The sequence below is a fragment of the Salarias fasciatus genome, chromosome 13, assembly GCF_902148845.1.
Source record: "Salarias fasciatus chromosome 13, fSalaFa1.1, whole genome shotgun sequence".
In the NCBI taxonomy this organism is placed as follows: Eukaryota; Metazoa; Chordata; class Actinopteri; order Blenniiformes; family Blenniidae; genus Salarias; species Salarias fasciatus.
The window spans coordinates 26,529,702-26,600,289 of record NC_043757.1 but is presented as its reverse complement, the minus strand read 5'-3'; the positions used below and the strand labels follow the sequence as shown (position 1 = coordinate 26,600,289).

Genomic DNA, 70,588 nt, shown 5'->3' with positions numbered 1-70,588 from the left:
CTTAGGCTGGAACAGAGCAGAGGATGGGTCATCCGGGGGAGCGGCCGGGCCGAGGGGGCGGAGGGGGCCTCGCCGGGCCGCACGCACCTGCAGGGCCCGTTGGAAAAGACCCCGGCCAGCCAGCACAGGATGTCCAGGATGAGGCTCTGGGCGTGCTCGGTGGCCGGGCCGCCCTCGGTGCGCCGGCACAGCGCGTCCAGCAGCTTCTCGTGGAAGTCCAGGAACTGCAGCATGGCGCAGCGCTGCACCCTGAAACGTTGGCGGGGGGGAGAGGCGGTCAGCGTGACGCCCAGATGGGGAGGAACCGTTAGAGCGGGAGGGGCTCCGACCTTTCTTTGGGGATGGACGTCTTCTTGAACCTCCTGATTGTGACGGAAACCTCCTGCAGCAGGTCGCAGCCTCGCAGGTTTTCTACTTTCTTTGACGGCGCTGAGCCTTCCGTCTTCACCGCAGACACCTTGTCCTGCAAACAAACACACAGCAGGTAAGCCCGAGGCCAGACTTCCTGCCGGGAACGGGCTGCAGGAGGCAGGGCGGCACCTTGGAGGCCTGCGCCCGCTGCAGCAGGGTGGACAGGGAGTGCGCCTTGCTGCCCTGAGGCTTGGCGCTGGCCATCCGCACCACGGGCCGCGGGCTGTCCTCCATGCTCTTGTCGCTCACCGCTTTGATGTGAACCAGGAAGGAGCGGTACTTCCCTCCCGCCATGCCTGCAGCGGAGAAACACACACGGCGTGCTTCACGATCAATGTGGATCTCAAGAGACATCCAAACAAAAACAAAAAAACAGTTTAAAAACCGGCGATTTTGTCAGTTCCAGAGTAAATAATGTGCTTCCATAATGATGAGACTTTCTTATATCAATATGTCATTACATTAGTTTCACAGAAACAGGTCTTTATAAAATATAAAACATGTCCTACCTTTGACCAGCTTGGGGCTGGTGAGGCTGATCATGCCGGCGTGGCCAGAGAGGTCCAGCCCACTGGCCAGCCACACCGGGCCGCACAGGATGTCCTCCTTGTGGTCCTCCAGGAACGGACACAGCACGGAGCCTGCAGCGAACAAGAGGAGCCGCCGCTGGATCAGGAAGTCGTGACGGCGGGAGGAAAGCAACACCTGACCGGCACAGCGCGGGCGACGCCAGAGATCAGCGACGGTTCAGAAATAAAACACATCTCGGTCAGTTTGAGCTCAGCTGAGCAAACAGCAGGTTTCAGTCTATCGGAGTTCATCTGGAAAATGCTTAAAGTGGAACTTCCTTCGCTGCCTTCAGCATGTTTCAGCATGCTGCAGCCATGAGCGAGCAATCCTTTCACTTCTGCTGCCGTCACAGTTTCAGAGTCATCTGACGCCTTCTACCTAGATCTGCGCCGCCAACAGCAAACCCATTGCTACTGCGACACGTAAAACACAAACATGACAAAGCACTGTCTGAATCCCATTTCCATGTGCTGTACATTCATTCTCAGCAAACACAAGACCACTGGATCGTCAATATGACTGGTTAACTGGGAGCCATCAAAAAGAAGCAGTTTTAGAAAGAATAGATGTGAAAGGACAGTCCTGAGTGTCTCACTGGCACAAAGTTGACAAACTGATCTGCTTCTGAGAGTTTTTGCAGTCATCCAGACTTCCACAGGTGATTCTATAACATTATGCAGCCTTGACCAGCAGTCGTCTTCATTGTGACGTGTGGTTCAGGTTTACCTGACGTCTCCTCGATGTCCATGAACTGGATGTCCTCGGAGAAGTCGTGCAGCAGCGGCTGGCCGTTCCTCTCCCCGTTGGCATGGAGGACGCTGGAGAGAGGGAAGGAGATCTGTCTGTCCACCGCCGTCTCTGCAGCACAGGGAGGAAACAGCGGAACGATCAGACGGAGGGAAGAACAGCGGTGGAGTGAGAAGAGGGAATGCTGAGCGAGTGGGATCCGTCTGGAGGTGCGTGGCGTCTCACCGCTGACTTTGCCCAGCCCGGGCGCCTTGTTCTTCAGCAGAGTGACCTGGATCTGCGGAATGTTGACGATGTTGGCGTTCAGGACGAACTTGAAGTCCACGTGGCCCACCATGCAGGCTTTGGGCAGCACCAGCTCGAACACGTGCTCGTCCCAGCTGGAGCTACAAACACACACACACACACACACACCACTGATCACACACTGGCGGGCGAAGCCGTCCAACACAGAGAGTTTGATGCTGCTTGAAATAAATCCAAATGACACAACAGTATGGGGGAAACAGGAAGTGGAACGAGCTGCAGTCAGTTCACCCGTCTCGTTTCTATCTGATCTTTCTTTTCAGCTGTACCCAATATGAGTGTTCAAGATTCAAACAAGGAAGACAAAGGATTCATCCTGAGGGAGGAGCTGCAGCATCACTCCTGCCATAATGACCTCCAGGTCGTCTTCACTGTGACGTACAGACGTAGACGCTGTGAGGACGGCGTGTGGCGCCTACCTGTCGCTCTGCAGCTTCCAGGTGCGGGTGTGCTGGGCGGCGTCGCCGTGGTGCTGCTGGTGGAGGTGCTGCGGGTGGCGGCGCTGCTGCTGCTCCTGCTGCACCTCCGCCCAGCACGGCGGCACCGTGGCGGAGAAGCGGGGCGTGAGCGTCTCGAAGCGCGTCAGCTCCACCAGGGACATCAGGCCCTCGGTGGTCAGCGGCTGGTCCACCAGGAGGTCCACTCCTGGACACAACGGGTTCACACGGGCGTCAGCCACCACCCAAGCCCCCTCACTGTGTACGCTACGATCCAGAGAGTGTGTCCGCCGCGGGCCGCACCTGTGATGCCAGGGCTGGAGGGGTTGGAGGAGGGCTTGGCCCCCTCGAGCAGCAGTTCAGCCCCTTTAGAAAGGGGGCCATCAATAAACATGTCTCCGTCGTCTATATCGTCACACACGCCTCCAATTTGAAGGAAATGAAGTTCTCCGCCTTCAAGAGAGAGAGCGTCGACAGCGTGGGTGTTGGCATCTGTTCACATTAACAGCTAAAGTTTCCAAAATCCAACACAAAAGCTGCTAATCTTGTTATCAAGAACCTCAATTCACTGCATTCAGTTCTGTTTCAAACACCTTTAGAATGTTTCAAACAAAACGTCAGCTGCTCATTATAAATGTTCACACTGATATCCTGCTGCAGAAGCAGCCTTCAAATTATGGGCCACATGGAGCCTTTCAATCTATTTCTACTGATTTTAGAACGGAGACATCACAACATAATAACTTTGCAATAATTTCTGTGTGCTTGAACATGATGAAAAACAACAGAAAAAAAGGAAATATTATTTAGGTGGTCATTTATCCACTCGGTAAGGGCATTTTGGTCCACATGCCACATATCGAGAAGCTCTTGTAGCCTCTATGTGATGACATTGCTTTAACTATTCCCTGCTATGTTGGTGTCAAATCAGTGAAGCGGGACGGAGACGCAGGCAGCTGACCCTCTTCTGGACTGCGGCGTCAGACCTGGATCCCCGTCGTGACTCCGGCTGAAAAGTCTCGCCACACTTACCTTTGGTGCAGGCGCACAGGCGGTCCGTCCCAGAGCAATACGTGACTGAGACAAAGGGGTCCGTCTCCTCCGCCGACCCCTCCTTTTTGGGCGGCTCCACCTTGGCCAGGACCTCCAGTGTGGACAGGTCCAGGATCATAATGTACCCGGCCCGGGTGGTGACCACCAGGTGGCCCAGGCCCGCCACCTCCACCCGCTTGCAGTCCTTGTGTGCAGAGGCGGAGGTGGAGGGGGAGGGGCTGGTGGCGCCGGCGTTGCCGGCGCCGGCCGTGGCTGCTCCGCACGCAGTCCCGGCCACGGAGCCGGCGGGTCCGTCCGGGCCCGCCCCGAACCCGGACGAGCCATTCTTTGGGGCCGGAGGCAGCGTCTCCTCAGCAGCCTCCTCGCTGTCGTCCTCCCTGCCGTCCAGCACGTCCGGCGGGAGCAGGATCAGCGAGGTGACGGCGTCGCACGGGTCCCAGATCTGCTGCACCTTCACCGGCTCCTCGTCCAAGGTGACGATGCGGGTGGAGTAGTTGAGCTTGTACAGCGCCAGGTAGCCTCCGCCGCCGCCACTGCTGGAGGCCCTCTGCTGCTGCTGCTGCTGCTGCTGGTCTCCCGGGGGCAGGATGAGGGGCGTCTGCGGCGGCGAGCCCCCCTGATGGTGCCCCTCCACCCCGTTGGCCACCGGGTGCAGCGTGTCCCCTTTGCGCTGGCTGCACAGGGCGGAGTGCAGCCGGTTCAGGTTGTTGAGGGCCTCCACCTGGTTGGTGGCGCTCAGCGACTCGGAGCCGCACGGCTGCAGGCCCACCAGGAGGTGCACCCCGTCCCAGCAGGGGGTGATGGAGTCCACGTACAGGTTCTCCTCCTCCAGCTGCTTGGGGAGCCTCAGGCACTGCACCAGCGCTCCGGGCCGCGGCGGCGTGGACACGGTGGCCGCCGCCAGCGTGCTCCACTTGTCCACGTGGCCGTCCAGGCCCGCCAGGTTGGTCGCCGCGTCGGCAAACTGCTGGATGTAGGTGATGGGGGGGTCCTGGAGCAGGAGCTGCTCGTGCGTGTCGAACTCCATCTCGATGATCTGCGGGAAGGTGAAGCCCTCCTCGTGAAGCCCTTTGCTCATCAGGTTGTTCATCTGCGTGAACACCTGTCCCGAGGACTTGTCGTCCACCTCCCTGATGCTGTACAGCAGCAGCACGGGAATAGTCCTGCGCACGGCGGGCAGGGGGGGCGGGCTCGACGGCTGGGAGCCCGCCGTGTTGGGGAAGCCTTGCTCCTGCGCCGTGGCCTGGGGACCGCAGGTCTCGATCTCCATGGGGCCCTGCTCCTGCAGGGGCCCGGAGTGGAAAGGCTCAGGTCCCTGAGTCCTAAGTGGACCCTCAGTGGTCCTGCGAGCCGCGGCCGGGGCCGCGGGCGGGGGTCCGGCCAGCGGCGTGCCGGAGGCCGAGCGGTAGCTGAGCAGGCCTCCGGCCAGCAGGCAGGGGAAGGGAATGTTGTGGTGGTCGGGGACCTTGTCTTTTGGTTTGGCCTGGCCGTGGGCCTTGGTTTGGTTCAGGGAGGGGTTGGCCCCCAGCTCCTCCAGGTCCTTCACCGTGTCCTCCAGCACGCTGGCCACCACCTCCCACTGCAGCTTCTCGGGCTGCTGCAGCACGCTGAGCGCCGTCACGCCCAGGCTCACGTCCATGCTCTCCCACTGCGACGGCTGGCCTGAAACACAGGCCGGAAAAACGCTCAAACACACCGCCTCGCAAACGCTCGCACAAAGTGGACAAGAGGTGGGCGGCGGGCCCCGACTCCTTACCTGTCACCGACTCCGATCGGGAATGCTCCTCGCTGTCTGAATCCTCCAGCTGGTCGTCACTGGAAGAGGAGGACGGCGTTACAGACGGAATCAAGCGGCTCTGTGGCTCGTTCACACTCGAACGGATGTGACGGCACCGAGTGTGTGCGCTCCTACCTGTCTCCCTCTAACTTGGGCAGGTCGGAGCAGGAGGACGACTCCTCTAACCACGCCAGCGTTGGTCTCCGGGACTCGGTCAGAGCCTGCTGGCCCTGCTCGCCGCTGCACAGGATCAGCTGCCTCAGGATGGCCGGGTCGTACGGGTTGATGTCAAACTTCAAGTGCACCTGTCACATACATGAAATAGCCCATGAAACACACTTCTCTCCTGGTTTTTTTTTTTTTTTTTAACCTCCAGCCTATTCAACTTGTGCCAAATAATTCTGAAACAATCATGAAAGTCATAAAGTTACTGAATAGTTCAGTGAAATTCTTTAGATTTGGAGCACATGGTGGATTTCACAAACAGAGAAAGAGAACTGAGCGTCAAGCATGTACGTTTGGACAGCTAAACATTAACATTCTGAAACATGATTCCTTCCCGGAAGCGAACGTCTGCGCCGCCTGAGCACCTTCATCATCTTGGAGACGTCCCAGATGCAGATCTTGCCCCTCTTGGTGGCGGCGGCCAGGAACTGCGGGCAGCTGCCGAAGCCGTAGCAGGCGATCTTGTCCGAGCTGTCGGGGCTGTTGGGGAACTGGGCGGGGCTGGTGGCCAGCGTCACCGACAGCGGCACGTTCTGCGTGTGCTCGCCTTTCACGAACGGACAGTTGGGCGAGTGCCTCTCGTGCTCCGACCTGCGGGGGGAGACGGAGACGGGTGCGGTTAGACGCCGGGCGGGAGGGCCGGAGCGGGACGGGCTGGCCGTCGGTCCGCCGGCTCACCAGGGCTCGTCGGTGGGTTCCCAGCAGACCAGGCACACGCTGCAGGTGAAACACATGGCTCGGTCGTCGCCTGTGGAGGCCGGCTGTGGACAGACGGTCACACCAGTGTGAAAACACACACACACAGTAGCTCGATCTGGCGTGAAGGCGGGCCGGCTCCTCTCACCTGGTGGTAGAACCCTGCTTGGGCCATGGGGTCCGGCTGGGCCCACCTGTACCCGGCGTGCGGCCACGACGTGAACGTCTCCCTCCTGTTGGCCTCGCTGTACATCAGGGACCTGCAGGGACGGAAACCGGTCAGCAGGCTGGCGTGCGGCGCCGACGGACTGACCGGGCCCGCTGCACGCTCACAGAGGCCTTACCTATCGACAGAGCGCCCGGGGCCCACCCCCAGCTCGGGCCTGGCGCTGGACAAGAGGTAGGAGAGCCTGTCCATGATGGATGAGGCCACAGACAAGGCAGCTACGTTCTGGTTGATCTTCTTCAGCTCGTTGACGATGGCGCCGGCCACCAGCTTGAGGACGTGGTGGGGAAGATGCAGCGTGACCGTCGCCCACTGGAGGAAGGAGCGACATGAGTTGGTGATGAGGGGGCGCCGCTCCATACAGCTGCCACTTCCTTCATCTGACTGAAACGTCATGATTTGTTCACTCTTTCAGTGAGTTCGCATGTCCATTTAAAGACATCTTGTCCAACCGGTGGTGTGTGTGTGTGTGTGTGTGTGTGTGTGTGTGTGTTGCAGTGAGGAAGAAGCATCCTCAGATCAACAGGCTGAATGCATGTGTTACACTCCTAACCAATCAGAACAAAGCCAGCAGGACAAGAAGCCACCATCAGCCAAACGGCTGCTTCCATTCCCGGCCTCTTCCTCCAGGTCTCCTTCATGAGACGTCTGACGGATAACACCACCGCTACCATACGCTGAGGTCATTAAATTCTTCTGATCCTGCACATTAACTTTGATTAGGCTGATAATTGCATCTTCATAATAACATTTCCTTGTGCTGTGTGGACAGATGCCAGGGATGTCAGGGAAAGAAATCCAGGTTCAGAAAAGCAGAACTTCAAATCCTCAGATCTTTTGTTCTTAGAGATTAAAATCACAACAGAGTTCAGAGTGGCATTTTGAAAAAAGAAGCTGATTTGTGCAAATAAAAAGTAATGACTCTGAAAAGTGATTGTGTGTTTTTCCAGTTCACTGAACTGTGTCACTGAGTCAGTCTAACGACCGACTGAGTCATTCAGCTCAGCTGAAGTTACATGAGCGAGTGGGAGGAAGATGCTCTGTAATCTGGATGTCAGAGGAGGAAGATGCTCTGTAATCTGGAGCTCTCTCTCTTTTTTTAAAATTTGACCAAACGAGTCTCCACGTCACAGCAGAGTCCTGTGCCGGTCTGGGACTCGCGGTCCTGAGGTGGACTAAAAAGCAGAGGCGGGGCCAGGCAGAGACTGTTAATGAGACGAATTACTCACGAGAGCACGGCCTCGAACACCGGGTGCAAAACCAAAATGCCCCAGCCCCACGGCGAACCACGACCACCTGCCGACTCGGCAAGATTTCGGCATATACTGCCTCACTCTATGTTATCAGTGCCGTCCCATGTACGTTTGTTTTCAAGCACTACTTTGTACCGTTAGGAAATTCTGCAGAAAATACAATTCTGCATTGAATTTACACATTATTAATACTGTGTCACACACACACACAGTCCTGTAGCTGCTGTCAGCACAGCCGCTCCTCATTAATCACAGTCCAGCTGAAACGCTGCAGGTGTGAAACCATACAGCAGAACCTTAAGCGCTTTACAACTCTTCTACAGCAACCAGGACATTTGATTGTTCTGAGTCAGCTTCCAAAATTAGCCACTGATTATACAACCCCATCAACAAATTATCATACAATACTTCAAATTTTCTTGTTTTTATTCCATCTTTAAAAAGCCATTTTCAACTGGCCATTGAATAAACAGGTAGTAAAGGTGCTTCTGCTCATCCTACAGGGCTCCTTCAGAGCGTAAAACAGACACTTAACCAGACTGTCAGTCCGGTCAGACTTCTGCGCTCTCGCAGGACGCCGCAGGTCTTCAGCAGTGGGAGGTAACCTCCACGCTCACCTTGGCCACTTTGTGATTGGCTGCCGTCTCGTGTGAGGTATTCTTCAGGCCCTCTTTGAGCTGGGTGATAAAGAGTTCGTAGCCCTCCGTGTTGGACACGTCGATCTTTTCCTGACAGGCGGTCAGCATCTGCTGGGCCTGAACACACACACACACACACACACAAAACCACGTTAGCATAAGAAGCAGAGGTTCGACAAACTCCAGCAATCCTGCGCACATCTTTTATCACTCCTGCTGCTCAATATTAAAGTGTGAAAAAATCTATTTGTTTAGCTCCAACATCACTCCAAACATACAACAATCAAATAAGCTGAACATGTTGAAACTCCTGGATAAATGACCGGCTGCCGTCTGCCTGTGAGCAGAGATAACCGGGGTTCAGGGATTGTCTGCTGCTGCAGCTCAACAAACCCACAATCTGCTGGCTCAGCAGCTTCTGACTCCATCCCCAGCAGCACAGCACACCCCCACCACCCTCTGTTTTCACTTTAAGTGAGAGACGAGGTGGCAATTACAGTGTCTTCTCATTTCCTGAGAGTAGATCTTGTCAGCAGCATTTCAATTTAAAGTTTTACTTCTAGTCTTTATGCAACGAGTCGGATCAGGATAAAGGAACCTGAGAAGACAGATATTAGAATACTAAACACTCTGAAGCACATCTGTGGACCTCTGGGTGTGCAGGTCAGCCGGATATCTTAAGACAACAGAACTCGATCGCACTCCTGACTCGGTTCAATGGTTGCTGGTTATCATCAGCTGCAGCTGCTCGTCAGTCTGTCCTCTCAGTTTATCGAGAACCTGGAGCAGGATTAATGTGTGTATTTACAGGTGAGCTGTCACACAGAAACACTCCATTAGTTAGAAGACAGTTCAAGTTCTGAGTTCCTGCTGTCACTTTCATTACTGCTTGACTGGCCACAGGCAGTTTACAGCACGACAGAGCTAGGGGGAAAAAAAAAAAAAATCCACTAATAACACAGGTATGAATAAGCCCTTATAACAACCATGATCACTGACAGTAAAAATCATTTTAACAACCATGATTAAGAGTGTTACAAAGTTTGTTTTCTCAATGAAGTAGTGTGCTGACTTTTACATCCACTGTACCCATTTATGATAAAATAACTGCATAAAACCTGAAAAAAAGAAGAAAAGTATGTATAATCTCATTAATGGCCACAGATATCACTTTTCAAAATGACTTTTTTTGTCATTGCTGCTTCCAGTGTAGTACATTTTTAGATTATCAGCGAAGCTTGATCACATTGAATACGACTGAAATGACACAATTCTTGGGTGCTACAGAGCTCTAAATGCAATAACTGGATCCTGGACTTTAAACTCTGCCTGGTGGAAGGTCAAACTCACAGAGCATTAAGATCGTTTTCTGTAATTGATCGAGTTTGATCAGTGATCAACTCAAGTCATTTGTGTGTACACGCCTGTGGAAGTTGTTAGAAGAAAACCTGGACTCTGTGTGGACCACGGTCTGTCCTGAACTGCACTCCCAGTCCAAGGCGATGAAGGACTTTCATTCTGTCTGCAGTCAAACATGCAGTGTGTTTTATGTAAGCGGTCCAAATTGGAGTGGGTGTGTCTGAGCGTGGAACAAAAACAAAAGCTGATGCAACCCGTGCGCCGGGTGTCAGGTGTCCTCTGCGTCTTCACCCACCTCCGTGACCGGCAGCTCCAGCTGGACCAGGTCCTCGGGCTTGGCCACCGGGGGCTGGAGGGCCGTGTCCAGGAGCAGGATGCCGTTCAGGTCCTTCCTGCATCCTACTGCATAGTCGTCCACGAAAAGCACCTTGTCCACGGCGGGGAAGTACTGACACCTGACGCGGCCGCCGGGCTTGGCTGCAACGTGAACAGAGGACAGAGTGAAGGAGGGCTGGAGGTGGAAACTGTGTTCACAGACAGCGGCGGGTTACTCCTTCACTTCTGCCATGTCGAGACAATCAAAGACAACTCTTTGTTCTGACATACAAGTCGGACCGGTCACATCGCCTGCCCCGCTCCAAAGAACTACAGTGTATTTTTATTAATTAGAACATCCTCTGGAAAACTATGGAAAAAAAAAAAAAATGTAAATTGTACCACAACTGTACCTCCAAACAGTAGCAGCCTTTCTCTTCTTGGCCCTCATCTCCACTGTGTTTGATGACAATCTGACACTTGGTTTTTGTCACTCTTCTGACTTTGTGTTTTCTGGCCTTTGATTGACAGAAGTTGAGTCCTGCAGTAAATACATAAACTGCATGCGGTTGTTGAAAAGCAGAACAACAACCAGAGAACCTACAGCCTACAGTCTGACCTGTGCTTGTACGGAGACGCTGATGTGAAACAATGTGGCTTCAAACCTGTGGTGTGAGAGCGGTTCGCAGACAGCCCATTCCACACAATGTGGCAATATGAGTACGCGCTGCACTCGAGGCCTATTCCCAAGACTATCCCAACGTTTCTCTGCGTGTAAACGCTGCTGAAATAGAGCTCTGTTAGCACGTACACGACCAAGCTAATGCTAGCAGCAACAAGGTGGCTGGCTGGATCCCTGACCCGGGCTCTCTGTGTTGTCGTGTGCCCTCCTCAGGCTCTGAAACACTTCAGTCCACAGTCCGTGTGTTTTCTAGGTCACCCTGTGGGCTGGACTGGACCATATATTTGACCTCCATGCTCTAAATAGTTGGAGATCGCACAAATGTAAAACTCGAGCAAGGTCTCTCGGATAACCGAGCAGACCCACAAATGAACTTTATTCTTCCACAATAAAACTAAAACTTCAAAACCTGAAATCAGTCCCCTACAGTCTTTCAGAGGATTAGCGTTCTGTGACGTAATATTACTTATTGCACCTTTAAAGTGTTGCTTCATGTGGGTGGAGCAGGTCAATGGAGCCGAATCATACTGTTCCAAGAATGCCAATCTATAGTCAATAATAAGCTAACTTAGCATCCCTAGCACTACAGAATATTTTTTATTATGAGATATTAGTAATTCTATCTGCCGTGTTTTCAACATGGAAGTCTAAATGACTTGACTTTACGTTACCCTTCATAACAGCATGGCCATGAAGAGCATAGACATAATACATAAACCCATCACTGACAGCGGAGGGATGTCCCAACCAAGTCTAAATTAAATATATCTATGGTGCCTACGTGCTGCCATCTTGTGGAAGCTGTCAGTGAAGTAGCGGTGCATGAAAGTCTATGGTGGTAAGAGGTCGTTGTAAAGTACGCTGTGCATGCATATGTTGGGTATATATTTTAAATTATCACTACTGTCAAGATGAAGTAAAGGGAACAGCTATATTAACTGCATACCACGCCATTGTGACACTTGTTCCTGAGACAAGTGCACCAAGTATATAAGATGGTCTGCTACAGTGTAAACATACCCACATGTTCTGGAGATATCAACACTCACACACCACTGTTCCAAACATCCTCGATAAAGATGTCAGCTTTCGGTTGGCAGCTGACATCAATACCAAATTGTCCAATTGCGAACAAAGTCCAGCCTATCCGTCGGGGCCCAGCCCAGAAGAACATGGAATAAAAGTTCTGTCTCATGAACGATCAGGATCCTTTCAGGGTGAAATACTGCCTGTTTTTCTCTGTAAATAATCTTAAATCAGTTGCTTTGGCATTTTTCATACCAAGTATAGAAAAAAGAACCGGGTGGAGTCGGGCGGACGGAAGTCCTAGGCTCCAACATGTATTTGGCACGCCATGATTAGCCCACCGATCTGCGTAGATCGGTAGAGCTCAGACTGAATATTCATACAGATTACTGACATATGAATGAAGAGAAACACCAACTTAAGTGAGGCTTTTATGAGATAATCACACACCAACAATGCTAAAAGCTCATCAAAGTCCTTTTTTCATGATGGGGTCCCTTTAAAGTGTTGACTCCATGCGGTTGGAGCTCCAGTTGCGTTATGCTTTTGCTGGCACAACCTCCATGATGCCTGCTTTGAATATTTTGCATCGGAGATAAGCGAGTCTTTGGATGATTCGGTAAAGGTTAACTGCCTTTTCATTTTGAACAGGTGGATGTAGTGGTTTAGAAACCCAACTTTTCATTTGAGGTACTTAGTTTTACTCAGTATTCTTGTCTTTTTCACTAGCAAACTCATTCTGTGCCCCAGAAGGGTGCTAAAGATCTGATCAGTGTCGCTGACCTTGATCAGAGAGGACGGGATTGATGGATTTACTTTTGGCACCAGTTTCCCCACCGTCCGACTTTCAGTGATGATAAAACGTTTTCGGCTGCGAGTTGACACAGCTTATTTACTTTGCAGTAAAAGCTTGAAAGCAACCTGAGCATTTCTAAGTCCATATTAATGTGCTTGATGGGGTAGTGAGGTCGATTTAAGTCAGAGAATGACGACCTCCAAAAACTTTCATGTTATATTTACCTCATGTCATTTCTGGGTTATTTTATTGTCCTCACTACTTTCATTTGTACATCCAACTGGTTTTTATATAACTGATTTCATTTCAGTTTCACTTTCCTTTGCATTATTAAGATTTCATGTTTTTTTAACATTACCTTTGTTATTCTAATATTTTCTTCAATCTCTCATAATACACATTTTAAAATGCCTTTTTCTGCACTTTTGTCTGCTTTGTTATTTTTGTTTCGTGTGATTTCATATTAATCTCTCAATTACATCAACCTGCATGAACCAGACAGTAACGCAGGACATGATAAACTGTGGAGACAGAATTTCTTTTTGGCCACAGCTTCACCTGTTCAACTCGAGCAAAGCTCTTCTGAGACACTGAAACATCAAACACTTATCACAGTATGAAAGCGACAACCGCCTCTGGCTAAACACTGGCAACATTACAGAGTTTGATGAATTATGTTGAATTTATAACCCTGGAAAACAAGCGCTGCTGCACATCGAGATAACTTAGGGATTCAGACTTATTTTAGTTCAGGGCATCATAAAGCCTAAAGATAACATAAAAATGCACAAATACTGGCAGATCTGAATTCTCGAATAGCTCTAAAAGAAGAAAATTTTCTAACCTCTTAGAAAACAAAAACATATAAAACTCTTCTTCTCTCCAGACTCATTAGGAAAACACTGTCATTGCTTTCACACCGATGTGGATCTCTCAGTTACCTCTTTTTCCACTTAAGTAGTCTCATCCTGCGGACCACAGACATCCCCCTGGTGGACTGCTGTTAGCCCACAGTCCACATGTTAGACACCCCTGACCTACAACAAGCTCTAAACTCACACGATGATCTTCCCTGATGGGCCTAAACTCAGCACAGTGTGTACAGGTTTCAAAAATGTGTGAAGTGATAATGTTTACAGTCAAAGCTCAGTGCTTATCACACTGCTGTCAAAGTGACTCTCCTTCCTTCAACATTCATCACAACAGATGCTTTTCACAATACTGGTGCTAGTTAAACCCGAGCGCTCATTTATACCACTTGTTCTGAGCTGCAAAAGTTTCAGTGATCACATCCATCAGCATCAGGTCTTAGGTACGGATGTAAACAAACAGAGAGTTATGACAACCGTCAACAAGGAAGGAAACCCTCATTACAGTCACGTGTGTGTGTGCGCGCAGAGAGACCATAAACATGCACAACAGGGGATCTCCAGGATGACCAGGATCAAACTGACGAGCCATGTTTCACACTTACAACCAAATAAAGTAAATAAATGATTGACCTTCAAAATGGGAACAAGCCCATTCAGGAAACTGCATACTGGATGGGTTTAACTTACATCACTTGTACTTTAAACATTTTCACATCTTTTTTTTAAGCCATTTCAGTTACTTTAGTCATTCTGACACTTTCAGATCTGTCATCTCTTTTACTGGGGACTGAGATCCGACACATCTTTTAGATGTTGATAGAAATAGTTTATCAAGCTCAGAGGAAAATTTTTCAAAAACTTTTGAATCACTCTTTAAAGACACCACTCCTTGAACAGCAAGAAAGATGGTGAGTAAATCATAAAAAAACTCTGATCAAAATGTTTATTTACAAATCATAAAAGCTTGAGGGGGGCCACTACAGACGAGCTGAGCGTCCATGCATTTCAGTAGATCCCTGCTTCAAAGCCACATCTGGCTGCAGATCCCCATTTCAGAGCCACATCTGCAGATTCCCGTTTTGGGGCCTGATGTGGCGCAGATCCCCGTTTTGGGGGCAGGTGCGGTCGCCGATTGCTGCTTCAGAGCCACATCTGGCTGCAGATCCCCACTTCAGGGCCACATCTGGCTGCAGATCCCCACTTCAGGGCCCCACTTCAGGGCCACATCTGGCTGCAGATCCCCACTTCAGGGCCACATCAGGCTGCAGATCCCCACTTCAGGGCCAGGTGTGGCCGCAGATCCCTGCTTCAGGACCACATCTGCCCACAGATACCTGTTTTGGGGCAAGGTGTGGCCACAGATCCCAGTTTTGGGGCCACATCTGGCTGCAGACCCCTGCTTCAGAGTCACATGCGGCTGCCAGTGGGTACAGATAACCGATTTACAGCCATGTCTGACTACAGATCCCTGTTTTAAAATCACGTGTGACTACAGATCCCCGTTTTAAGCCACATTATTTCGCCCCAATGGCTAAAAGTTAAGTAACTAAGGAGGTGTTAGCGTGACATGATCCTACTTCAGAGTCTCACTCAAACATTGTGCCACACTGCGGCACTGAGCTTGCCGGTGTGAAGTGATGCTTAATGTTTGCTCGCAGTGTCCAAGGACTAAATCCCAACTGCAGGAGCATAATGAGGGGGCCGGAACAGGTTGCCCGGCTAATTAGCACCGGGGATGCTAACCCTGCTCGCTAGCTCCTGGCTAGCGCGTTAGATGTGTCATGTAGCTGCGGAGGTAAACAGCCACACACCGGTATCCAGGAAGGGGCTGTGGACACGGCTGAAAACAACGTCCGAGGACGGCAACTGTCCGTTTGACAAAGCCAGGACAGGCGTTGCGGGTCCTGCTTGGGCAGAGTAGGCCCGGAGGTAGCAAGAGCTAGCGTTAGCGGGCTGAGGCTACAGCGTCTGTTGACAACCAGTGACCGGCTTGTCAACGCTCAACGTGCGGCTGTGCGGAGCCGACAGAGCGGCCCGGTGCTTACCGTGCAGCGCCGAGGCCTGCAGGATGGCCCCCGAAGTGCCGTCAATCACTTTGATACTGCCGCGGCTGGTGACCGCCAGGATAGCGTTGAGGGCCGGGTGGTAGGACAGGCTCCGCAGGCCCTCGTCGTCGCAGCGCAGGCATCCGTCTCTCAGTACAATCCAGTCCGAGGAGGTGGACGAGCCGGAGCCCGGCGAGGCCGCGGCCGCCATCTTTCCCGATTCCTCCCTTCCCTTCCCTTCTGGGTTTTTTTTCTACCGCGGATCCGATGATACACTGTTAAATCTCTGAGACTGACTCAGAACTACGGCTCCGGTGCCACTGCTGGCTCCTTCTTCTCCTCCGGCCGTCACCGCAGCAGCGGCTCTTCACCATCGGCTCTGAGGAAGTCCAGGCTGGGCTCGCTGTCAGCCGCTCCGCGTCAAGTCTCGCGAGAACTCCGAGCACAACGAGAACACGGCCTGGACAAAATAATGGAAACACCGACGGTTCATATGAACCACTCTGGTAGTGTTTGTCAAATGTAATAATATTATTAAACGTTGTTGTTTTATCTTTTGGTGGGCTAATTCCAAACAATGAGGCATTTTTTTTCACCAGAATTTCTAAAACAGATAGTCGGTATCGTTTAGAGTGGGGGAGATAATTTTTGATCTCTGCCTGAAATCATTGAAGGATTTGTTCACTCTTTCAAATGAGAGAAAGAAGCACAAATAGTCATTTCAGAAGAAGAATGGCTAAATACCTGTTAAGTTCAAACAAGCACTTCCAGTTCTGGGCACTGGAGGAAATTCTCCTGGCAGAATAGAACTCAAACCCAACTCAAACTTAAATCTGGGGATAGACTAAATGCAGCCAACTACAGGCCCATAATATTCTTCTGGTGGTTTCTAAGGTTGCTGAAAAATGAGTTGCAAAAATGATAAATGAACATCTAAATAAAGGCCTTTGCCCCTTACATCCTTTGCAATTTGGGTTCTGCACCAATCATTCTACAGAGTTTGCAACTAGTTTAAAAGCAAACTAGATAACGCTTGTGTAGGTATTCTTATACCTGAAAAAGGCATTTGACACTGTTAATCTTGAAATTTTATTGCCAAAATTAACACATTTTAATTTCTCAAGAGGTGCTGTTCAATGGTTCAAATCTTATTTATTGTTAAGAAAACAGTTTGTTATGACTAATGGTGTCAGATCTCCTGCTCTGGATGCCTGCACTTGGTCCACTGTTATTCTCCTTGTATATAAATGATCTGCCAAATACATGTGCTGAAGTGGACTTTCAAAGGTATGCAGAGGATGCAGTTGTCTTCACACATGCAAAAAGTCCTAAAGAGGCTTCTTCCATCTTGACCTCAGCTATGGAACAGATAAATCAATGGATTTTTAAATCTTACCTGTTGCTCAATAGTAAAAAAAAAAAAAACAAAAAAAAAAAACAAAAAAGGTCTGTATGTTCTCCAAACAGTCTGGTGTATTTTTAAGAGGTGAAGAATTATAATTTTTTTTCCTGATTTTAAGTACTTAGGTGTGACTATTGACTCAACACTCAGTTTTAAAAAACATGTCAAGAACCTATCAAATACAGTCAAGTTTAATCTGAGAAATTTTAGGCAGATTCATCAATATATAACGTTTGGAGCCGCATAAATTTTCTTACATTCAATGGTTTTGTCACACATCGAATATCGCATCACATGTTGGTCGCTTACGAGTGTGGGTACTTCAAAATCTATAGAATCTCCTTATAAAAATTTGTTAAAAGTTTTTGACAAAAAGCCGAGATTCCACCATATTTGTGATGTTTTACAAAAGCATAACTTCTTGAGTCTAAAGAATTTCAAGCATTTCAAATCTTTATGTTTTGTGTACAAAGTGTTTCATGGATTGGTACCCCCTACACTGTTGGACTATTTAAAAAAAAAAAAAATAGCGCAAGGACACGTTCCACCTCTCGGGGCGACTGTGAGGTCAGGTGCCTTTTAGAAGAACTGCTTTTGGACCAAAATGCTCCATCTGTGAAGGCCAGTAAGATCTGAAATGGTCTCCCCCTCACTGTCAGGGAATGCTCCACTTTTCCTCTGTTCAGAGCTCAGCCCAAAGTGTGGCTTAAAGCAAACCAGTCTTGCAATCACTAACTTTATTTTTAACATGTTTTTTTTCTGTACTAATTGTGTTCACTGTATTTTTCTTCTTGTATCTGCCTCGGGACTGCAAATGCAAATTAGCCTTGTGGCTAGAATCTGGCGTATTTACGCCTGTTATTGTCTGGCAATGCAGATATTCATTAATGTGCACTGTCCCTATCAAATAAATAAATAAATAAATAGATCGATAAAATTGTGGGACATTAGATGACTCATTAAAATCTAAAGTGAAACACAAGAAAACCAGCTGTCATGGTTCAGACCTCTGTTGTTAATACTGAAGAATGATGAGCCGGTATCTCTACAGAACGATGCCAAGTAACTTCAGATATTATCTGACTATGCTTCGAAACGTGACAGGTGCAGCTCAGTAAATTACAATATTGTGGCAACGAGGAGTGACTTGAGGTGCAAAGAACGACAGACGACTTCTCTCATCTACCAGGGCTTTTATTTTGAAAAGCACACAAGTCAGAACACACGTCAACGGCTGGCAGGCCCAGTGTCATGGCGACACCAACCCCTCCCATTCACGGCCCAACAACATGAAACAACACAATGAACGAGTTAAATCTGTTTTTGCTGCTTTGTTTGGCTTTTAATTCTTTAGCATTTTGTTGCTTCTTTATGAAAAGTGCTTTGCAAATGAATTCAAATACGTTGAGTTTTTCAAATGTCTATTTTTATTTATTTAGAGTGTGGGACAGAATTTTTTGTTCTACTTCGTGTGATGCTTAGCCCACCTACGGGCTTCGCTATTGGTACTTTCTCTGGCGCCAGCATATCACCCTCGGTGGGTGGTGGGCTCACCACCCACCGAGGGAACCGTAGGGGCCGGGTGCAGTGTGGATTGGGTGGCAGCCGATGGCAGGGTGCCCGGCGACCCGATCCCCGGACACAGAGACTGGCTCTAGGGACATGGAATGTCACCTCGTTGGTGGGGAAGGAGCCCGAGCTTGTGAGGGAGGTTGAGAGGTACCGGCTAGATATAGTCGGGCTCACCTCCACACATAGCCTGGGCTCTGGAACCCAACCTCTCGAGAAGGCCTGGACTCTCCACTTCTCTGGCGTTGCCCGCGGTGAGAGGCGGCGGGCTGGTGTGGGTTTGGTTATAGCCCCACAGCTCAGCCGCCATGTGTTGGAGTTCACCCCAGTGAACGAGAGGGTCGCATCCCTTCGCCTTCGGGTCGGGGATAGGTGCCTCACTGTTGTCTCGGCTTACGGGCCGAACAGCAGTGTAGAGTATCCGGGCTTCTTGGAGTCTATGGGAGGGGTGCTGGACAGTGCTCCGACTGGGGACTCCATTGTTCTACTGGGGGACTTCAACACTCACGTGGGCAGCGACAGTGAGACCTGGAAGGGGGTGATTGGATCGCACGGCCTCCCCGATCTGAACCCGAGTGGTGTTCTGTTATTGGACTTCTGTGCTAGTCACAGTTTGTCCATAACGAACACCATGTTCGAGCACAGGGGTGTCCATAAGTGCACTTGGCACCAGGACACCCTAGGTCGGAGGTCGATGATCGACTTTGTTGTCGTGTCATCTGACCTCCGGCCGCGTGTCATGGACACTCGGGTGAAGAGAGGGGCAGAGTTGTCGACCGATCACCACCTGGTGGTGAGTTGGATTCGCTGGCGGAGGAGGAAACCGGACAGACTTGGCAGACCCAAACGTGTTGTGAGGGTCTGCTGGGAACGTCTGGTGGAACCCTCTGTCAGCATGACTTTCAACTCCCACCTCCGGGAGAGCTTCTCTCATGTCCCGAGCGAGGCTGGGGACATTGAGTCCGAGGGGACCATGTTCTCCACCTCCATTGTCGAAGCAGCTGCCCGGAGCTGTGGTCGTAAGGTCTCCGGTGCCTGTCGTGGCGGCAACCCCCGAACCCGGTGGTGGACACCGGAAGTGAGGGCTGCCGTCAAGCTGAAGAAGGAGTCCTATCAAGCCTTGTTGGCTCATGGGACTCTCGAAGCAGCTGACAGGTACCGGCAGGCCAAGCGAACTGCAGCCCGAGCGGTTGTGGAGGCAAAAAATCGGGTCTGGGAGGAGTTCGGGGAGGCCATGGAGGAGGACTATCGGTCAGCCTTGAAGAAATTCTGGCAAACCGTCCGGCGCCTCAGGAGGGGAAAGCAGGTCTCCGCCAACACTGTTTACAGTGGAGGTGGGGAGCTGCTGACCTCAACTGGGGATATTGTTGGACGGTGGAAGGAATACTTTGAGGACCTCCTCAATCCCGTCGCCACGTCTTCCATAGAGGAAGCAGAGGCTGAGGTCCCAGAGGTGGACTCGTCCATCACCCAAGCTGAAGTCACTGAGGTGGTCGGTAAGCTCCTCGGTGGCAAGGCACCGGGGGTGGACGAGATTCGGCCTGAGTACCTTAAGTCTCTGGATATGCAGGGACTGTCATGGTTGACACGTCTCTGCAACATCGCGTGGCGGTCGGGGACAGTGCCTCTGGATTGGCAGACTGGGGTGGTGGTCCCCCTGTTTAAAAAGGGGGATCGGAGGGTGTGCTCCAACTATAGGGGGATTACACTCCTCAGCCTCCCCGGGAAAGTCTATGCCAGGGTACTGGAGAGGAGGATCCGACCGATAGTCGAACCTCGGATCCAGGAGGAACAATGCGGTTTTTGTCCCGGTCGTGGAACAGTGGACCAGCTCTATACCCTCCATAGGGTGCTCAAGGGTTCGTGGGAGTTTGCCCAACCAGTCCACATGTGTTTTGTGGATTTGGAGAAGGCATTCGACCGCGTCCCTCGTGGTGTCTTGTGGGGGGTGCTCCGGGAATATGGAGTCCGGGACCCCTTGTTAAGGGCCGTCCGGTCTCTGTATGACCGGAGTAGGAGTCTGGTCCGCATTGCCGGCAGTAAGTCAGACCTGTTCCCGGTGCATGTTGGACTCCGGCAGGGCTGCCCTTTGTCACCGGTTCTGTTTATAATTTTCATAGACAGAATTTCTAGGTGCAGCCAGGGGCCGGAGGGGGTCCGGTTCGGGAACCACAGGATTTCATCTCTGCTTTCTGCAGATGATGTTGTCCTGTTGGCTCCATCGAACCCGGACCTACAGCATGCACTGGGGCGGTTCACAGCCGAGCGTGAAGCGGCAGGGATGAGGATAAGCACCTCCAAATCCGAGGCCATGGTCCTCGACCGGAGGAAGGTGTCTTGCCCCCTCCAGGTTGGTGGAGAGACCCTAGCCCAAGTGGAGGAGTTCAAGTATCTTGGGGTCTTGTTCACGAGTGGGGGACGGATGGAGCGTGAGATTGACAGGCGGATCGGTGCAGCGGCTGTAGTGATGCGGTCGTTGTATCGGTCCGTTGTGGTGAAGAGGGAGCTGAGTGGAAAGGCAGTGCTGTGCTGTGCCATCATTCCAGGCCAATGTGCAGTGTGACTGGTGTACGCCACTCACCGCCAAGGGCTCGGTGAAAGGCTGCCGTGAGTATTGCTGTGTGGACGGTTGGCCCCCTCTCTCCGGAGTCCCAGTGATAGAGGACTCCATGAGGCTCTGCCTGTTAACCACCTCCACTCCTTGGCCCGGTGGAAAGCCTGTGCTGCCGTCTGAAAGAGACAGGCGCATGGATGCCTTTCTGGACTGCGGTTAGGCTAATGGCAATCAGGTGTTCACCTTTGCTAACAATATGACCTTTCTCCTAAGCTCCATTGATAACCTCTGCCACAAGCGGTCAGAGCTATCACCGGAGGACACCGAGGAGATCAAGAACACGGCCAAGGTCGTGATGCGGATGTGCTGTGCCACCGCCATCGACGGAGGTCGTGCCATGGTCAACGCCCAGCTCGGTATGAGACATCTGTGGCTTGGTCACTCCTCCCTCGAGGAACGGGACCAGAAGGGTATCTTGGGGCTCCCCCTTTCTACCTCTTCCCCCTTCGGTCCAGACATTCAGGTGATCATGGAGCGCCTGGAGGCGGTGGCCCGAGGCTCACAGCAGCTCGCCCCCCACCTCCACGACAGAGCGCCGGAGTGCCGCCCCGAGGCGGACCCACTCGTCGCTTCTTGGGCCGCCCCATCCACGGCCCTCTCGTCAGAGGGCGAGCGGGCCACCTTCTTCGACCATGATCGTAGTACAGCTGCTGACACTTCATTTACAGACATGGTGCGTGATGCTGGGTCCGTTCTCACCCTGGCTGTCCAGAACGCTGTGCGGTTATGCACTACAGTTCTCATGACGTCCACCTCCTTTCAACAGGACCCTCCAGACGTGGCTCTCATGCCCCTCAGGGGCGGCCGTGCTCGAGGAGAAGGTGTCCTCAGTCCTATGCCGGGGCGCGATAACGGAGTTGAGTGCGGAGGAGGCGCACTCAACTCCGTTATCACACCCCCCATAGATATGCCGTGGGAGATCAGTGTTTTCAATACAATCGGCTCCCCATCGTCTACTCTCTCACTCCGCGCACCTTCACCAAGTGTGTTGAGGCGGCACTGGAGCCTCTCCGTCGTCGAGGTCTGAGGATCCTGACCTACATCGAGAACTGGCTGATACTATTGGTCTCTCACCGGGAAACCGTGGAGCACACAGCCCTGGTCCTGCACTACATCGAGCTTCTAGGTTTCGTGGTGAACAGGGACAAGAGCGTGCTCCTTCCAGCTCAGTAGATGGCTTATCTGGGCTTGGAGCTGGATGCTCTCACCATGACGACTCACCTTTCCGAGGAGAGGCGAGCCTCTCTTCTATCACTCCTGAGGTCCCTGATCGCGTTACCAGCGGTTCAGGTCCACCTGGTCAGGACCATCCTGAGGATGATGGCTACGGCCCACCCCGTGGTTCAGTTGGGCCTTCTGCATGTGGCCAGGCTCCAGCGATGGTTCAGTTGCCTCCGCCTTTCGGATAGCGAAGCCCAAAGGTGGGCAAGCACACACTCGTAGAATTGTAGTTACGTTTAGTAACCATAATATCTCTGTCTGCGATCTTTGAAGGATTTGTTCACTCTTTATATCAGGGGTCTCAAACTCGTGCCAGAAAGGGCCGCGTGGCTGCAGGTTTTCATTCCAACTAAGCAGGAGCACACCAGACTCCACTCATGTCATCAGGTCTTCAGTGTAGCTTGATGACATGAGTGGAGTCTGATGTGCTCCTGCTTGGTTGGAATGAAAACCTGCAGCCACGCGGCCCTTTCTGGCACGAGTTTGACACTCCTGCTTTATATTAAGTCAGCTTCAGAAGGATCCACCAGGTGGATGGAGCGACAGAGTGTGAAAATGTTCAGGCAGACCATTTCCATATTTTCTGGGATTTTCCGATTATACAATGCTAATGGAGGGATGTTGAGGTAGGAAATTACCGCAGTTCACTTTTTTTCTAGAATCGTACCGCGCTGTGTGGGCCCCCTTGGTGAGGGGCGTGGCAGTGTGACAGCGCACATGCGGGATTGGCGCATCAGTTTTCGGATCTTTCTCAGTGATTTGCTGGCGCCAGGGAGAGTAGCAATAGCGAAGCCCAAAGGTGGGCACGCACACACTCGTAGAATTGTAGTTACGTTTACTAACCATAATATCTCTGTCTGCGATCTTTGAAGGATTTGTTCACTCTTTATATCAGGGGTCTCAAACTCGTGCCAGAAAGGGCCGCGTGGCTGCAGGTTTTCATTCCAACTAAGCAGGAGCACACCAGACTCCACTCATGTCATCAGGTCTTCAGTGTAGCTTGATGACGAGTGGAGTCTGATGTGCTCCTGCTTGGTTGGAATGAAAACCTGCAGCCACGCGGCCCTTTCTGGCACGAGTTTGACACTCCTGCTTTATATTAAGTCAGCTTCAGAAGGATCCACCAGGTGGATGGAGCGACAGAGTGTGAAAATGTTCAGGCAGACCATTTCCATATTTTCTGGGATTTTCCGATTATACAATGCTAATGGAGGGATGTTGAGGTAGGAAATTACCGCAGTTCACTTTTTTTTTCTTGAATCGTACCGCGCTGTGTGGGCGGACGTGCACAGGCAAAGGCTACTAGATGTTCTGTGCCACCTGCCGTTCCTTCCTCAGTTTCTTCAGGATATTGTTCAGTGAATGCTGATCTTTTTTTGGAACTAACTTCTGCCACAGAGCCGGAAACTCTCTCTGCACAGCGAGATCCTTAAGCAAGGCATTTCCAGAGTGCCTGACGTCTGGGTCCTTATCCACCGCCATCTTACTGACAGCAATAACACAACTGTCAGAGAATTTCTTTCCTAGTTTTAGGACGCGATCCACTCCCACCCTGTGCATCAGCTGGACAAGGTGCGCCGCTGTGGATACTCTCACCAGCCTGACAGAGTGATTCAGGCCAATGTTTATCAGAGGACTGAGAGCTCTCGAAGGGCTGCAGGTCTCCACCAGTATGTCCAGGGCCCGGTTTATCTTTTGTTGGATGAAGCTCGTACGGGACTGTGCCAGTTTGGTGAGAAGGGCTTCTCCCGTGGCGTCCACCATGGGGTCCATGACCTTTCCCAGATGTTCATGAAGGTCTGCGATGGTGTCAATCGCTGGATGAGCCACTGCAGGGCGGTGGTCTTTCACCTCATCTATGACAGCCACGCAGACCGCTCGCAGCTTGCTCTGTAGTACCTCCGGATGCTGCTGCGCCAAAGTTCGGATGAGTCTCAAGCAATCTGCTTTGTCCTCACAGTTTCCTGATCTCAGCTGCTCCAAGCAGAGAGACAGACTGTTGCACAAAGGTTGAAGTGTCTCTTTCAACTCTTCCACTTTAGCCTTTGAAGAACCGTGTCTAATGGGCCCGCCATATGTTGTTGATGTGGCTGGTTTGGGTCCTGGAGGAGTTACCGGGACCTTAGGTTGCGGTGCTTTCGGAGTGCTTTTTTTTGCACGTTTTATTGATGGTCTTGCTGCAGGTTTTGTTGGACCGTGCAGAGGATCTTCCAGTGGTGAAATCATATGCTTCACCTTTTGCACCACTTGTTCCAGCTGTGCAGCGACTGATGGGAGCCGGTAACCTTCGACCATTTTAGATGGTCCGCCTGTCCTTGCTGGTACAGGAAGCCTCCGGGGTCCCTGTTTAGGAGGAGGACTGGGTGAGTTCCCACACGGTGTCCTGCTCTCCCTTGGAGATGCTGCTGGCTGCTGGCTGGGGACAGTGTTTTGTTGCAGTATTGTTTGAATTCTATCTTTTGACTTTCCAGCAAATTTAACAAATGCAGAACGCCTCTCAGATTTAGCTTTCTGCGTGCCTTGGATTCTCAGTTTCGGACTAGAATTGTTATTCTGACGATCCTGCAGTTTGTCACTGTCAGACGAAGAACGAAAACAGGATAGGAATCGACTCATGACTTCCAGCTGTCACTCAGATGAAGAACCAAATGTAGAGTGAGAGGAGAAGCTCTGCACCTCAGACAAGAGCACACACTGATGACATCACAGCTCCACTTCAGAGGAAGTGTCCGTTACCAAAGCAACTGAGGAGTAGCGTTGCCATGGAAACGGAGTCGGCAGCTGACAAGCACTGAATCAAGAACTTATTGTTGTTTGAATGGATAATTTCCGTTGTTTTGGGTTTTTGGGAGCTCAGCTGACATCAAGTCCAGAACCAGGAGACTGTTTCAGTGACAAATATGTCACTTTGTGTATGATGAATCCACAACAGGAGAGTTTTTATTTCTGAGTTACATTACTGAAATAAATGAAGCTTGTGACATTTGGAGAATATAAAAGACAGATCAAGTGGAAAATAGAAATACAGCTAACTAATCTAACACTACCAATGAAACACCCAAAACTCTTCAATGTATATATATATATATATATATATATATATATATATATATATATATATATATATATATATATATATATTGATACAGTGAACATACACAATATAAAATATACAGTCCAGGTAGTGCTCCACAAACACTGTGATGTGGAATGTGCATGTACCACCATCTTACTGACTAAAGACGGTATTATGAAAAAACTATGAAACTAGCTTTTAACAGGAAAAAGCCTGGAGAACCAGATCCAGACTCAGAAGAAGAGGCTTTCTGCAGAACCAGTTCCATTCTTTAGCTTGAGAACAGCTGTGTCAAACAAAGCTGTGATGACCTACAATGTTAATTCAAATTATCTGCAGCGTGTTTACTGAGTATATCACAGTTTCATTCAGAATAAACGAGAAAGGTCAACAGTCTGTGATGGAGCTATGGCAGCTGGCTGTCTTATTGATGACATTCATGATAAAATACCACAAATGAAGGCATTTCACTGTCTGACCAGGGTGCACTGTAGAAAATGGTGAGGAGTCACAATTTGAAATCATTTTTCACAATTCATTTTAGACTCATTTAAAAAAAATGTCAGTGCCTTTTTGTGTCGACAGCAGGTGGAAAGACACGGAGAAGTTCAGTGCTGTGGTTTGACCAAACTCACTCTGGAATAAACACTCACGGACTAGATGCTTATGGATGTTTCCTGTTCTGGTTTTTAAGGCTGTATTCTCTGGAATAACCTAGGTTAATGTATTAAATACAGGCAGTCAGCTGTCCTTCTGCGAGTTTCCTTCAACATCTGCTTTTTACCTGCAGGAGCTGCCAGGTGATCACTGCCTCAAGTCCAACAGTCATTCATTAGGATTCAGTCTATAAAAACTGTTTGGAAGTGTTTTAAAGTGACTTTCAGGAGAAAACAATGGACAAAATTGGAGTTGAGTGCTTATTTTTGCAGTAACTTGACTTGAGTTTGATGAGTTCAAACTGGAACTAAAACAAACACATGCTTATTATTCACCAGTACAAGAGCAGATAGTCAGAACCTGAGTGGATTTATGTGATTTTGTCTTCTCAGCTGAGGAAGACAGACTTACTCAAAGATATTACAAGGACATGTCATGTCATTAAAGATAAAGCAGACAGGCTTTATTTTCATGTCTAGATACAGAAATGCATGTAAAGTGTTCAAATTCAATTAGTATACAGAATATACACAGCTTGTATTCAATTCTGGTAGCAGTGTAAAGCCTTTTGGTGTATTGTGGGACATTAGATGACTCGTTAAAATCTAAAGTGAAACACAAGAAAACCAGCAGTCATGCTTCAAACTTCTGTTGTTAATACAGATGAATGGTTAGCCTGTATCTCTACAGAACGATGCCAATCACTTCAGATGTTATCTGACTGTGCTTCTAACGCAACAGGTGCAGTTCAATAAATTACAACGTCATGAAAAAGCTCGTTTATTTCAGTAATTCAATTCAGAAATGAAAACTCTGGTATCTTAGATTCATCACAAACAAAGTGACACATTTGACCATGTCTCTTGGCTGTCCTGGGAACGCCCCGGGATCCTTCCAGAAGGGCCGAAGGAAGAGTCTGGAGACAGGGACGTCTGGGCATCCCTGCTTAGACTGCTGCCCCTGGGACCCGGTCCCGGATAAGCAGTTGAAGATGGATGGATGACAAAAAAAAAAAAAAAAATGAATTCATTAATGCAAGATTATGGTGCAAAGTGGAACCGCTGATCAAGGAGCAGTCAGTGTGCATTGTGGGAAAGATGTTTGTAATGGAGCAGCTTAGACGATCCATCTTGGCAGCCATCTTGGAATATTGCGTCATGGTGAGGGAGCGGGCATGCGCAGAACGACCGTAATGAAATCAAGGTGGTTATATGTAGAATTTACATATATTTCTGCTTTAGGGTGAGAATAAACTGGCCACTTTAATCGGATTTAAGTTTAATTCAAAATAAGGTGTTCACATGGTTAACTTATGACAAAACTGACTTATTTAAGTCAAACATTGTTAATGTAATCCTTGGAGGTAAATCAGAAAAAAAGAAAAAGTGGGGAGACATGGAACTTCTGATCCAAGTTCAGGGCTTTGAGGCAGGTGGATGCGATGAGCCCTCGTCGCCACTGGGTGCCTCCCTATTCATGCGAACATCATCTGAAGGCTTGAAGCAACATCCAACAACTTCCCTCTTGGATTCATGGAGGATTTCTCTTCAGTTCTATTCTTTTCTGGAACTGTGTTGAACACATTTGGCCCCTGTCACGCGAGCTGTGATTCCTCTCCATGGATTCTGAAGGAATCAGAAATACCAGGTGAAGCAGGAATGCCAGACGATACCAGAACCTCGTTTCCCTTCAGCTGCGTTCACTGAACTAATCTCCTGTCCTGCAGTCTCCCTTTGCTTTCACACCCATGGCCGTCAGACTGAGACAGATTTGGCCCCTGAAAGGAGAAGTCCGGCTTCTTGCAGACCTGACAGTGAAATCTACTTATTCAGAGCCATTTCACCCCACTGACTGATTGTTGTGTTCATCACATTGTTCTCATCAGACATCATTTGCAGACACAAAGACGCCGGTAACTGCACATGGTGCCAGGGTCAAAGGTCATTAATCATCTTTGTAGTTCGTAGTACAGTTGTGTAGTAGTGTATACTGTGTGTGTGTGTGTGTGTGTGTGTGTGTTTGTGTGTGTGTGTGTGTGTGTGTGTGTGTGTGTGTGTGTGTGTTATTGTCATCTCTAGTGTGAAATCACATGACGCATCACCATCTTAACCTCCAGCTGAGAACCCAGAAACGCGTTTCTCTGCTGGAATCTGAAGGACCACTGGAAGACTGGACCCAGGATGGCTTCATCATGCACTTTACATTTAATCCTTCTGTTTTACACGGTACTGCTCTCTCTGATCGCCGTGATAACGTGGGCTCTGGTCAGATCTTCAGGTTTATTTGAGTGTGTGTGTTTTGTGAGGCAGTCTCAGTTTTTGGTGTGTGGCTCTGGAGGAGGGACCTGCAGTGTTTTCCCACCAAGCACACGTGACCTGAAAGTTAATGCAGAGTTTGTTTTTGTTCCTTTGGGGATCTGTGGGGGGAGGAAGGCAGCAGCAGCAGCAGCTCAGGAACCCGGGGAAGAGAAGCAGCTCTGCCTGCGAAGCTGAGGAGCCAGAATCTAACAGAAGCTGCAAAAAAGCAAGACTGATCCACACTCTGGAACTCACAGAGACAGTGGAGCAGCGGTTTGCACCGGTGTGTGGGTTCAGTAACACCCTGGTGCTGTTGTGGTATTTATATAGACATTTCAAGTGTCATAAGCATTTTTATGAACCCCTTTTGATAGTCGTGAATACAATTTTCATTTATGTGATTCAAATGGTGATAAATCTTTGAACAAAATGAGAGAACAGCAATTAATGTTAAAAACAGCTGTCTCCTATAACATGGTGATAGTTGTGTGTGTGTGTGTGTGTGTGTGTGTGTGTATACACGAAGTTTCATGGGTCAGAATTTATTCTGTGATAGAAAAAGTACACTGAAGAAAATAAACCTAAATTATTTCTTAAATCTCAAAAAAGTCAGTTTTGAGATTCATGTCGGAATTAAGAGAAATAAATCAGAATGTTGAAGTCTGACTTTTTTTTATTTTTCTGTTTGAGATATTCTGACTTTGAATTGAAAAAAAAAATCAGATTTCTGATTTTAATATTACCCAGAAAAAAATAATTAATATTACTTAGAAAAAAAATAATTTTCAGGTTAAACTTGTAAACCTGATTTTTTTTTATTTATTTATCTCAATCTGAATTCAAATTTTGAGACAGAAAAGAGAAAAGCTACACGAAGACGTGTTTTACGGTCCTCGTCTTATTTGTAGAGTGACATCCGGTTGCACGAGAGAAAAAGTTTTACCGCTGATGTTCTATTGTGAAAATCAGAGTCGCTTCCGGCGACTCAGTTTACACAAAGACAGAAAAACAGACGGGTCCGTGCTGCGCGGGTCATGGAGCGGCTCCAGTCTCCCCAGCCGGAGCCGTAGGAGGAACTTTTACCGGCGGATATTCCGGGGAGTTATTCGGTCGGAGCAGCCATGGAGCCAGTTTGTCCCAGAATCGGGTCCCGGGTCCCGGGTTCAGTGTCCCTCCGGCCGGCTGGAGGACGCGGCTCTCCGCACTAGACCAGGTGAGACCCTCCGTCCTCAATCCAGCCTCCAGACTCACAACAACACAACAACAACACAACAAAACACACGGTTTTCCTCCAGTCGTTCATAATAATCCAGCACAACAGCCCCGGTCCGCCTTTTTACGTGACGATTCGATCAAATTCAGGATTTTAAAAACTTTAACAGACACTTCTCTCCAGGAGCTGTTATCCAGATCAAGAAACTTTTTCTCAACATAAAAGTGGAAAGTACTTTATCAATCCCACAGGGAAATTAATCTCCACGCGCTGGTCTAAACACTGATTTATATCTGTTTAAAATGTGGAGAAATATGAGTAAAACTGTGTAAAATAACAATCAGCTGAACTGTCTAGAAATGGTTTCAAATAACCAGAAAACACCTGTCTGAAATAACTACATGCAGCCCAAAATATAGACAAAAACGTCTGTTTAGTCACTAAAATGCCCCAAAATAGCTTTTACTACTAATAATGAACAACTAAAACAGTTATAACAATGTAAAATAGCAAACATGTCTAAAAATAGATTAAACAGTAATTTGGAAATGATAAATTTGTTTGAAATAGTGAAAAAAAAGATGCAACTTTGATTCAAAAAATAATAAACAGCTGAAATATCTAAAAACTGCTTAGAGGAACCAACTTAAACTTATAAATGAATGTTAAACAGACAAAATGGCTAAAATAGCTAAAACCATTCTAAGGCCTCAAGTGGATAAACCTGAACCAGTGAAGAACAGTTTAGAAAGCTGATAAAAACCTGGGGGAAAGAATGCATCATACCTAAAATCCTGTAAACAACTTAAACAACTTCAATGATTGGAAAAGCTAAAACAGGGGGAAAAGTCTCAAAGTAGTTGTAATGGCTCAAATTAGGTCAAATAAGGTCAAAGTTTTAAATGTCTGCAAACATCTAATAAGTGTTGACATTGTTAACAAATGTTTTATCTAAAAATTGTAAAAAAACAAACAAAAAAAAAGACAAAACTGTTTTAAGTAGCTTTAGTCTCGAATGGTAGAAAAACCATAGAAACGAATTTCGAATTAAATAACTGATAAAGGAGTAAAATGTCAGCTGTTTTTTCAGATGTAATCTGGAGGGTAAAATGTCTCCTATTTCTCTAAATCACCTCATTTCCTGAGCAGCTTAAACTCCACACTGAAGCACAAACTGCCATCACATTTCTGTTGCTGGACCAAGTGAGAGGGGTTCTCTGGTCCCAGGTCACAGACGGCTGGGACCCGTAAAACCTTCCCATCAGCCCCAGCGTCTCAGCAGTGAGTCGTCCATTTGTCCAGAGTCAGTGAGAAACGTGAAAACAAGCGGCGGTGTTTCCTGGTACCGGCTGAGACCCTGGAGTTCCAGTCAGCTCGGAAATCTGCTAATGTGCTTAGCGCCGGGCGCCGGTACCACAGCAGACCTGCAGCCGGGGTCACAGGTCAGGCCGACGGCATCCATCGGGTATCATGACTATTAGACAGGATCTGTATTCACCCGTCTTCTGTACGTCAATGAGTCGCAATTTCATATTTTCTCATGTGATTTAAAAAAACAAAAAACCAAGATTTTGCCTAATTTCAAACATTTTTATGATGTATCTTGCCTCAGGTTTACACACGTAATGTATTAGTCAGTGTTTCCTGAAGTGTGGATTAATTCAGGGTTTTCCCTCCGTGATTACTGATTATTTTAGTTATATTTACATCCTCAGTGACTGACTTCAGCAGAAAGCCGCTCATGTGTTTTAGTCTTTACAGCTTCATCAGCAGTTTTTGAACTTTGAGTCATTTCTCTGTTTGACTTTGGGAAATGAGATTCAGTCACCACGAGGTTCGGCTTTAATTCTGTCTGAAACGGGACGGCTTGATGTGATATTTGCTGAGCCACCCGTTGCACCCGTGCACGCTGAAGCGCCTCCGTCTGAACGCTGTCCGCACTGCTGCAGCTCGGTGAATCGCCCCAGGACTGAGGCGTCCTCGCTCACAGTGACGTCCCTTCCTTGAAAAACAGGTTGTCGAATGTAATTCACCACAACACTGTCGACGCGAGAGTTTTAATTTCCCCTTTAATTCAGGATGAATGATCGCGCTCGTCCCCTTATCCTGTCACGATGACGCACACTTTCCAAGATGGCCGCCTGAAGCAAGCGTCGGACTCGAGCTGAGACTGTTTGTCATTTTAATGGGAGCCTTAGAAGAAATGGGTTTAATGAAACGAGTGGATGGACAGAAGCATAAATGTGTTACACTTTTTAAAGGTTAATCGAGAAAGAAAGAAAGAAGAGAAGCAGGAAGTGGAGTTTGTCGACTAATTTTCCCCGAAAGGGGGCGGGGCTGCTAAAATGTAATCCGTCCAGGTCCAGCATAAAACGCGCTGCAGTCTCCATGTAAACACACGATGCAAGTTTTAACTCAACTTTAATCTTTCAAATGCAGTGTCTGTGTAGACTTTCTGCTCGTGTGCACGTAGATAAACAGTAACGGAGGATATTTCTGATACACGCTCTCTGCTCGCCTTTGGTTTCACCAGACTGAGAACGTCCTGACGTGTTCATGTCAGAGCCGAGCTGCTCACACAGCGTTCAGACCAGGGTTCTGCCGCCTTTATGACCAAAAGAGCCATTTCACTGACTTTCTGATAAGTCCAGCAGTTCTGGAGACATAAAGAACATTTAGCCTTTAAAATGAGGCGACTGCAGCTCAGGAAGCTTCGTTCTTGGTTTTGATGCACAAACAAAAACTAGATCTTATGATGCATTCATGACGTTTTAACTACAGTTCAGAACAGTGAACATTTTATTACACTTTGCACCTGATTTTATCAGTTTTGTTCTTTTCAAGCTTTTTTTTGTTGACAGTTTTGAAATTTGAGCTGTTTTATCCATTTTACCTCTTTTAGACAGTTTTCTATGCTTTTTTCCTGCCATATTTCAGTTTCTTATGTGAGAAATTGGAGAAATTTCAGGTTTTTAAGCTGTTCTATCTTTTTTCCCCCCATTTCTTGGTGCTGCACTATTTTTCCCCAATGTTACTTTTTATTTGTACCTTTTCTGAATCCCTTTTGAACCCAGAGTGACGAATGATATAATAATTTAAACACATGTTAAATGTTTATTCACATATCATGGTGAAGGTGAAGGTGGTGAAGGCTTCATGGAGCCGCTGTAGAGGAACTGAAGAGCCACATGTGGCTCCAGAGCCGCAGGTTGAACACCCCTGGTGAAGACCATCACTGTAATTATTTTTAGCGCTGTCCAGCTGCCCCTCCCCCGCCCCTCTTCACACTCTCCCTGCAGAAACAAAGACCCGGGTCGTGACAGGTGACTCGTCTCTCGACCCTTGAGGGGTCACGGAGCTGTGACCGCTCGCCGGTGTTGGGTCCGCTGCAGTAAAAAAAGCAGACGACCCCCGAAGTGCGGCGCGGCGCCGGAGGTCAAACGTGTCGGCGTGCGTCAGCCGCACCCGCGGCATCCGCACTTTGTTCACCTTAGAGAAGTTATCAGTGCAGGCGTGTGGTTCAGCTCCTGCTGTGCTTCGTCCTTTGCTGTTCCAGCCGTCCAACGTGAGACGTGAAGGGAACAGTCTATCAGGGCCGCTCGGTCTCCTCTGAGTCCTGATAGCGGCTCTGGGTTTAAACGACAAGGAGTTTCTTTGACCCTAAAGCTGATTCTGGAGTATAATTTCACCAGTTCATCAAACTGCCTCCAAGTTTGATGAACATTTTAAAGAAGCTGTTGGATATTGTAGCCTCAAAACGGTGACTTTATTGCCTGTATCTTATTTTGACTTTATTCTTAAAAAAAGAAAAAAAAAAACTACCTCCTATGTTTTTTTTTTTCTCTCGAGAAGGAAAAACGTCCACATTGTATTTCCTCTTATTTTCGAGGAAAACAAAACCTCCTCGTTGCATTTCAGGTTCATCACTGTAGTCTTTTCACCTCTTCTGATTTTTTCGGTTTAGTTTCTGAGTAATATGACTGATAGTCGTCTGTTCTTGTCCTGATTGGTTAGGCAGGACTGGATCTGGGCACATGGAGATTCTAAGGCACATACAGGACCTTTAGACCCACAACTTTCCTGGATCATGACAGTGGTGTGCGCAGCATTTTTTTTTTCTTTTTATGGCTTTTTCCTACATTCTGAGGCATCTTGAAGTAAAACGTTATGCTGAATATGGCTGCGGTTTTGTGCGGCGCTGACCATTTCCTGTATCAATCTTCAGGACTGGGGTGCATTGTGTTGTTATTATATTATATTATATAAAATTATATTATATTGTATTTATCAATCAAGTGTTTTTAAAAAAAAGACGGCGCCACTGTGGCTCCACAGGTTCAAACCGGCGTAGCCACTCAGGAAAGCTCGGTGCCAGTGGCGCTGTGGCACTCGGCTAAAAACTGGGCATCTTTGGCAACATGCCATAAACTCCCAGCAACCCCAGCGTAGCAACATCTTCAACACAGTTACTAAAATGTTGTGAAGTGTGGAAATATTTCCAAGAGGGAAGTGAAAACTGTCCGGCAGCCACTTGCAGTACCAGCGTTTCTAAAAGTGGAGGCGTCACGTTCGTTGTACACAGTTCCAGCGTGAAGTTCACACTCGGTGCTTTCATGCTATTTTTCATGCGAGTGTCTTTCCTCGTGCCACACATGCCGAGAACGTCACACAGTGAGCTGCCGCTCTGCATTCCTTCAGTCCTGTCCAGACATAGTAATGATGGTAATGTTTCTGCTCGGATTTAGTTTTCTTTGTAAAAGAATAACTTGTCAAAAATCAAATAAATTGACTGAATTTTAAAATAAATCTCACATATGAAGGAAATCTCTTTAATAAACAATCAAAGCTGCTTGCAGTGTTTGCACATTGGTTTGGTCTCCGTCAGTATTTTCTCTCCATTCCAACTTTGGAAAATGAGGTTGGAGAAGTTCAGTGTAGAAATGGTGCAGTGTTACGGCGTAGTAAATACATTGTTCTTCATCAGAGGCTTTGAGGGAACATCTGGAGCGCAGTGGGTGGATGTGTGCACTGATCTGGGTGTAGATGGGACGGTTTTGCTGAGGTGGTGTAGATGTGTGTGTTTTCACAGATTGCAGCCACAGAGAACGCTCTCAGTCTGGCGATGTGTGTGTGCTTGTGCACACATGCGGTCTCTTTCTGTGGAAGGTTTTCCATGGAATGAGTGAAGCGGAGACACACCCTGCCAGTGTGAAGGCACAGCGTTCGACACACTTTTTCAGAGGCTGAACATGCTGATTTTCTTTACGGGAGAGGCCATGCGGCTGCCATCGTAACCGCGACTCCAGCCGCCGCCCACAGGAAACCCCTTCAGAGAATCAAAGCACAGGAACGGTGGATGTCGGAGTCAGAAGGTTCCTTTACTTCCAGCCTGGTGCACGACCCGTTGAATCCACCACAGATTGATTTGTATTCATGGAAATCTGTTTCTTCAAACACAGCGGCAGTGGAAGGACTCATCCTATCGCCGTCCTGCGTCATGTGTCGCCGTGTGTCTGTCAGTAAAGATGCTCTTCATCTTCTCCGTGTTGCTGGCCACAACTTATAGATCTGCTCCGGATTGAAAAATAGAATTTACCCAAAAAGTAGAAATCGATGTATATCGTGTTTCTGGATCCCTCCAAAGTCAACGCTCTAAAGGTCTGTCCAATCAATCTTATGTGATGGTCAGATTTTAATTCTTTACTGCTGAGTTCCGCTGGCTCACAGGCCCAGACGGATCCACCTCCTTCGCCTGGTCCTGGTCTCCACACCAGAACTTCCTCCTCCTCAGCTTCAGGCATGTTCTTCTCCCTCCTTTTCTTTCTCCAGCTCTCTCTCTCCTCTCTCCTCCCCTGTCTCACCCTCTCACCGGGTCACGGAAACATCGGGATACATGTGTCTTCAGTGAGGGGGCGTGGCCTCAGAATAAAGAGGCGTGGCCTACGTTCACACAACTTCTGACTGAAAGAAAGCTTTTTTTTTCTCCTCTGCTGGCTGATATCAGGAAGCTCACGTTGTCCTCTTGCCTTCGGACTATGAATAGGCCTTAACAGATACTCTGCTTCCTGTGAGCGCCGCTCAGTTACTGTGTGTCATAAAGCTGGAGAGGGATGACTGGCGTGTGCATGTTGGAGTGATATCGAGCAGCGCTTCTCCTCAGCCTGTCTGAGAGCGACTTCCTGACTGTCTGTTCAAGGTCTGAAACTGTCTTCATGCAAAGACCATAAACTCAGAGGATGATGGGAAAACCAATGCCGTGCTCTATGTGCTGAACAGACACCTTCAGGAATCTGAAAATCTAGTGTCAGTGTGAATGTGGAGGAGTAAAAGTGAAGGATAAGTCATGTTAGACTTGTGGAAAGACTGATCGCCTCTCTGAAAGTGAGTCTGGGAGGTTCAGGTGTTCACTCAGCCCCGTGTTGGAAGTGATTATTATGAACTAAGGCTGAGTCGATTAAACATTTGGGCTGAGCTGCTTGATGTCTTCGACGGGTTCGGACACGTCGCAGCGGCTTCAGGCAGAGCTGAGCATTCAGGTGTATCACCGTGTTTACTTGAAAACACACGACTGATTGGTTTCAAATGTTTTTAACATTGCTAGATGTTACCAAGTGTACTTTCCAGAGATTTCCATTCAGCTTCAGTTCGGAGAGCGTCTGTATACTGAAGGTTTCTGCTGCGCAGCAGAACAATAATCCTGTAGACATGGTAAGATTCTCCCTCCCCTCTCTTTTTTTCAACTCTGAAGTTTTAAACTGGACCCTCAGTCTTCTGCTTTTCTAAATGAACCTTGAAATCCACCCATTCCATTCATCAGATTGTTTTTGTGGAACTCCCAGAGGCAGTGACTGAGATACAGGAGCTGGGGCAACACATTGATTTGGATTATTTCTGTTCGAGGCTCCGTCCTGAGATGTCTGTGATGAACCTTTGAAGACTCGTTGGTGTGTGTGAGCAGTGCGGTGGTGTGTTCATGATGTGCTCAGCCTCCCTCACCACCAGCTGCAGGTCCTCCCTGTTCTCCACTGCAGGACCCAATTAATGACAAACATCCCAACATTAGACTCATGCGGTGATGACGGCAGCTTTGAATCTCACATTTAACATCCGGATACCACCTGAACGGCTGAATATCCTGGATATTCTGGTCCAGGTCTGGTCCCGGTGTGGAGGCTCGCTGTAGACATGGTTGTGCAGAGGATGAGGTACTTCTTGTTCAGGAAGGACAGTCTCTGTTCGACCATCTTCTTCACCACTTTCTGAATCTCCTGAATCATTCCTTTGGTCTCTGTGGTGCTAATGTCCAGGTTTTTATTAGATGTAGTTTCCGTCGTTGTTTGACATCAGTCCATGTTGTCATCAGCAAAGAAACGCTCCTGAAGTGTGTCCATTTAGCGAGGTGAACCAGCCCTCAGGAAACTGTTTGAACCTCATTGTTCTGTTGGGGATAAAGACAAACTGTTCCAGCTCCAGACCGGAATCAGACGCCGCAGTTTCCATAACCGTGGAGCTACAAGTCCAGCTAAGCCACTGTGGAATGAAGGAAGCTTTTAGTTCCTCATGGTGTGACCAGCAGCTAAAGAGGTGGCACATTTTTAACTCTCGTATTTTTCTGAACAGGAAATAGTTTTCATGCACACGGGGGTACAAGGCAGGGTGGGGGATTTTTCCACTGTACATTTTTTTTACCGTCGTAGATGTCATTCCATTGTACAACAGCAGCTCAGCCAGCAAGTGGTAGAACATGAAAAATCCCAGTGGACAGCTTTCTGCAGCTCCAGACCTCCACACACTCGGTTAACAGCTTGAATAATCTGTCCAGGAAGAGTTTACAGTAATGGAACATGTGACAGAGGACGCTTAGGAAGTGGCCTACACACACACACACACACGCACACACACACACACACACACACACACACACACACACACACACACACACACACACACACAAGTCATACAGCAGGATTAGATAAAGGACGCAGGAGTCAGTTAAAAACAAAACAAGATAAAAACAGTCTTAGAAAATATTTCATGACGTCTGTCTGAAGGCAGAGGAGACAGTTCATTTGTTTTTGTAAAGATGAGCATCAGTTCACGGCTGATTGAGGGTAAATTCCGGGTTAACATGACGCCGTCCCACCCAGGTCACCCACCACATTTATCTAGCCGCAGTCACATTTTCCAGGTTGTTGAGATCACATCTGAATCCTTTATTGTGAGATTATTTTACCGAAAAGGTACATTTACTAAAATAGTAAAAGAAGAAGTGCGAGTGTTAAGTTTCGAGCTGTGTCTTCTGATTTGCCTTGAGTAACACTGATTGGCAGAATCTGAACTTTCCCTCGAGCCCACATATGGCGTTTTAAACCTCTGGTTAGTCAACGAAGCCTGCAGAAAGAATCAGATCAGTTTAGTGCCGTCAGTTTTTCCATCTCACTGAAACCGCTGTATTTTCTGATGTTATGCCTGAAGAACACACGTTTTGGACAACAGCCTCTTCTTTTCAACAACAATCAGCTTTTTCTGCTGTATATCATCATTTTCCCACCATCAGGAGGCATCGGCTCAGATTAAATAGATTAAAGCCCACTGGTTTTCGAGTTGTACGGTAAATAAGGGGCAGAATTAGTGATTTAGAGAGAATCTACATTCTTTTATTCAAATCTCTCTGGTGACTCACAGTACTTGTAGGGTTTTGACCTAAATCAGGTTCTCAGCAGGGTTAACCAACATGTCTGTCTGTTGACCGTAAACACTCCCCATTGTTCCTGCCAATAGCTTCATTTCTACCATGTCGGAGGATATTTACGGTTTATTATCCACTCCCAGACCACGTGGTTCTGCACTGACCCACAATCCAACAGATCTATTAGAGCTGCTTTATTCTGTGAACCTTCTAGAACCGGAGCGTCAAACATTTTAGGGCCTCTAAATGTCCGTTTGAGTCTTTGGACAACTGGCACTCCGTCCACTGTTTGTTTTTCCACACACTGAATGCCTTCCTGTGTCCCAGGCCGGGCCTGCGAATCACACTCGAAAACACACTCGCACTTCTTGCTCCAACCACAACAGCCCCGCCCCCGCCCCCGAAGTCCACTCTGCTGTTGTTTTGACAGTGGGGGTGTGAAGGGGCGAGCAAGCGGCCTGCTCTGACTGTAGGCTCTGCTGCTGTCCAGGAAAACCCGATCGCCGCCGGGTTTTCAGCCCAGTGTCCTCGTCCAGATGTTGTGTTTGTGTTTAAAACGGAAACAGTGAAAGCCATGGAGTCCAGTGTGCGCTGTAGCTGGTTATGAAACCACGCTCTGCCGTGAACAATACACTGTCAACATGACCGGGAACATGATGAAGGGTCATGTGGTCTGCTGTTGCGTTCAGAATCGTCCTCGCGCCGACTCGCCGTGAGGTTCCTCAGCAGCCGGCGCTCCGGGGGCCAGCAGGAGACGGCTGCTGCCGGCGTTTTCCTCCAGCTCTGGGATGTGTTTGCATGCCTGCACACAGCTGGCCGGGATCAGCTGCTGAAACTGAAGCCGGCCCGGCGTCTGGCTCGGGCCGAGCGGGAGCGCATGAGTCACTCTGAGTCGGTGTCACGTGATCACGAGGAGAGCTGGGTACAGGGGGTCAGGGCTTGATCACTTATGAGTCTGGAAGCTGTTTTTGTGATTTTTAAATGAGTAAAAACAATAAAGACACATTGAGCTTTTATGTTAGTGCAGTCTGCACCAGACGTCTTTTGTCTCTAATACGTCCGATGTCTTTCGGCAGAGAATTCAGCGGATCGAGACGGACCGAGGAGAACCGAGAGACGCCATGTCTGCCAGCCCCAGAGATCAGCCCTGCAAGCAGGAGAGGAAGGGCAGCTTCCTGAAGGTTGGTTCCCCTCCGGCGACGGCCCAAGACGCCTTGCGGCTCCGTGTGGGCGGAGGACAGTCCAACGATGACAGAGGAGGAGGAGGGGCTGATGGGAGGACAGCTGCTAACCATTATCTGCTAATCCAATCATCAGCTGATTACCTTTTGTGATTATTCGATTCATCTTTTTTTGCTTAGCCGTTAATTACCCTGGTATGTTGCCAAGAACATATTTCCTTCAAGTTAACCAGCTAGCCGATGGCTAAATCAGTTAGCAGCCATTTTGATATTTGATTTTAACCGATTAAATCAGTTAGTCGTTTCAGCAGCAGCTGCTTGTTTGTGTCTTTCTTTCTCCAAACTCTTGCAGCTTTAAGCTTCTTCCACGTTTACCAACTCAGGATTGACTGACAGGATCTCTCACGGGGGTGTTTCTACAGTATTTCACAGCATTTTCCCTCTAGAAACCTGAATCCTGAGACATCTCTGAGGCGAATGCTGAAGGTTTGAGGTCTTGAACCTTGAGTCAACCGGATGAGCCGGGAAATGTGATTTCCTCTCAAACAGCTGAGCCGACTCCTTCCTGAAGCTGCTGCTGCAGCAGAAACTTGCCCAACAGAGGCAGCGAGACAGACGAGGAGGAAACGAAACGAGTGACGTCGGCGTCACGCTGGAAAGACTCCAGTTCAGGAAAACTCATGAGTTACATTTCCCTCCCAGCCGCTGTCCGAGGACACTTTAACTTTCTGAGATAAGACCAGATCAGAACGGCGAAGTTTATTCTGAAACGAAGTTTATTCTGAAAGGATTGAATCCTGTCACCGTTCAGTCTGATGAGACTGAACTGAAAGGTTCAATCCAGACCGCTGGATGAATTTACAAAGCAGAAAAACATAAGTTTTAAAGGTGCATTCAGGAGTTTTTCAACTTTAAAAACACTTATTTTCCACCATAAATATGTTACACATTTTTAATGATGTGTACAATGTGCCCTGACATATTCATTACAACTACCGCTAACAGCGCTAAATTGTCACTTGAAAGTTGCAGTGCCGGTCCGGCACCAGAATTTTTTGGGGGGAGAATTTGAGAGGAATGATGTAATGCACGCTCCCGCTGGCCTGATTTAGTTAGGTTTCGTTTTGTCCGGCATTACTCCGCCAGATGCTTAGTGAGCAACAACTGAGCAGGAGCTTCCAGAAAGTCAGAACAGACTGGCTTCCAGCACTGCCACAGCTCCACACAGACTCCACCAGGGAGAAGAAACTTAAATCTTACTTGAGCGCTACTAAAAGCGCTACTAAAAGAGCGAGGAAGGAGTTCCCCTCCTCCGAGCACACAAGTCACAGGCACGAGTGTTTCACTAAGCTGCATTACGCCCAAGGCCTGCAGGGGGCGCTGTTTCCCATAAAACGTGGAAACTCCTTAATGCTCCTTTATAGAAGATGAAGAGAAACAGTGAGTCTAGCAGAATTCAGTCTTTTTAGGGGGGCAGGCTGTGTTTGAGGGTTCATATTTCAAAGATCATTAAAAGACATTTTCCTGAAAAGGAGGATTTGAAGCCTGTTATCGGAGCAGTACCAGGCACAGAGACGAGGCTCGGTCCGCTGGAGATGAGGAAAGAGCTTCACTCAGTGTTTTCCTCCAGAAGGAGGGAAGAAAGGCCAAACCATACAGGTCTGACCCGAGTCGGCGATCAGCTCACTTTCTATTCAGGATCATTGACGTCTATCAGTAACGTAGGAGATAAAAAAGGATCAGACATGTTAAAAGAAAGAATGCAGGTATTCCGTTTCAGATTAATTTAGTCCAGATCAAGGCTAACAGAAGCTGAGTGTGTGAACCTGATACACACTGATAAAACAACTAAAGCAGAGTGCTGTCATTGATTCAGTGGCTCTAAAAAGACTCGATAGGGAGGGAGAGGCGGTCAGATTCCAAGGTTGTGAATAGTTTTTGGTGTTTTGGGAACTTTGAGCATTTATTTCTTGGTGTGTGTGTTTGTGTGTTTGCAGCTGATCGACTCGTTCGCCTGGGAAATCGGCAGTCTGAAGAGGGAGATGGGGAAGAAGTGTGAGTCTGCGGCTTCGAAGCAGCAGCCGGACGACGGCCTCCTGGGGTGAGCCGCTCACTGGGCTTCTTCACACATCCTGAGTTACTGGAGGAAGTTTTAGTTTTCCAGTTTTACATTCACATGGGTCAAAACATCCTTATAATCAGATTGTAAATGTGTCATAGAAACGCCGCTTCACTCGGAGCGGATTATATTCCGGATCCGATTGTAGCAGGTCGTCTACGCCGATGGACGTTCCGCCTGTGCCTCATGTAAACAGTGCTTGAGCAGATTAAACGGGGGATTATTGGTTCTGCCATGTGTTCCCTCCTGCGTAGTGACGTGGTGACGGGACAGGAAATGGGAAGCAGGACAGTCAAACACAAGCAGAAGACCTGGCCAACTTTAATGCCTAAAACAGAAAAAAAAAACCCCAAAAAACACCAACCTGTTCGACTAAACAAAAGGTCAAAACTCAGCAGAAACAGTGAGAATTGGTTTTGAGGTTAAAAGTGAAAGTAAAGTGACAGCACTTCTGAATTTCAGTTCTTTAAGTTCATAATGCTAAATAACAATAACTCACCACAGAAATAAACCACCGTTGTGCACATCCAGCACACTGACGGTGTGTTATGAACTCTCTTCTCTGTTTTGAACCCACTGAATGTTTAGCTCTGCATTTGCTGGATTTAGATCAGAATTGAAGAAAAATACGCAAGAGTTGTGAAAAACCGAACCTATTAAAGTCTCACTGCTGCATAAAATGATTTGTCCTCGTCACGCTAGTCGTCCTCGCCCAGCGTCTTGTTCCTGCGATCCTCAGCCTTCCTTGTTTTCTTCCTCACAGTAACTCATATATTGTATTAGATTGTATATAATCTTGATATAATTTATTTTTTTCTATTAGATTTATGATGCAGAATTCTCTGTTAGGAGACTATTTCTTGCTCTGTCAGTCAATTCCAGTAGTTGTGGAGGTTTTTCCATTGTCATTCAGTGACATCTAGTGGTCCCAATGGTATTTACCAGCATATTTTAATATATGTTCATTATTTTTATATTTTTTTATATTATTTGATGTTATTCAAATTAATGTAAAAGCATGTTGATATAATGATGGATTTGTGATCTGCACTGGTTCAGATGTGGGAATTTCCCACCTAAGATGGACACTAGACATCATTTGGTGAAGTTATTTAAGCATTAGGAGGTAAATACAGAATGGTGCTGTGTTTAGTGCTTCAAGACTGTCTTTATAAGGAATTGTCTACTTGTGGGAACCAGAATCAAACGCCTATGACTAGAATGTTTTAAATATATCAAAGAAAAGAGTTAGTCAAAACGTAGTTTCGGCTGAAGCTGCACCAAGTGACTGTGAGTGAATGGAAAGGCAGGAAAACACACCTGAAGGTGAATCTTCTGTTCCAGATGAAGACCTCTGTGTTTGGAGGTGGTTAATCTGAAGGTTTACACTCATGAATTTAATGTAGATATTGCTGGAAATAAATGAAATTTAAGCGTCAGTCAAAGGCTTTGGACGTGTGTGTGTGTGTGTGTGTGTGTGTGTGTGTGTGTGTGTGTGTTGATGTCCTTCACGCTCATGCAGTTCACCTGGACGGCCCACAGAGGGCGACCTCGGTGAGCCACAGATCCAAACACATGCTGGTCGTCAGGCAGCTGCAGGCCGTCGTCTGATCTGAACAGCAGCATCATTTGAACATCCAAGCCTGTTAATGTGCAGCTTATAGCCAGCAAGTTTACACAAATATGGATTTTGATTTTCGTAATGGCAGAGTGACTCTTCTTCTTTTGTTTTTCTCCTTCACAGCTTTGTTGTTGAGGTTATTAACCTCATGTAATAATCTCCGTTAAACTTGACGTACTGTACATGCATGTAGACAGGACCACTGGAAACCAGGAGTCCAGACAAAACAAAACCAAAACATGACCTGAGAGGGACGTTCAGCTTCAGTTCATTAGGAACGTCCAGAGTGAGCCTGAGTCCTCTGTTCAGGCCGGTGTTCGTAGAGTTCCAGGGAGGGAGGAGGCCAGACGTCAGCAGCGGCAGTGAACCTGGACCTCCAGCTTCAAGGTCAACTCTTGAGTCTTGACCGCAGGAGAAGGTCACTGACGCTGGTCTGCTTGCTTCCAGGCTGAGCGAGGAGGTGGGCGGGCTCTTCCTGCAGGCCTCGCCGTGCGCCGCCATGGGGGCGGGGCTCCCCGGGGTCCGGGACTCGGGCTACGACTCGCTCCACCGCCGCCTCAGCGTCCTGGACCGGCTGCAGCACACGCACGCCGTGTGGCTGCAGCTGGGCCTGCGCCGCCAGGACGCCACCCGGATCCTGCAGAACCAGCCGGCCGGGGTGAGGAGGGGTGGAGGGGGGTGGAGGGACAATCGTCTCCTCATGATTTAAAAAAAGAATACAGTGTGAAGTGCAGACTACCTGTAGTGACAGTGAAACAAAGGAGCCTGTCTTGAAGGAGACTGCTGGGTAAAGTCAAGGAGGATGTTTTGATTTGCCGTTTCCTCTTTTCGTCCTGCAGACCTTTCTGGTGAGGAAGTCCAGCAGCCTGCAGAGGAAAGTCATCTCCGTGCGCATGGACAAGGACTCGGCCGTGTCCGTCAGAGACTTCCCCGTCAGAGAGAGCCAGTACAGTAAGTGAAGGAGGACTGGAGCGAACGCCTCAGAGGTCTCGATCTCGTTCTGCCGGCCTGCTGAACGTAGAGAACGAGTGAAAGAGGACATGAAGCCCTGGACTGGCCTGACTGGAGAATCTCTGGAGGAAGACGAAGCTGCCTGACCTGCACCTTCATACCACCTGTCAGACTTTTCTGTTTCAGAACATTTAGAGATGCTGGATTATTTGTTTCCTCAAAAAAGTAGAGGAAATGCAGCTAGAATGGTTTCAAATATTTAAATTTCTAACGAGGAAACCTCATATATGTGGATGTTTCCTTGTGAGAATGAAATTGTGGAATGAAGCTGCCTTCTCCTGGACGCCCTGGTGGCTTCAGATGCACCGGCGACCGTGAGGAGGAGGAAGTAATGTCAGCATGTGTTTAATCTGCTGGTCCACTCTGACGTGCTGCTTTCCACTTGAATAACTTCATCTCAGTGTTTTCCGCCTTTGCTTCGTTCTATTTTTACCTCCATGAGTTTCCATGGGTTTTCCCTCCACCTCTACCTGTTTGCCGAGATCCGTCTCTGTCAGCTGCGAGCGGGAATTTCCAAACGCCGGAGAGAGCGAGGGAGGCGGCGTGGCGTGGGGCTGTGCTGCTCACTCCGCCGCCTCTCGCCTCTCTTCACGCTGCACAGGTTAAAGAACCGCGGCCCAGGCGGAGGAGTCGCAGCGCTTTGTGTTTCCTCCGTCGACACAATGACACACTGATTCAGTGAGAGTGAGAGCAGCTGCCGTAAAGCCTTCGAGCCAGGGATGGGCAGCTTTGATCATCGTGAGAGCCAACACAGTTTCTCGCTGCCTCGGGGGCAGATTAGGTTACTTTAATTGATTTCAGTGTGGAGATAAATCTGACTTCTGCTCTTCCTGTTAATGGATCACAATCAGACTCCGTTAAAAGAATACTCCGAAGATTTTGGACCCACGCCCTATCCCGATAATTTACAAAGTGAGATAAGCTCATAAATACCTTTTTTGTGGCTGTTCGTCTAGCCGTGGGCACCCAGCTGTTAGCAACGTAGTTAGCTTAGCTCAGCTGCGGGAGGTGAAGACGAGACGGAGCCGGACTGACGAAAAGTGGACAAAGTCCTCCTCCCAGTGGTCCAGGGGACGGCGTATTAGCACGTGAAGTAAATCTGAATGGTTATAAAACATTTTAAAAGACGTGTTTTCTTTTCAATCCCTTAAAATAACGTGTTGATACACACAGATCTGCGCATGCGCAGTGCTCCGCGGAAGAATATAGCAGGCGCACAGCGGCTGAGTCTATGCTTCTACTGCTGTGCTCCGGTATATCCTTCCGCGGAGCACTGCGCATGCGCAGGTCTGTGTGGATCAAAACATTATTTTAATGGATTGAAAAAAAAACACGTCTTTTAAAATGATTTATAACCATTCGGATTTACTTCACGTGCTAATACGCCGTCCCCTGGACCACTGGAAGGAGGATTTTGTCCACTTTCGTCAGTCCAGCTCTGTTTCCTCTTCACCTCAGGCAGTTGAGCTAAGCTAACTATGATGCTAACAGCTGGGAGCCAGCCACTGGACGAACGGACACAAAAAATGTATTTATGAGCTTATTTCACCGTGTAAATGATCAGGATAGGGCGTGGGTCCAGAATCTTCGGAGTATTCCTTTAACATGATGCACGACCTCATGAGGAAAACTTGGAATTTGACGACTTATGAGGCGTTTTAACAGTTGTGTCTCACTCCTGCCGCCCAGAAGCCTTCCTTCATTCACACTGCTGCTTTCTGAGTAACACGATGTGAGTTCAGTTTCGTCTCTGAGGGACGACGTTCCGGACTGGTCAAGTCTTCGAACAGGTTTTCGTAGACTGTTATCTTTTTTCTTCATCTTCGACCTGCGTTCTTAAGGCTTGACGTCTGGATTAGGCTGCGACACGACCGTCCGTTTGTTAAGTGGAAGAGTTTAGAAGCAAGAAAAACCAGTTGAACGCAGCCGTGTGTTTCAGAGAACTTCAGGAACAGTGTATGAGCTGCAGGAGCTCCTGAAACTGCTGGAACGAGCCCGATAGAGGGTCAGACCACCGACTCCCAAGGCTCCCTCATACCCGTCTGGAGCACTGATCGCTTTGAAAGTAATCTGCATGCGAGATCCAACGTTGATCTCAGACTCTGCTGACTCTTTTAAAAAAAAATTTCTAAGCGTTCAGAGCTGCGAGGCCAGAAGCATTGCTGCAATATTCAGTGGAAACAGTCCCTGAAGTTCGGTGCGTCTGATTGGTCTTCCTTGGGTTCTTGATGACTGACATGTTTTTCTGAACCCAGTCACAGTTTGTTCTCATGGCACACTTCTGAAACGCTCTCCTCATTCCTGTGGCAAGGTAAACTCCAAATCAGCCGTTTTGGTATTTCACCTGTCGGCTGCCGTGCTGCGCCCAGACGTGATCAGACAAGTTTTCTCTCAGTGTGTTACCAGTGTGTTGTTTGCTTTTCTTCTCCTTCATTTTCTGACCTGTTCGTATTGACTGCAGTGAATTAGAGGATTAAAAGTGTAAATTAAACCGCTGTGGAAGGTTTATTCCCCAGCGGTCTTTCCTCTTCTTGCCGGTGTGTTAAATGTGTGTGTGTGTCCGTCCACAGCGTTCTCCCTGGAGGGATCGGGCCTGAGCTTCGCTGATCTTTTCCGTCTCATGGCTTTCTGCTGCATCAGCCGGTGAGTCCAGGGAAGTCCCCGGAGCTGCTCACGATGGGGAATTTAGGCTTTTACACTGTGGAGATGTGACACGAACATGAACACATCCGTCAGATGGAAGGTTTCACTTGTTTCGCCTCGGGCTCTGCACACATCCACATTTCAGTCTCTGTTCTCACACTGCAGCCGCTTCGTTTTCAGCCGCCGGAAGTCTGTGGAAAAAGCCGAAGACGGACGCAGCAGTGTGAAGTGATCTAAGAAAACGTACACACTGTATACACATTTACAAATTCAGGGAGGAGGTGTAACGGTGCACTGAATCAACGTCAGGGTTGGAGACTCGGTAGAAAGGTGAAATAAAGTGGAACAGGTCAGCTCCACCAGCAACAACTTCCACTGCTGCTGCTTCCTGTCCAGACTCATCTGCAGCCTTTCCCAGTGTGTGGACGTGACGCATTATAACAACTTGATGAGACATTTTCTTGTAATCTCGGCTGAAACGGTGGTGAAATTCGATAACATTCTTGTGAAGGAGGGCAGCAGACCTGCTTCACCCTGCAGCTGCGGGGATGTTTTCACAAGTCCTCCGTTCCGCCAGCGCAGCGCTGGTTTCCAGCGAAGTGACTCACGCTGCTGGGAGAAGACTCTCGGTCCCGCTCTTTGCCGCTCACTCGTTCTCCTGCTCCCAGGGACGTGTTGCCCTTCACTCTGAAGCTCCCGGACGCCATCGCCGCAGCCAGAACCTTCGCCGATCTGGAGCAGGTCGCCAAGCTCGGAGCAGGTGGGTTCGCCGACCGAGGGGAAAGCTCGTGAAATCGCACCGAGTGATTTCTTTTACAATGTGTGATTCTGATGTGAAAATCATTTGAAATGACTTAGAGCTCGAAGCAACTCAAGAATTAAGTCATTCTTTGGTTTTACTTTAGGAGTCCAGAGGACTCATGAAAGAATGTGCCTTTTTCATACATGTGCAAATCCCACCTAGAGAGAAGATCACTAAACCTTTACACTGAATGAACAATGAACCAGAGTGCAGAAAGGTAGACAGATCCAAACTACTATTTGAAAAAAAAAAAAAAAGAAGATTTTTTTCTTCTCAGTCTATCTTCATGACTAAAAAGTAGTCCATTATTGATTTATGAAACTTGCTGCACAGATCTTAAAGGTGCATTAAGGAGTTTTACAACCTTAAAAATACTTATTTTCCACCATAAATATGTTACACATTTTTAATGATGTGTACAATGTGCCCTGACAGATTCATTACCAGTACCTCTAACAGCGCTAAACTGTCACTTGAAAGTCACAGTGCCGGTCCGGCACCAGCATTTTTTTGGGGAGAATTTGAAAGGAATGATGTAATGCGCGCTCCGGCTGGTTAGGTTTCGTTATGTCCGCCATCACTCCGCCAGATGCTTAGTGAGCAACAACTGAGCAGGATCTTCCAGAAAGTCAGAACAGACTGGCTTCTAGCACTGCCACAGCTCCACACAGACTCCACCAGGGAGAAGAAACTTAAATCTTACTTGAGCGCTTCTAAACGAGCGAAGACAGAGTCCCCCTCTTCCGTGCACGGGAGCCGGAGGGACGTGTTTTTCAATAAGCTGCATTACGCCCAAGGCCTGCAGGGGGCGCTGTTTCGCATAAAACGTGCAAACTCCTTAAGGCACCTTTAAGGTTTGAAACTGATTTAACTAAATCGGTAAAATAGGGACATTAAAGACAACGGTGTCGTCTGCATAAAGACTAATAGTCCAGAAAGTTTTAACAGAACATGAAGTTTAAATGCGAAGAAACAAGCCTTGAGGGACGCCTTCTGTAAGTCCAATTTAGCAGTTTGTTATGAGTGAATCAATAAACCAATCAGTAGTGTCATGCCAAAGAAAGCCTTTTGTTTTTTTGACCATTCAGAGTTGAAGTGTTATTCAACACGAGAGTGACAGCAGTAATGCGATGATGCTCTGAAACCAGATGGGTGAGTGCCTAAAATAGAAAGTGCTGAAAGGAATGATTCAGGTTGCTTATACATGACAGATTATAGGGGGTTTTTTGACAGAGACAAGCCTTTATTTGTTCGGGAAAGCTTTTATGAACAGTAGAAGGAAGTCGGTGTCGAGACAGTGTTTGATGAACGGGTGTGTCGTGAGATTTGCTTCGTCCGTCGGTCATATGGCGTCAGCTCCACTGAGACGTCGATGGTTTCTGCTCGTCCTACATCCCTCCTGTCTGTAAACGGGAGTGATTTTTCTTTTCTCTCCCCTCCCCCGAGGCTAACTCTCGTAAAACTCTTCTCAGCTGCATTCCCAAAAGGGTTAACTGGCGTGTTGGTGCAAAGTGACTCACCTCGATGGACAAAAGCCTCTTTGAGGCCCGGACCAGTGGACTGCAGCTGTCCTGCTCCTCGCCACAGTTTTCTACTTTCTAAAGTTAAACTTCTCAGTCCGCAGTGTGTCTGAAAGTCGTCAGGTTGTGTAATGAAGGCGGCAGTTGAATCACAAACCAAACTATTCAAGCATGGTTTGTTGGAACAGCTTCCTCATAGCGCAGCATGGAGAAAGTATTTTCTCACCTCTCATCAGTCACAGTGCGCCGGTTATTCTGCAGCGTTGGAGTAGAATCCATCGACCCGCTGTCGTGTGTGTTACGGGAACACGCCTGGCCCGTGTGGCGCTGGCATTTCATTGAAAGCAGAATGAAGTCGTTTGTAGGTTTCCTTCATCTGTCCGCTCATCTTCCGCTGCCGTGACTTCGCTCTAAGCCATTCTTTGGACTCCAGTGTCACTTTGTGACTCACTGCCATTCAGCGCTGTGCTCCTTTAATGTGGGCCCTCACTCTGTACATACACACCATTCTCTGACCCAAACCCCCTCCACCCCCCACTTCCTCTTTGTGTCCCCCGTTCATTCATAGAAGAGCTCTCGGTCAGGTGCCACAATATGGCCTTTGTTTCTGGAGGTAATGGAGTGGCAGGGAAGAGATGACGGCCGTGACGTCCATACCAACAGCCGTGTGTGTGTGTGTGTGTGTGTGTGTGTGTGTGTGACGTGTGTCGCGGTGTCACATTACTCATTTACTCTGCCCACCTGTTGGTGATGGGAGGTCGGTCCACCTGGGTTAAAGGATGCTGGGCCTCAGTTCCCAGGTCGGAACTGACATAGTCGGTATTTATAGAGTTCAGACTGGGACAAATGATCATATTTAGTGATCTCAACAATACATGAGATACGTTTCACTTAATGAGAATTCATTAAAACAGTTTCTGTTATATATTTCTGTCTTAAAATTTCGTCTTTATGCACATTAAAGTAAAAAAAAAAAAAAAGCCTAAATATTCCTCCACAAAACTCAAAGGTTGAACTTTTCATTGACAGATCTTTCAGTGAATTCGCAGTAATGGCTGTTGATGAGTTTTTTGATTGATCTGTAGGCATCTAACTGCCAGAGAAAAAAACAAAACAAAAGGAAAGTAAAAATGAGGAAGTTTATTGTTAATCCGGCCCTACCCCATAGCTTACGTTCATAGAATATGTTATAATATTTAACACTGATGTTATATAATCCGTTCTTAAATGTTACGTGATTGAATCACGATAACAGCTTCCATAAGTATTCAGAAAGTTTAGCATCCAAAGAAATTCACCAAGAGAAAAGTAGTTATTCCAGGTATGTAATAAGCTCATTTAAATGACTGTCATCACGGTGTGGCTTTCAGTCCCAACGATGTGACGCACTCCTGCTGCCGGCGCTCTGCTTCACCATGAAGCTGTGTTTTTATACGGTGCTGAGGATTTTATTGCTCGAACTGAGGATCCATCCATTGTTTTCTGTTACAGCAGTACAGCACACAGTGAGAATTTACAAAATGCACACAGGAGAGCTTTTGATTCTGGAGTCAGTCTGGGCATCGGGGGGCTAAACTCTGGGAATGAAGGATTTCTTTTTGGATCTCGCTGTGGTTCACGTGATGGCCGAAACGGACCCTCAGACGTCTGCGGCGTTGTCCTGATCGCCGAACCTTCCTCTGTGCACTGCGGCATGTTTAGTCTACCAGCTGTTTTTATCACGTGCGCTCCGGGCATGAGGCAGATTTGAAGCAGTGTCATGGAGTCCCCACACTCTGCAGAGCAAAGTAAAGACATCTGAGTCGTGTTTGGCGAATTTAAACAAAAATCTTGTGTTTGTGAGTTTGAGCCATGTTGTGATCAGCTGGACTGCTGCAGGCCTGCTGCCGACGGGAGGGGACTCTCCTCTTCACATTCATACGTCTTACAGCCTGGACTGTTGGCTTATAAAAAGAGAAACCAACCACTATCTTCCCACGTGTGACGCATTGCATTTAGCTGAGCTCATCTCATTGTAGTGGAAATCCTGGAAAGCTGCGTGACGGCAGCTGTCCTGCAGATTTAACCCAGTTTTAGTTTCAGCTCTGCTGTGGCCCGGAGACCGTCTGCCTCCGCTTTAACCAACAGGAGTGTTACTGCCAGGCCCGTCTGATAAATCTGGACAGATCTGCCATATTTCAAATCAGGTGTGATGCTCATATAGACAAACCCGCCATAGCTGTTGATTGGTGCAGTTCTGTTTATTTTAGCGGCCGTTCAGTTCAGCTGCCGTATCTTCCTGCACACGGCCCTCCATGACTTTCCTGGATCTTGCGTCGGCTGTGACGGACCGCATTCCTTTCCACTCCAACTGCACCGCCTGAAACCTGCTGATGTGGCCTCGTTTTACCGACCGTGCAGGAGTTGAAGCCTCGCTGTGGGTTTAGCCTGCCCTGTGGGGACCGGCAGGCCGGACCTCGCAGCCTGGTTCAAACTCTGGTTCCAGTTAGTGAGTCATTCTGCCCACAGCCAAAACCTGAGAGGCTGCAGCGCGTCAGCCCATCGCAGCTTTAGCATGTTCCTACAAGGTGACACGAGGCGAGTGAGTGAGTGAGTTAGTGTGGGCTTCACATGAGCTTCAATGGGAATCGATAGAATGGCTCATGTTCACACTGCCACTGGAGCCCCGTCCACACACACACACACACACACACACACACACCACTTAAGGTTTCCTCTCAGAGGGAAGGCGTGTCCTCCAGACAACCAAACCTCTCATTTTAGAAATCTTCTCCCCGGGAGGAAGAGTCCTGTAACACTCGCTCAGCGTCTTGGTCCTTACAAGTGAGTCTTTCCACGTTTGATTGTCCAGAATTGTCCCTGCTTCATGCCCATGGCCGCTGCAGTGGGATGATAAACTGTTTTCATGTGTGCAGAACAGTTTTTGTAAGCAACTGAAGATACACTCCATGTTTTCAGGTCAAGGTTAGAGTTAAGGCTGTGAAAGATAAGTAGGACAAAGGGTGAGGACCTTGAAAGGCCGGTTGTGTGCACGTGTTGTGCACGTGTTGTACACTTTCCGCCCGTTTGTATCACTGAGAAATTAAAGGCAATTCATACTGAGGGAGAAATGCAAAAATCAAATGAAACAGTCTTTTTTTTTAATGCAGCCAGGAGGAGGGCAACAGGGAAGAAACTTTTCTGTGTCGCGGAGCGCCGGCTCCAGCTGACGGGGCGGGAGCAAGGCCTCGGCGTCGTGCCAGCAGCCCGCCCACACACTCATTACAGTGACTGAGTCATAACACACAGCGAGTGTGAGCCAGCCTCAGAAAGCAGTCGAGTTTCGGCCCGCACACACACTGCGCCTCACACAGACTCTGGAAATCTACTGCTCCCGTTTGTGTGTGTGTGTGTGTGTGTGTGTGTGTGTGTTTCAGCTCCACGATCACAGTGAGTATTGTTGCTCTTTTCTCGGAGCTGCGCTCTGTCCGGCTCTTGGATTCCCCTCAGCTATTGTCTCCAGCGCAGTGCGTCGGGCGGGCTCTACTCTGGCTGGTACAAACCTCTGAAAGGCAGCTGGAAAAAGATTTTGGAGAAACTTTACTGGTTTCCAGGATGAAGGAAAACCTGCTTACAGTCACATTTTTCAAAGTTCTTCCAAGTTCTTCTTCCTTTCTTTGCTGCTTACTGGACTGTTGGGTTGATGTTAGGATATAAAAGCATCAGCTCTGAGCTTTTTGAGTTTTTGCCTGTGTTTTTTATTGTGTAGTGGGAAGAGTTCCTTTGATGATGCACATCAGCAAACCTGACTCCTGTGTAGTCAGAAGGTTTGTTTATGTGCGCCATCAGGAGCAGCGATACCAGCCGCCGTGCTGAGAGCGTTTTGCCAAAACAGAAGAGAAAAATGCTGAACTAGTTTCTACCTGTGTCCGAAGCTTCAGGGAAGTCTGTCAGAGAGTGTGTACAGAAATGTGTGTGTGCACTCAGTGACTGTATTTATTGCATGAATTGGAAAAACAAAATCAATTTTGATCAGAGAATTAGGCATTTAATATTGTTTTTTATTTAAAAAAAATAATGGAAAAGTAACAACATATTTGAAAATAATTTAAGAGCCACAATATCATTAAGAGAATTTACAGAAGTTGAGAAATAAATCATTCCTACTTAATGTGTAACAGACCTGCTCTGTCGCTGGCGTCACACGTGACTTTTTCTGTGTTGGTCACTGATTGGACTGTTGACGTCTTTTGTGTGTTTATTTTCTAAATCCTTGGATCAATCGTTGCACGAGTTTGACTTCGACATTTAAGATTCAACATCTGGCTTCATTTACCTGGCAGTGGAGAGATACACACATACAGCTAGACATGAAAACACTAACATTTAAAAGTCTGTGCCAGCGTAAGAATATAAGTACACATTAAAAACACTGCAGGGCTAGATATAAAAATAATAAACCAAATAAATGCAAATACAAACAAACGTTCATCCATTCATGCTGTGAAGTAGTGCAGATAGGCAGTATAATAAATCAGTATTTGTAAATGTGAGTATTGTTTTCTGAGATTTTAGTAAGGGGATATTGCACGGTGTTGCTCTGCAACTGTTCACTCATGTTCTGCAAAAATCACAGTGGAAAAAAACTGCAGTTAATTACAATTAAGTCACATTAACTGAGGACAAGAGAAGGATGATTGTTATTTGGAAGAACAAGTCTCAGCAAAAAGGGATTAACGTCATATCCTGAGGTGTCACATCGTTTCCACAATACTCAACATTATTGAATATTTTTCATGTAGTATCGTGCAGAACTAAGTTGGACTAATCATCTTCCTCCTGCAGTTTAGTGATTCCATCATCAGTGTTAAATCCTGCGCTCTGTGTTTATGGGACGATCGCGGACATGAGTTCCTGCTAACCTGGACACTTCTTTCCTCCACAGGGTTTTGGGATGGTCAGTCTGTTCGCGGGAGGCGGAGCTCCACCACGTTGACGGGCGTAGCGGCTCCTGACAGGCCACCCCCGCCCACCCAGAGATCCGTCAGCCTGTCCGCTGTCCCGGGACGCCCACGGCTCGCCACCCGCTCCCCGTCCCAGATCGACTGCTGCCAGTCCAACGGGGCGCTTTGCTTCATCAACCCTCTCTTCATCAAGGTTCACGGCGGGGCCCTGAGCGCCGCTCCCCACCGTTTGGATTCAGTTAAGCAGGAAACTGCGAGTCAGGAGCCCGGTAAGGAAGACCCCGCTCCACGGGGGGGCCAGCAGCCCGGTCCGGGCGGTCCTCTGGTTCTGAGCAGCGAGCAGACCCTCGACGACGCCCCAGGACCGCAGGACAGGAAGAGCTCACCCAGTCCGAAGGTGAGCGGCGCTGAAGGCGCGCCCCGGTCTCCGCCCCCTCGTCCACCTCCGCCTCAAGTGGCGCCGCCCCGCCCGGCCCCCCCGGCCCGACAGAGAAGCATGCCGGAGAAGATCCCCTGGATCTGTGCCCCCAAGGAGAAGGCGGAGGAGAAGGAGCGGGAGAGGGGCGGCAGCCTCCTCTCTCGCCTGGGCTCCTCGCTCACCATCAGCCCCTCGTCCTCCCCGCCCAAGAGACTCAGCATCAGCTCCCCCATCTCCATCCCCCGGCCGCCGCTGCCCCTCGCCCTGTCCTCGCTGTCCTCGCTGTCCTCGCTGTCCTCCCCTCCCCGCCGGGCCAAGGCCTCGCCCTCGTCCAGCCAGGAGGATGCCCAGTGCCACTTGGCCTTGGAGGAGCAGACCATCGAGAAGGCCATCGTCCGGGCCAGACTGTCCCGGCAGAAAGCGACCAGACCCCCCCCGCAGGACTCCAGCAGTCCCCCAGGATCCTCTCTGACGGCCACAGGCGGCGAGGAGGAGGAGCCGGCGGAGGAGTGCAGCGAGGGCGGCCAGCGGCTCAGCGACATGAGCCTCTCCACGGACTCCTCGGACTCGCTGGACTTCTCTCAGTCCTGCACCTTCTTCCTGCCTCCCATTCATGACCCCAGCCCCCCCACCGTGGCCGACTTCAACGCCCACCTGCCCCTGTCGCTCCCCCCGTCCCACCTGCCCTACTGCAGCATGGAGGACGACGACGACGAGGACGAGGACGACGAGGAGGAGCCCGACTACGGCGTGAGCCTGGAGAGCGACCAGGACCAGGACCAGGACCTGACCATGGTGCCGCCCGGGCACCGGATGAAGCGCCGCCCCAGCGCCAGCGCCCTGGTCCTCCAGAAGGCCCTGAGAGGACACCTGCGGAAGATGAGCGGCGTCTTCAACTCGCTGCTGACCCCGGAGAAGAGGGCCGTCCGCCGGGTTCTGGAGCTGTCCAGGGACAAGGGCTCCTACTTCGGCTCCCTGGTGCAGGACTACATCGGCTACATGAGCGAGGGCGCCGGCGCCCAGGCCTGGCAGGGCTACGCCTCCGGGCTGGAGCTGCTGCAGACGCTGCGCCAGTTCATCACTCAGATGAAGAGCTACCTGCGACAGAGCTCCGAGATGGAGCTGCCAATCGAGAGCCTCATCCCCGAAGACCAGATCGGTAAGTCTGGTGTCAAGGAGCTTCTTTCTTTCTCATTTTTGCTCAACTACTCTTTTAGTCTAAATTCGCCAGCAGCTCGTGAACTGCACATGAACCAGCTGAAGTTTTTAATTGGACTTTGTGGAGTTCTTGTTCAGTTGCTGCTGACTCGCCAAGATTCCTGCTTCTTCTCTACCTTTCAAACCGTCTGCAGAGGATTGTGTGACTATTTTTGGGAAGTGTGAATGAACGACGTATTTATGGAGAAGTTCCTGCTGTTGTGGAAACACTATGTCACCGAAAACCGTGTCTTAACGCCGACGCGGCAGTTTCACTTCAAGTATTGTCACGGCGAGGATGTTGGAGAAGTCAGGCTCACGTGTTCACAGCTGGAAGCATGTACACATGTGTGCATACAGTCCCGGCAAAGTCATGACCTCCAGGCTGCGTTTAGGGAAGAGAGGTGAGTCAGATCACCCAGGGCTTTGGAAGGAAGTACAGATGTTTGCTGCCTCTGGTTGTCCCTTGTTACTTTGCACAGCGTTGTAAAATCAACCGCACAAACGCACAAGATCCCACACAGACACGCTTACACCTGCCGGAAGAGCAGACCGAGTCCCTGGAGCCAAGATTCGGTGGCAGCGTCAGTCCTTGGCCTGAGTAACACGAAAACAGAGAGCACAAAGAGCGGTTTCATTCCAGGAGGAGGGGGTCTGCCCAGCTAACCTGTTTCCTCTGACATCTGAAACAAACAGGTCAGCCCAGGCCCGCAATCCTCAAGTCACCAAGACAGTAACAATAGTTTAACCAGCGTGGATCAGCTCAAAGAGCGTCTGCCAGAGGTAGTTAACCATGGTATGGATTACAGTGTGTGCATTTAGAATGTTTGGCTAATCCACAACGCTCACTGAATTAAAGCCCGATCAGACAGAGGTTTGTAGGACCGCAGCCTGTCAGGAAAACACCTGATGATGTCGAGTCTTGCAGTTGCGTCACTGTGAGCCTTCAGTCAGATAACATCACATTTGTAGAAGGAAGAAGCTCTGATATCCTGTCAGATGACTCAGACTGCTCAAACCGGCCTGCAGGAGCAGATTCAGATTGTTTTTCAAATCCAGCCGCTCTGATGTCCAGATTCTAATCTGATCTACCTCTGGACCTGAAGTCTGCAGTAGTCAGTGGATAAACTCTCACCTCATAGAAAGGAGGAAGATGTTTTCATCATGTCTGTGAGGTTAATCACTTGAGGTTAGCTGACTGAATAAATACGGATTTCCAGGTATGTCCTCTATCAACCACGTCGGGCTTCTCAAAGCTGACAGACTCAGAAATGAACAACAGGTGTTGGAAGAGACTCTTATGGAGAAGTCGACTTGTTTTTCACGGGATTGCGTGCGGTTTGTTTTTCCGAGCGGCCCTTTTTTTTTTTTTCTTCTTCTTTTTTTTTTTCCATTCATGGAGGAAGAGTTGCCCTATTCACTCCATGGAAGTGTTGCACAATTTTTTGTTGTGGCAGCCTCAGCGAGTGTTTTCTCCTCGGCCGGCCCAGATGCATCCGCGTGGAAATGTGCCAAGGCGTGCGACCTCGCTCGTACTCCCACCCTTTATAACCAGCCATCCAATCAGAGTGAGAAACGGTGAGGGCGGACCCCACCACACTGTGAAGCTCTCTCTCCCTCTCTCTCTCTCCCTCCATTAGATCCAGAAATGCTCTCCATCCTTCTCGCTGCGAAGCGTGTCTGGAGGAAGACATGACGTTTGTTGTTGCCGCTCACTCAGCAGCCCGGTCACGTGGGCGAGCGAGTCCTGGGTGGCGAGGTCGGGTGAGGAGAGCGGCGAGGGCAGAATAGTTTGTTGTCTGGTCGGGCACTCGGCCTGAGCCAGCTCCGCGTCTTGAAGCGCTCTTTGTGGCGCCTCACACAGCCCGTGTGTTTTATTAACTGGATTTTTTTCCATTTTCATGTTCTAGCATCTGAAATGTGACAGTTTGCTCCTTAAAGTTCAGTTCAGACATCTAAACAGTAACAGGTGTTTAATGGAATGTTGTTTGAAAAATGTGATTGTCGTTAAAAGTGGATCCTGTCTAGATTCATCAGTCCCAGAGAGAAATTCTTAAAATATCTTAAAGTGGAGCTCTGCAAAGCGGAACATGTTCTAAGACGATGGACTAAATGGAAATCATCTGAGAAACCGAAGGCTGCACTGAGTTGCTTGCTAGCTGGAGCCGCTAGCGGGAGCTAGTTTGTATGAGTTGTCTGATTTCCACTCATTCTGCGATGCCATTTGTATAAAACTGTTACGTTTATACGACAGCAAAATCTCAAGTGAAATTTCATCCGAATGAGTTTTTTATTCACTACAGTCGTGGTATTTACGACAGCAGCGTCTCAGAAAAGTAGCGTTTCCTCCATTTTCCATGGAGTTGTAGCTTTTTCAGAAAGTTGTTTCCAGTGGCTTGAAAACGTTCTCCTTCTCAGCGGAGCCTCACTCTACGAAAGCTACTGGTGGAGCCAGCGAGTGTGGCTTTCACTGAGTTTTGTCTACGTCCCTGAAAGGCCGAGCGGATTCAGAGAGTTTGCTGAAAACTGTGCGAACGAGAGCGGCAAGATAACTGCTCCTCTTACCCATAACACACACATCCTGGAAACACACGCCACTGTCACATCAGTGTTGTGTTTCTCAGAAAAGCAGCTCGGCTTTGCTCAAAGTCCAGTATCATAAAACACTGCAGCACAGAGAATGAGGAAACATGCATTTATTTTTTTTATTTTTAAATCAAGATAGAAGTCTCCATGCCGTCTGCAGACTTCTTCAGACAGACACTCATCCCTCATGGACACACAGGGACGTTGTTTTAGTGTCTTTGTCACCGTGTTGTTTCGGTGTGCTTCCACTCGTCTTTTAACTGTCGGTCAGTATTCACGTTGGACTCTTGGAGAGTTTTGTTGTTTGCTGCTATGAAAGGTAAAAACCGGAGAACCAACGATGTGGCGATCACCTCTCCGCCGTCCGGCCGGTCTGCGACACCACCGGGACTCGGAAGCTTAACGTGGGCGAGGAGGATGCTGGGTGGGCGGATGTTTATGTCAGAATGAAAGAGGCCTGTGTGCGTGTGTGTGCGTGTGTGTGCGTGTGTGCGTGTGTGTTGTTCATCCTTGACTGATAAGTGACCCTCAACTGAGTTTCCTACAGTCTGTGTGTCAGACACGACACACAGGAGAGCAGGACCTTCGCTCAGTCTCCACACACACATACACACACACACACACGCACACACACACGCACACACACAACACACACACACACACACACACAGGAGGGTCAGCATTTCCTCTCGGCCTTCCTTTGAAGTGGCCGAGGGGAAAATCCAGTTTTAAAAGCTTTGCACAGCTTTACTTAAGAGAATCTAATTTGAGTGCAGATCTGGGCAGTTCCCCTTTCAGAGTGACTTAAACACAGCAATTAACCGTACACACACACACACACACACACACACACACACACACACACACACACACACACACACACACACACACACACACACACACACACACACACAGAGAGGGAGGAATGTTGTGTTCCCAGTTTTTAATTAACCGAGCCTCAGCGTTGATGTATGACTGGGCTTTTCTGCTTTTAAGACGATAAGAATAACCCAGAGGATGTCGTCACACCAGCAGATACTCCAGGTTTTGAAGCAGGAAGTGGTTTGTGTTGATATTGACTAGCTGACCTTGAAGTAGTTGGTCTTTTGTGGCCAAATGTGAAATATTTTTGTGTCACAGTAACACCTCCATCACAGCTGTGGGAACACTGAGAAAATAGCATTGTTATATAACAAAAGAAATATTTCCCTTCATATGTCAGTGAGTCGCTGCTCATGCACCTGTCAGTCCTCAATCAGATTAAAGATGACAAACAGATTCGGTCGTTCTCCAGTATCAGCTGCACCCAGCAGGCACCAAGACAAACAAGACTATCTGAGCTATTTACAGCCAGCCGTCGGCCGGAGGGCTGCTGGAATGAGGAAGTGAGTATGTGCTGTTGACAAGACGCTGGCATGTCACCCCGCTCTGCTCCAGATCCAACGGCAGAGGCTTAACATCCAGGCCGAGGCAGGCAGGAGGTGAACAGACTGATTTACGAGGCTGCTGGATTCCTTCTAGCTGTGGTGGGAAGTAACAATCAGATCAATCAATCAGTCGATCTGTCCGTCAGGGAAACAGTTTACACTTCACTCATGGACGGGGGGAGATGTCTGAGTAATAACATAAAACCGGATACAATAAAAGATGAGCACATGACATAAAAACATAAACATTAAGGACAGTAACAGGAATAGTAAATAAGACGATAAATAGAATGTGTCATCTGCATAAAATCATTTAGAATGGGAGTGGTGTGTGTTTAGAAGATGATAGCAGTGATTGAAGGAGTTTGAGCAGCGGCTTGTTTTTCTTTGGGGCTCATTGAAACGTCTGCCTGAAGGAAGAAGAGAAAACTCTTCACAGAACGAGGTCTGGTTGGTTGATGGTTATTTTTTGCTATATCAGTCGCATTTCTCTCAGATGGTGTCGAAGTCCCTCTGGTGAGCTCCCCTGAACGGAAAGCATTAAAAGGCTTTCAATTAAAAAGAGAAAAGTAAAGAAAAACACCCAGAAGACTGTGTCACAGACGTTAAAAGAATTTAGCTTCCGCATTAGGTGAATTCTTGAACCCTGTTTGACAGTCAGATCAATGTTTTCACAGTGCTACGATATTTGTTGGAGTCATTTTACACCTTTTGGTTGTGAATGATTCTATCTCCTGGTTCATCCTCGTTCTGCCTAAAATCAATAATTAGCTCCTTGTTTTTTTTTTACAGCACTTAAATCCAAGAATTTATCCCCGCATGATCAGCTAATTTCAAAACAAGATGCAGTATCCACCGTTGGAATACCTTCCCAGGCTGCTCGGAGGTTTCCCCTGCCGAACTGCATTTCTGTTTTCTCTCTGTATTTTGGTTTAGTCTTCCTCGTTTCATTTCACGCTTCTCTTGACGCAGCCCCCCCTCCTGGAAGTCCCCTCTAAAGCAGATCTGATTCTTTTAGGTAATGATTGATTTAAGTTCCTCATGTTTGGGATATTTAGCCACCTTCCTGTTCGGGATAAAGGTTGTGATATGAGATGAGATCGTATCCGTCACTTCATTTAAAACATGTCCCGCCCAAGCAGCCCTGGAGAGTTACAGTCTGTCCACCGACCAGCGATTCACGGCTCTCTCGGTTGATTGTGGGTCTGTGTTGAGGTACAAGAAAGACACTGATGTTGTTGTTGGACTGAAGGAAGACAAAGGGACGGATTCATACACTCCTCCTACAGAACCGGAGCAGGTCGATCGTGAGCTTCCAGTTGAAATGAATCCAAATCCTCGTCCCGGTCTGCAGGTGTGCTCAGCAGGAGACAACAATGAAGAAAGAAAAACCCTGCTGACTTCACCGTATCCTGGTGACGAGTCAGCAGCTGACTCACATCCAGCACTGCTCAGGTTTGGCTCTTTGTTATGATATCATGGCGAGCGTCGGCTGAGCTGGTGAAAGTTCCTGCTTCAGACGGCTGGTCCAGACAGAAAACATTCAATTTACCATTAAAGCTGGTGACGCTTCAGTTGTTCTGTGGTTTATTTGAATGATTTAAGATGTGAAAGTGGTCAAACTGTGTGTCTGGGGCACATGTGAGGCAGTACCAAAGGATGAAGAACCAAATAAACCACCAAAGCCTGATTTGAACTGTTTGAATTCATTCGCTCACTCAGCTTAGCATTAGCATGGCTGCTCTATCTCCTCCTCCTCCTCGCTGAGGCTCATCGAGTACGAGACCCGGATCTGCACCATCCAGACGTCACAGCTGCCGGTTTACCTTTAAAAACCAACTACAGACTAGATTTGCTGAAAGCGCTGATCAAGCCTGCGACGGCTTGGAAAGTTAAAAACGGGTTTGTGTTTCCACTGAAACAGGAACCTTCAGGAGAAATCGGTTCCTCTACTTTGAACACCAGTGTGGTCACTGCGGTCTAGATGAACTTCCAGGGACTTTTACTCTCATGAAGTCCCCGAACAGGTTGATGTTTCCCTTCAAGGGCTGGAGACATCGTTCTCCGCACCATGCAGTGGATGAGGTGCAGGAAAACAGACGTTTTGCTGGTAGTTGTAACCTGTCAGACTTTCTCCGAACGGTCGGGGGAGTTGGGGCTGTTCTCTTTGCTGATTACCTCCTTAATGATGGATTAGAGGGTCGAGGTTGTTGTAAATCACACACACTCCGTTCCTCCAGTGCGCACCGCGACACCGAGCGCTCAGTGTTCCCTCTCCTCCTCAGACCGAGTCCTGGAGAAGGCCATGCACAAGTGCGTCCTGAAGCCCCTCAAACCGGTGGTGAGCGCCGCCCTGCAGGAGTTCCAGGTGCGCAGCGGGGCGTGGCGGGAGCTGAAGGAGAACCTGTCACTGGCCAAGGCCCGGCAGCCGCAGGAAATGGGCGTGGCCGACACGCTGCCGCCAGATCCCATGGCCATAGAGAAGATCAAGCACAAGTTTCACACCATGTGTAAGCTGTACTCGCCAGAGAAGAAGGTCACCACGCTGCTGAGAGTCTGCAAGCTCATCTACACCATCATGGAGGACAATTCAGGTGGAGCTCTGACGGTCAGCCGACCCGCTCAGGTCCGTGAAAACGGGATCTCACCAGCTCTTTGTTTCAGGTCGCCTGTACGGCGCCGACGACTTCCTGCCCATGCTCACCTACGTCCTGGCCCAGTGTGACATGCCTCAGCTGGACAACGAGATTCTTTACATGATGGAGCTGCTGGACCCGTCTCTGCTCCACGGAGAAGGTGCGAGAAACGCCCCTCCGGTCCGGTTCACTTCCTTCTCCTTCATGTAGCAGCGAGAACTACAGTCATGTCAAGAAAAACCCGACATTTTCTCCAGAGCAAGTCCAGGAGACCATCAGAAGAGTTACCTCCTCAGTGGTTAACGGCCTTGTTCTGGGCGTTCTCCCTCCAGGTGGTTACTACCTGACCAGCGCCTACGGAGCCATGTCGCTGATCCGGAACTTCCAGGAGGAGCAGGCGGCCAGAGTGCTGAGCTCCGAAACCCGCGACACGCTGCACCAGTGGCACCGCCGGCGCACCTCCCAGCGCTTCGCGCCCTCCATCGACGACTTCCAGGTGAGCCCGGAGCGCTTTCACAACCGGGATTCAGACGGAATACAAACGTGTGTCGGGAAAAAAAACAAAGTGCCCAAAAAGTCACCAAACACCCAACCTTTTTGTTTATTTGTCTTGTCTTCTCAGAACTACCTGCGGGTGGCGCTGCAGGAGCTGAACAGCGGCTGCACGGCCAAGACTCTGCAGGTGCGACCTTACGCCACGGTGGAGGAGGTGTGTCAGCTGTGCGCCCAGAAGTTCAAAGTGCCGGACCCGGAGCGGTACGGCCTGTTCCTGGTGGTGGAGGGCAGCAGCCAGCAGCTGGCGCCAGACACCCACCCCCAGAAGATCAAGGCCGAGCTGCACAGCCGCCCGCAGGCCGCTCCCTTCTACTTCCTCTTCCGCCGAACGGACGGCGGCGGCGGCGGCCTGCCGTCAGACCTCCAGCCCACACCGAACCTCAACGACCTCGCCGTGACCTCTGACCCCCAGGCGAACCTGAACCGGCTGGGTCCGGACGTCTCGGCCTCGTCAGGCCAACCCGACGTGAGCTCGGGCCTCAGCCCGGCCCTGAGCCTCAGCCTGCTGCCGCCACGCCTCGACACCAACTCCGTCTCCGTCTGAGCGCAGCGGCCTCGGGACGCAGCGGCCGGCGGTGGCCGGCGGCGGCCTCAGGACGCGGCGGCGTGTTGAGGACGCCATTTCAGGGTCGCCTGCTGCCGTCGCTCCCGTCAGGATCCATTCAGGGGAATCCCATCAGCCCCTGCTCTAATGTACAGTAAATCACTTCAGACATGCAGGGACGACATGCTGCTGTTGGATGTCAGTGCGACGAACTCGTCACAGTTGCTGGTAAACTGTGTTTTAAATGTTTCAAGGATTCAGACTTTATGTTCTGATGGATTTGTCGACGTTCAGTGCTGAAACGCCTCGTTCCCTGGATTATGAGCCCTCTGTACCCCTTTAATTATGCTGAAAACATCATTTTTGTGTTATTTTTCTGTCCTTCTGATGCTAACTGTGATCTGAGGCTTCGGTTTTCTTGGAATTTCTGTTGCAAAAGTCTGAATTATTTTTTTCCTGTTCAAAGCTCCTTTGCATTCTCTGTAAAAACACATTTAAATAGAACTTCTTTAGCCTCAGAGCCAGTCCACACAAATCCAAGTATTGAAGAACCATCATCATGATCACTTCCAGACTGATCATACCTGAAGAGTTCAGGTATACTTTACTGTTTCTACTTCAGAGAAACACTTTGCAGGCAAATACACAGACTTTTAACTTAGACTCAGAACAAATAGAGTATCTTCAAAACTACAAGGGCTGCATGAATAATTTTGGTGACAAAAGGAATCAAACACCTGTGAGATTGCTCCAGAAGAGTCAGAATCAATCAAAAATCAACTCAGTTCAGTTAGTCGGGTAACGTCTGATGAGTCAGAGTGTGAAAGTAGAAGGTGAAAAGTGAAAGAGAACAGCTGGAGAGAAGTTTTAGTTCAGGTGTGTCCAGGCGGAGTGTGGAGCCTTTTGGGTGCCATATTCTCAGGAGCCAGACTGTAAAACTAGTTTGATTCCACTGATATATCACTGTGGTTCTTCATCCCATCCAAACACCAGACTGCTTCACTTTGAAGAAGCGCCGTGGAGCCTCAGAGTCTGGTTGGTCTCTTCCACTCAGTTAATTAACGTAAAAATGATTTACATCAAACTGAAATGTCACATGTTTTAAAAGTTTCTGAAGCGGGTAGAAAAAAGAACTGCTATGAAATCAGGGCAATGCTTTGTTAGTTTTTTTGGGCGGGTGCCACAGAGTTGAACCTTCTCTTTTTGTTTTCTGAATCTCAACATGAAGTAAACTGTGCCTTCATTGTGAGAAAGCCATCGCTTTGCTTTTGGACGTCTACAAGAATAAAAAATTGACGGTTTCACATGATCATCCTCCAGACGGACGTCGTGTCATGTGGTGAGATGTTGTCCTGGTGTGTAGTTTGTGTGACAGTGTTGACGTCTTCTCGCCGACTCTCCAGTCAATCTGAATGAGGCTGGATGGAACACATAGATGGAGCTCAGTGGAGCCGGCTGCTGCAGCTCACTACAGATCGGGTTTCTGCACTACTGACACATTTGTTTTTACATAAAAGATGTGGTCAGTGATAAATGCATTTACAGAAAGGCCGTGCGGACTTGTAAGCTGGTCTGAGGTCCCACAACGTGGCTCCCTCCTGGAAGGACCTGAATGGAAACGGTTTGAGGGAACAGCTCTGAGATCCAGACGTGCAGGAACACCTGAACTCCACAGGTTCCAGCCGTCAGAAAGTCACGTTCCAGTGCTGTTTCCTGAAGGAACGCGCAGAGGAAAGTGTGCAGAGAGGGAGCTGAAGCAGGACGGAGCTGAAGGAAACGTGCTGAGAGGCATTCATGTCTGGATGTAAACTGGACAGACTGGAGGTGGAGTGTTCACGGCTGGAATTCTTCCATGTTGTTATAATCAGACTTTCTTTGTTCTTTTCAGTGAATATTTATCTGTCTCTGTGCAGGGAGTTTCACAGAGGGCCTTCTCTTGTCTACAATAAACTCACTGGTGTCGTTTGCATCTGTCAGTGTCAGTGAACCATTTCTGAAAAATAATAAATGTTGGAAATAAAAACTCAAGGTGTCTTTGTTTGGTATTGTTGTTGCAGTTCTTTGCCACCAGATGGAGCCAGCATCTTCACATCACCACTTTGAGCAGGTTGTTCTGTTGGAGGACAGCTGGCAGTGGGAATGCAGCAGAAAGAAATCCCAGATTCCTCAAACATTTAGTCAACTCAAGTTAACTAGCTGTGTATAACCAGCTCTTCTTACAACCTCTGCAACAACAGGTCAACCTCCTGCCTCCGACCCGACCTTCCCTCACCTGCAGCCAGAGAGACCCACTTATTAAAAATCATTCACACAACACAACTATTTCCCCTGTGAAATCAAACATTTGAGTCAATTATGTCAAACAACGACATTTTTTCCAGTGGAGAAACAAAGACTTTTCTCTGGGTAAAAACCTTCTTTAGTGAGTAAAACAAAACAACACAGCCGCCAGTGGCTGATGGAAGATTTTCAATCACATTGTTAATTTTTGTTTACAAGCGTTCTCCTCTACCGACTGTTGGCTGTGGTCCTTTTTTAAAAATACTTGGATCCAGTTTTACTGTATTTGCATTTTCATGTCGATTAGACCAGTATCTTTAGTTCTGGATGACATAAATTATGTTTTTGTGTGCAAGATATTAGGTTGGAATAATTATTTTATGAATATAATAAAGATTATAATTTAACTATAATACTGATTAAAAAAAAAAACACCAGTGAAGAAACATCAACATTTCATTACATTTTTATTGAAAATATCCATTAAACATTCTCACAGCTGCTGGAAGAAATAAATGAACTTTCAGGATAATGAGTCTAAAACATGTTAACTTGAGTTCAGATGAAAGATTGATCCAAACTGAAGAACAACTGTGACCAAGAAAAACACCAAACACAACAAACATCTGCTGATGTGAAGGAAGCATCACAAGAAGAAGATCTGTGAAGAATTGTTGAGCTGCATGAAGCTGGAAGAAGACACAAAGTCATCTGAGAGATTTGAGACATTTAGCAGTCCACAGTGAGACAAATGATCAAGCTGCTAGTTCCTACAACAGCCCCTGAACTTCTGCTGGAGAAAGAGGTGGAGAAGATGGATGGATGGTGTTTGTCACATGGATTGTATTCAGTCCTTCTTATTCTCCTTCCTTCTTCCTTTTCATTTCTCACCCTGCCACAGAGCTAAAAGGCTTCAGGAATGCTTTGAGGAACACAACAACCACTTTGAAAAGTTGACTTGGCCTCTGAATTCCCCACATCTCACTCAGTGGACAAACAAGTCTGATCCAAGAAGCTAACAGCTCACAAGTCAAAGGAGTCAAAGGACCTGCTGCTCCATCCTGGTGCCAGGTAAACCAGCAGATCTTCAGAGGTGTAGAGGAGTCCATGTCTCAGTGGGTCAGGGCAGCTTCAGCACTTCATATTAGGGAAGTGGACATCATGACTGATTGGTCTGGATTCATTCAAACAATGGTCCAATAATCAAAGACTGAAGAGAAGAATGTGAGTTTAGTGCAGACTGAACATCTGGATTTGATCAAATCAATCAGAGTCAATCTTTTACTTTCCAACAAGCTCATTAATTGTTGGTGAATCTTCCTCATCAGACAGTTTGATTGACAGGACAGATGATCAGAGGAGCAGAGTTTTTACCACCATCATTGTTACAGGGACAGAAGTATGGGAGGAGTTTGTCAGTGAAGCAGCAGCCAGTGAAGGAGTAGATCAGAGCTGCAGCAGCTACATCATAAAAAGAGACCAGACCCTCCTCATAATCCACAAACACCCCCACCTTCTCAGGAGCAGAACTCAGAGACAGAAGTACTGAGGGGCCTTTCATAGCTCTGTACTGATTTCCATTTCTCAGCCATATTGTCCAGAAACCTTCACCAGGACTCAGTGTGATCTGTCCCTTCCTGTTGATGGACTCTTTGCTCACTCCTAAATTCCAGTTAGTCTTTCCTTTAACCTGAACCTCAAAGTAAAATTTACCTGAAGAGAAACTCTGTTTTCCTAAAACACACACACAACAATCAAATCTCTCTGGGTTGTCTGGAAGCTTCTTCTTCACATCACCATGACTCACTTTTTTTCCATCATCAGACAGGATGAGATCAGGATTTGCTGTATCAGGATCAAGAGTCACATCCACTGCAAACTGCTGCTTCCTCTTCAGATCAGCCTCAAACAGCTTCTTCATCTCTTTGCTGAGAGTCTCCTCCAGCTGAGCCACAGCTCTCACCACAGTCCCCTCATATGATGATGGACGGACGCTGACCTGTGTCCAGTCCTTGGTGGGTGGAGCAGCTTTCAGGGAGGAGAAGCCTTGGAGGAGGTGGAGGTGGTCTTCAGAGAGGAAGAGCTGCTCCACCTCTGAGCTCCTCTTCATCAGCTCACAGATCTCCTCTTCCAGATCTCTGATGAGACCTTCAGCCTGTTTCTCTCTGACTTCCTCTTCCTCCTCCATCCTCTCCATCAGCTGCTTCAGGCCTCTCTCAACACACTCCTTCAGAGCAGTGAACACCTCAACACCTTCTGCTTTCTCTCTGTCTGCAGCAGCTTTACTCCTCTTCACACACTCTCTGATCTCCTTGATCTTCACTCGTCTCTCCTGGATCATCTGCTGCATCTCAGCCTCTGTCTTCCTCAGCTCCTTCTTCTTTCCTTCACATTCTTCACTCAGAGGAACAAACTCGTGGTTCCTGTGCTCTAAAACAGAGCACATCATGCAGACACATGTCTGCTCTCTCTGGCAGAACAGCTCCAGAGGTTTATGGTGCTTCAGACACATCCTGCCTTCCAGGTTCTCCACAGGCTCCATCAGCTGATGTTTCTTCAGGCCTGACACTGTCAGATGAGGCTCCAGATGAGTCTGACAGTAGGAGACCAGGCACACCAGGCAGGACTTGAGGGCCTTCACTTTGGTTCCAGTGCAGACGTCACAGGGAACTTCTCCTGGTTTGGCAGCTTGTTGCTCTGAGCTGCTGCTGGCTTTGAGTTCAGCTTCACGTCTGAACTGAGAAACCATCTCAGAGAGCAAAGTGTTGATGTTGAGTTCAGGTCTTGTTCTGAACAGTTTTTTACACAGGGGACAGTCACAGATGTTGTTGGTGTTCCAGTGATGAGTGATGCACTCGTTGCAGAAGTTGTGTCCACATGGTGTGGAGACTGGATCAGTGAACACTTCCAGACAGATGGAGCACAGAAACTGATCCTCAGAGCGCAGATTGCTGGCAGCAGACATCTTCACACACTGAGGACAACATTGATAGAAGAGACTGTTAAATACTTTGATTGTCAACAATTCCACAGTTTCACATGACTTTATCTGACTGGAGTCAATCACTGATCTCTACACATACTGGATGGTACATTAATGTCAGGCTGGGAGCTGAAGCTGCAGGTCATTGTTCACCCTGTTGACACTCCTAAGATTAAAATGATTGGTGCCTTTTACAGAACCAGTTGGTCCAGTTTAAAATATGTGAGTGGGTGGAATTTTATTCAGCTTGACTTATTTTCAGACTGAACTCTGAATCACTGCATTATATTTCTAACACATATTCAATTTTGCAATAATCATAAACACAACATTGCTGTGATATTCAAAGTAGATCAGGATTTAGACACCAGATACCCTGAATATTATAAACAAAGAGAAAGATTTTCTCAAATTCCAACCTAATTTCTTTAAATAATCATCAAAAACATCATCTCTGTTCATTTCCTGTATTTTGTTCATCATCATTATATCATATTCACAGCTTAAATATATCAGTTTTAGTCACTCCCACCCTGAACAGGAGGTGAAAAGTGGAGCTGTCTGGACAAAAGAGGACGTTTGTTCACCTTCTTCATCAGTTTCCTGAGAGTCAGTATCAGTGTGATCAGCTGTACTCACCAGTGTTGGAGTCAGTGTCTGTGGAAGTCCAGATGAACTCAGGTTAGATTTCTTACAGAGAAACTCAGAGACGTGTCTAAACTGCAGCTCTGACTTTAACTTTCACTTCCTCATTCTGAAGATGGATTTCCAGTCCGTCCTCCTCTGATTGCAGCTCTGTGGAGGAGGGACAGCATCCTGTGTTGATGGTTTCCTGTGAGCTTCCAACACTTTCACTGACTTAAACTGTCTCAAACCTGTGATCCACAATACTTTCACCAACCCCTTGTGACAAGTTAATGTATCATCAAAATCCAATAATATAAGATTTAGTTCATACTTGGAATAGAATCAAATCACATTTCAATCACAAATCAATACCCCTTTCTTTACCAATTGCAAAAACTACATATTTAGAAAACAGAGATGATGTGCGAAAATCCAATATCAGATTTTGAAACAAAACGGCTATTAATGAATGTTTAGACATAACCTCGCATAAAGATACATTTATCTCTAATATATACAACAAACTACTAACATCACCTCCCCTCCTTCAGATAAACATAAAAACAGTTGGGAGACGGATATGGATATTCAGATAACTGACGACATCTGGGAAGAATCTCTTGAATATATACACTCCTTGTCATGATTGTTGTGCTGTTTGACCCAAACGCAGAGAGACGGAGACAGGATGACATTCGCACAGGTTTATTCAGGTGTAGAAAACCACTAGGGCTGCAGCCTGGCAGCAGCACCGCAGGTTGGCTCGAGATGCGGTCGTGGCATGGCGAGGTCGTGGCGTGGCGAGGTCGAGGCGTAATCCCTCACAGTGAAAGGCAGAGCAGGGAAGATCTTCTGCAGCAGCACAGCAGTCTGGAGAGGATAACGATCTGGCACAGACCAGGTGGCTGGGAGAGGTTTAAGTAGGCGGGCAGAGTGCAGTCCCCAGCAGAATGCAATGAGTAACTAGAAAAAATTTGCAGTTCCTGAAGAAACTGCAAGTGTGAATGCTGAGCTGAAAATGTTAAACTGTAATGCAGAAAAACTGAATAAGAAAAGGTGAAAAACCCTGAAATAAAGTCGAAAAAGGTTGAAAAAGTTTGAAAACACGGCAAAAAGTCGAAAGGGTTAAAAAAGGTTGAAAACACTGCAAAAAGTTGAAAAAGGTTGAAAACATTGCAAAAAGTTGAAAAAAGCTGAAAAAGCTTCAAAACACTGCAAAAAGTTGAAAAAGTTTAAAAAAAAGGTTGAAAACACTCCAAAAAAAACTTGAAAATGTTGAAAAAGGTTGAAAACACTGCAAAAAGTTGAAAAAGGTTGAAAAAG

General features: G+C 48.1%; 3 protein-coding genes across 3 annotated transcripts in view; 1 reads left to right on the top strand and 2 right to left on the bottom strand.

Annotated features, from left to right (window-relative positions):
* Positions 1 to 15,858, bottom strand: part of birc6 (baculoviral IAP repeat containing 6) — a 75,298-nt gene extending 59,440 nt beyond the window's left edge. The window contains 19 exon segments of the mRNA XM_030106042.1: positions 1 to 6; positions 88 to 249; positions 330 to 463; positions 541 to 707; positions 921 to 1,052; positions 1,708 to 1,839; positions 1,954 to 2,114; positions 2,454 to 2,679; positions 2,775 to 2,924; positions 3,504 to 5,186; positions 5,281 to 5,339; positions 5,437 to 5,606; positions 5,892 to 6,117; positions 6,205 to 6,287; positions 6,371 to 6,482; positions 6,567 to 6,760; positions 8,319 to 8,456; positions 9,994 to 10,175; positions 15,435 to 15,858. The exon segment at positions 1 to 6 is cut by the window's left edge and continues 126 nt beyond it. Coding sequence (XP_029961902.1) covers positions 1 to 6; positions 88 to 249; positions 330 to 463; positions 541 to 707; positions 921 to 1,052; positions 1,708 to 1,839; positions 1,954 to 2,114; positions 2,454 to 2,679; positions 2,775 to 2,924; positions 3,504 to 5,186; positions 5,281 to 5,339; positions 5,437 to 5,606; positions 5,892 to 6,117; positions 6,205 to 6,287; positions 6,371 to 6,482; positions 6,567 to 6,760; positions 8,319 to 8,456; positions 9,994 to 10,175; positions 15,435 to 15,645 — 4,328 coding nt within the window. The 5' untranslated portion in view covers positions 15,646 to 15,858.
* A 13,406-nt stretch (positions 15,859 to 29,264) lies between these two features.
* LOC115398964 (ras and Rab interactor 2-like) lies at positions 29,265 to 65,395 on the top strand. Its single transcript, XM_030106043.1, has 12 exons — positions 29,265 to 29,483; positions 39,249 to 39,353; positions 41,351 to 41,454; positions 43,541 to 43,751; positions 43,933 to 44,044; positions 46,675 to 46,747; positions 47,416 to 47,507; positions 53,994 to 55,589; positions 61,926 to 62,234; positions 62,305 to 62,436; positions 62,609 to 62,772; positions 62,899 to 65,395. Exons 2-12 carry the CDS (start codon positions 39,294 to 39,296, stop codon positions 63,373 to 63,375), a joined length of 3,330 nt encoding a protein of 1,109 aa, XP_029961903.1. The 5' UTR covers positions 29,265 to 29,483; positions 39,249 to 39,293; the 3' UTR covers positions 63,376 to 65,395.
* Positions 65,396 to 66,105: 710 nt separating this feature from the next.
* On the bottom strand, positions 66,106 to 69,387 carry LOC115398967 (E3 ubiquitin-protein ligase TRIM21-like). Its single transcript, XM_030106047.1, has 2 exons — positions 69,278 to 69,387; positions 66,106 to 68,629 (listed from the first exon to the last, which is right to left on the bottom strand). Exon 2 carries the CDS (start codon positions 68,618 to 68,620, stop codon positions 66,980 to 66,982), a length of 1,641 nt encoding a protein of 546 aa, XP_029961907.1. The 5' UTR covers positions 68,621 to 68,629; positions 69,278 to 69,387; the 3' UTR covers positions 66,106 to 66,979.
* Positions 69,388 to 70,588: the final 1,201 nt, after the last annotated feature.

Bases quoted from the DNA above. Each gene is read 5' to 3' on its own strand.
- LOC115398964 (XM_030106043.1), top strand. From the start codon at position 39,294: ATGTCTGCCAGCCCCAGAGATCAGCCCTGCAAGCAGGAGAGGAAGGGC. The intron at 41,455-43,540 runs GTGAGCCGCTCA...GCTTGCTTCCAG, and splicing joins CCGGACGACGGCCTCCTGGG to GCTGAGCGAGGAGGTGGGCG. The intron at 47,508-53,993 runs GTGGGTTCGCCG...TTTCCTCCACAG, and splicing joins GGTCGCCAAGCTCGGAGCAG to GGTTTTGGGATGGTCAGTCT.
- LOC115398967 (XM_030106047.1), bottom strand. From the start codon at position 68,620: ATGTCTGCTGCCAGCAATCTGCGCTCTGAGGATCAGTTTCTGTGCTCC.